We start from the raw sequence: 72,089 nt of genomic DNA on the forward strand, positions 1-72,089 counted from the left end.
GAGAGAGAGAGAGAGAGAGAGAGAGAGAGAGAGAGAGAGAGAGAAACAGAGAGACAGAGACAGACCAGACTCAGGGCCTCTGGCACCTAAGGCAAATTTTCCACCATGGAGCCACACCCTCATTCCATTCTTTCTTTGATCTCATGTTTTACTTTATGAGTCAACTTGGTTGGACCACAGTGCCCCGATATTTGGTCAAACATTTTCTGGATGTTTTGGTGAAGACATTCCCCCTCTCCCAATACGATTGCCATTTGGACTTAGAGGTGCAGCTCATTGGTAGTATACTTGCCTAGTGTGAAGGTCCTAGGTTTGCAGAACCTCCCTCCACAAGTCAGAGTCTATGAGTGTTCAGAGGACAGTTTGCAGATGTCTGATGGCTCCAGAGACCAATCTGGATCCACAGACTCGGCAGCAGACACCTTTACCTGCTGAGCCATGTCATAACCCTGACATTTAAATAATAACAAACTTTCTTTTTAAAAAATTTATTTAACTAACTTTTTTTTTTTTTTTTGGTTTTTTGAAACAGGGTTTCTCTGTGTAGCTTTGGAGCCTATCCTGGCACTCGCTCTGGAGACCAGGCTGGCCTTGAACTCACAGAGATCCGTCTGCCTCTGCCTCCCGAGTGCTGGGATTAAATGCGTGCGCCACCAACGCCTGGCCCTTATTTAATTAATTTTTTTCCATTATTTTACATACAGACCACAGTTTCCCCTCCCTCCTTCCATTTCTTCCTCCCACAAGCAGACTTGCAATAAACATATTACACTCCAAATGATGCGGCAGTTCTCGTTCGTCTCATCAGTTGAAGGTCTTAGTGGCGGAAGAAAAGACTGGAGTGGTGGGATGTGCTGTAATTCCAGCTGGCACTCAGGGAACTAAGACAGAAGAATGGATGGGAGTTTGAGGCCAGCCTGACACACACACACACACACACACACACACACACACACACACACACACACGATAGAAATTTAAAAATATTTTTCTTAATTTATTTTATAGGTATTAGTGTTTTGTCTGCTTGTATGTCTGTGCACATTTGTGATTGGTATTCACTGAGGTCAGAAGTGGGTATCCTGTCCTCTAGAACTGGACTTCGAGATTGTGAGTTAGAGATGTAGGTGCTAGGAATTGAACCCAGGTCCTCTGGGAAAGCAGCAGTGTTCCTACTCTGGAGTCATCTCTCAAGACAGGGTTAACTTTTTTGTTTTTTTGAGACAAGGTTTCTCCGTGTAGCTTTGGAGCCTGCCCTGGAACTCACTTTGTAAACCTGGCTGACCTCGAACTCACAGAGTTCCACCTGCCTTTGCCTCCTGAGTGCTGGGATTAAAGGGATGCACCACCAATACCTGGCTGGGCTAAAATATTTTAAAGAAAATAAAAAATAGCTTGTGGTCTGAAAAGCCAGACTAGCCATATACCTCCTATCTATCTATCTATCTATCTATCTATCTATCTATCTATCATCTATCTATCTCTATTGTCTATCTTCTGTCTTTATCTTTATCTCTATCATCTCTTTATCACTTCTCTATCATCTATCTTCCATCTCTATCTCTCTATGCATCCATCCATCTATATATTATCTCTACCTATCATCTATCTATATCATCTATCTATCTATCTATCTATCTATCTATCATCTATCATCTATCTATCCAATTCTCAAACCCGTGAGCCTCTCCCTGCCCATACTATCCACTCCTCTCCACTCTGGAGTTGTACACACCTTAACACCTGCTGTTCTCAGAACCTGGGACACATGAGCTTCAAATAATAATAATAATAATAATAATAATAATAATAATAATAATATCCTGGTAGGATGACTGAGGTGCCTGATGTGATACTTGAAGACCTGAACTGGATACCCGAGAAAGAGAACTGATTCCTGAATGTTGTCCTCTGCCTTCCATACATGTGCTATTGCAGCAATAAATAAACAACAAACAAATAAATGTAATTCAAACATTTTCAAGGAAGGGGTTGGAGTGGTAGAGCAGCCCCCAAAGGCTCTGGGTTTAATTCTCAGTGCTGCAATCGATTAATCAGTTAGTTAATCAAATGAGGGCAGGGAGGAGACTTTGGGGGATAAATCACTTGCCATTTGAGCCTGGAGATCAAAGTCTAGATCTTGGGGGACAAATCACTTGACATTTGAGCCTGGAGACCAAAGTCTAGATCCTCAGCACCCACACAAAAAGCTGGGTGGGCATGGAAGCCTACTCATAATCCTAGCTCTCGGGAGGCAGAGATAGCGGCTTCCCAGGACAGCTGCCTGGCCAGACTAGACAAGTCATTCAAAGCCAGGCCCAGCAAAAGACTTCGCCTTGATAAATAAAGCAGAGAGAGATCAACATAAACAGCCAGAGTCAACTTTTGACCTCCACCCACATGTCCACACATGGGTCCATACACACAGAAACACACCTACACACTTGCATGCAAAAAAAAAAAAATCACAGAAGATTCTGGAGTGTTCTGATGATATGTTGGGTGTGTGTTCACAGTACTACTGCCCCTTCCCCCGCCACACACATTCCCACACTCAGTTAGAACTTTGATCCTTTGCCCCTTGGCCTCTTGGTAAATCCACCTTCTCAGGTCTCTGTTTGTATCTGCCAGTGGTACAATGCCAGGCACACAGTAGGTGCTCATTAAATGTTTGGTAAGTGAATGGATAAAAGCTAAGTTCTTTCCTTTCAGCCTGCCTGTGGTGGTTGTGGCTGGGGTTGAGGGCCAGTAACACCGGGAATTTACACTTGTCCAGAGCTCATGGTACCAGATCCTGGACTCAATTTCTAGCTCAGCAACCCTACCAAGTGGGGGCCCATTGTCCACATATTCACACATTGCAGAAGCAAATCTATAATTTCCACCTGGTCTTGGGACCGTGTGTGGCATGCTCCCTGACCGTTAGAAGTGTAAGCCAACAGCAAGTGGCAGTGAGACCTAAGAGGAGAAGGAGCCAGGGTTGGGGTGGGACTCATTATCAGGGTGCAGAGACCATGGAGGCACACCCAGCTTTGAGGTAATGCTGCACCTAATGCAGCCTTCCCTGCTCCCACAGAGTCCCTTCCTGCATTGCCGCTCTCTGTCAGGACTTGTCTGGCCCGGGTTTCGTGGCTTCAGGCTTCTGTTCCCTGCTGCCTGTTTAGGGGGCTCTGCAGGTCTTTCGTCCTTGACCACCCAAGTCACTGCCTGAGCAATTAATTAGAGAACAGGGCGCGGCTGTGGGAAGGCTCATCTGGTGCCCTTTGGAGCTATTATTTAATTTTTGAACGTTTCTTCAAGTTTTCCCTAGTGGGTTGTTTTGAAAGCACCTGCCTCACATGGAGCTAGAAGTAATATCCCTGTCCCCAGCTCCTGACCCGGCAAGCAAGAGTCAAGAAACTCTTGTGCAGTTTGATAGTCACATTCTCTCTCCTAGCAAATCAAACCCTTTATACCTCTTAAGACAGAAGATGGGAGTTGGCCAAGGCACATGAGAGCCTGGAGCACTGAGCCAGCCACTTTGGCTGATTCCCATCTCCCAAATCTAGAAGACCCTGGAATACCAAAGAGTCAAGGTTGCTAAACCCTGATTGCTTTTAGGATGGGCATATCAGGTCCCAGTAACCTTCCAGTGTGTGTGTGTGTGTGTGTGTGTGTGTGTGTGTGTGTGTGTGTGTGTGTGTGTGTGTACATGTGTAGAGGTCAAAAGTCATTAGGTATTGTTCCTCAGGTGCTATCCACCTGTCTGTCTCCACCTCCCCATCTGGCTTTGGTTTTTTGTTTTTGTAAACATGAACTCTAAGGCTCGAACTTAGGTCCCCACAGCAAACACTTTACCAACTGAGTCATCCCCCAGCCCCAGACTTTTAGTAAGCTTCTTGAGAGCAACTGGGATGAAGCCGAGCTACCTATGACCTGGTTGACCTGCAGGGGTCTCGATTTTTCCCTCTACAAAATCGGAGTCATCTCAATGCCTACCACACAACATTGTCCTGATGACCCCATTAGCTCAGAAAAGTTATAAGATAGCTATGTGAGGTCTCTGCCTCCCTTAGGCTATCAGATGCAGACTTAGGATGAAAGCAGAAGAACTTAAAGACATTACATTTCCAAGGGACCCTGGAGCAGGCTGGCTGGTAGAAATCTGAGACATGATGAGAGGAGTGAGTTTGGGGTCTGTGGGCATGCTACATACCTCTCCTTATCACATAAGCTCAGCTACTGCAGTCAGCCCGTCATCTCCACGGGCTCTGCATCCACCAAAAACCCACACAGTGTAACTATTTGGAGAAAGATTACATATGTACTGAACATGTAGAGACTTTTTTCCTGCCAATATTCTCTGATCAATACAGTGACCATTTCTGTAGCAGTTGCATGGTGTCAGGTGTCAGGGGTCACTAGGAGATGGTTTAGGGTGGATGTGAGCATGTGTGTGCCTATGTAGTGGGTGCTGGGGTTTTCTGGAACCAGCCTCCATGAATCCTGGGAGACACCTGTCCCTATTTTCATGGCAAGCTAGTTTTGTTCCCCACGAGGCTCCCACCCAGTCAGCAGGTAAGATATAGAGTAACTAGTGATTTCTTGGGCTGAAACTAAGCTTCCCCTTCCCCCAGTGTGTCCTGGGCAGGACTACCTTCCTATGGCCCCAGGAACAAAATTTCTCCACATGATTTTAGCTCCGGGCAACTTAGCAGCCTGCACCTTGGTGATCTCTTCAGACTTGGTTTTCGTGGGATGTGTTAACTGTGTTCTAATAATTTTGCAGCTCTCCATTTGCCCTTGTGGGAGGTAAGTAGCATCATGAAGCCCATTATGCTGATGAAACTAAGGCTCTGCAATGAAAGAGAACTAGGAATGGGCATGGATAGGCTATGGGACAGGTCTGTGGGTATTGGTACTTTTGCACAAGCCACTTTGCACCAGCCATTGCCCTACACTGCCTTTGACTCCTGAGCCTCCCCTAGGATCCAGTACCCTCCCCACAGCCCAGAATCTGACCTGGGAAATAGTCTCCCTTCCCATAAGGTTTTGGCCCTCATCCCCAGCTTGGTTTTCTCCCTTTGTCTGTGGATCTCTGGGCCTCGCTCATCCATTCTGCATGTGACAGATAAGGATGGGACCCCAGGCTGCACCACACACTGCACAGGGCCCTGGAACACAAACATGGTCCCTGCCTTGAGGGCTCCATGGTGAGGGACAGAAGTTTACACAGATGATTGTCTTTGGGGTCCATCATCTGTTCCCCTGGACGATGGGACACCCAAAGACTACCAGTCTAGAGTCCCCATAGAGCTCAAAGGCTGCCAATCCATCCTCCTGTGTACTAGTCAGTACCTCATAACAATGTCCTCCATGCTTTAAGGCTGAGAACAGGGATTTAATGTGATGTGTATCAATGGTAATTACACATACGCATTATGTTGCTACGTCTGTGGAGCAGGAGTGCAGTGGTAGATTGTCTTGTCCCTCTGCTGAGGTTGCTCATGACGTCTGCTGGGGCTGTGGTCTTTCCCTAGACTCCCCCAGGATAAGATCTGTAATGATGGAGGACAAGAGCCCTCAGACAACAACTGGAATGGGTTCCCTTGGGGCCTCCCAAGTTAGAAGAACATCTGTATCCTTCTCAGCCTCAACTTGCACACAAAACAGCCTTACCCAACAACAAACAATGGACAGTGGAAAGGAAAAGGGGAATACTACATGGCCATCAACATGAACAAGCCAGGTCTACACTTACAGGGACAAGCAACTAGGAAGGAACAGAGAGAGCTGTAAGCCGGGTCACCAGACATAGACAACTGGTTTGGTTTGGTTTTTCTTCTGTGTTTTTTTTTTTTTTTGTTTGTTTGTTGTTTTTTTTTTTTAAGTCTGGTAGAATTTTTCTTTTTTCCTTTTCTTTTTTTTTTTAAGATTTATTTATTTATTTATTTATCATGTACAGAGTGTGTGCCAGAAGAGGCACCAGATCACATTACAGATGGTTGTGAGCCACCATGTGGTTGCTGGGAATTGAACTCAGAACCTCTGGAAGAGCAGCAGTCAGTGCTCTTAACCCCTGAGCCATCTCTCCAGCCCTGTGGTTTTGTTTTTAAGAGAGGGTCTCTTGTAGAGAAGTCTGATCTAGAACTTACTTTGTAGCCAGAGGAAAACTTGAAGTGATCCTCCTGCCTAAGTGCTAGGATTACAAGTATGCGCTGCCACGCCCTTATGAGGTACACACAGCTTTGTGTGTGCTAGGCAAGCACTCAACTCACTGAGCCACACCTCCAGCCCTACAAACTCATATTCCCCTTTGATGTCATCTTCTTCTGAGGCAGGGTCTTATTGTAGGACACAGGTTGGGCTTGAGCTCCCAGGCCTCCAGCCTCTGCCTCCCTAGTAGAGGGTTTTAGATGTGCATCCCCACACCCATCCAAGGATGCCACACCCTGATGCACCTCCAGATCGAGGAATAGCCCTCCAGAGTTCTGCCTCAAGAACGTATCGGAAATGACATAAATGGGAGGTGTTGAGATGGCTCAACAGGTGTAGTCGTTTGAGTGAGGATGGTCCCTAGTGGTTCAGATGTTCTGAATACTTGGTCCCCAGTTGGGGAAACTTTGGGACAGATTGGGAGGTGTGGCTTTGTTGGAGGTGTGTCGCTGGGAGTCCACCATGCCATTCCCAGGTAACTCTCTCACTGCTTTGTGCTTATGGATCAGATGTGAGCTCTCAGCTACTGCTCCAGCACCGTGCCTGCCTATTGCCACGCTCCCTACTGTGGACTCTAACCCTCTGGAACTCTGAGCCCCCAAATTAAATGCTTCCTTTATAGGTTTCCTGGATCATGGTGCTTCGTTAAGGCAATTGAAAAGTAATCAAGACAGCAGTTAAAGGTGCTTGCCATCAAGTCTGATGAGTGAGTCCCGGACTCACGCCATGGAAGCAGATAACTCAACCCCTGTAAACTGTTCTCTCACCTCACTCCTCCCACTCCCCACCTACACACTCAAAGTCACTAAATAAAATGTAATAAAAAGTTGTAATGGCCCAAATAAACTTCCTAGAACTCTGGAAATTAGCTAAAGGTTTACGATGACCCAAGGCTAACATTTTTTAGTGACTGAATCGGAATGAAAACAGTGAGCTTCATGTATGCTAACTCATTCCACTTTCATTCTCTCATTCCAGTTTTGTGGCGGCTTTGAAAACCAAGGGCCTTGTAACCACCGTAGCCATGGAAAATAGTGGGTCTGCAGCTACTGGAGGAGCAGGATGGAATTCTTTCAAGTCTATCTCCAAGGAACGTAATCGATTGTCTTCCTGGAAGCCTGGTGGGAGCTTGCTGAGAAGTGTGTCTAAGGCTTCAGAATATCTAACTCAACCCAAGCTCACCCAGTCCCATCCCTGGCTGTTGAAAACAGTCATGGGGATTCCTCAGCTTCTCAGATGACCCTGGAGGATGTAAAAGGCTGGCCTTAACAAACAACAGACAGGAGCTGCTCTGCTATAGATTGTCCACAAGGGACTTTGAAAACCTTCCCAGGAGACATTTCCTGGGAAGCTAGAAGGCCAGGCAATTCAGGATCATGTATGCACTTAAGAAATATCTAAGAAAACCCTACACTACCAACTCTGCATGTCCTTGCCCAGGACAGGGGGATGAGGAGAAAGGTGGCCCAGCTGGCCATGGAGCGACAGAGAGAAAGACAGAAATGGAGAGTCTTTTCTTCCCCCTTCCTGAGAGGATAGTGGAGTAACTGGTTCAAGGCATTTAAGAAAATCTTCATTGCATGAAGTTAATCACAGACTTGAGTGGCCAAACACAACAAAAGTACAGATTTTTGGAGAACTAGCCCAGGAAAAGCCACTCAATAAACAGCATCAACAAAACCTCTACAAAAGCAGAAGCAGAAGAAACTAAATGTCGAGATTTTCAAACTTCCAAGGCAGTTTTAATCCTGGGCATAAATGACTTCGCTGGAGAATTCTATCCTTCGCAATCCTTCATATGTTCTTGCCCAAATAAAACAAGAACACTTCCTCATCCGTGCTGTGGAGGAGGAGGGGGAATCAAGTATAATTCCAGTTATCTAAAATATTTAAAACACTTACAGACTAATCTATAAATTATTTTTAAATAGATATACACCAGTGTTGTGGAATATTTAACTAGGTAAAGATGTGTTACATTTGTTTCGGCTGTGGAATATTACTTTAACTGTGTAAAGGTGTGTTATATTTGTTTCTGTTACATTTGTTTAACCATGTAAAGGTGTGTTACATTTGTTTCACCTTGCTTGCCTAAGGCAACTGATTGGTCTAATAAAAAGCTGAATGGCCAATAGCTAGTCAAAGAGAGGGATAGGCAGGCCTGGTGGGTAGAGAGAATAAATAGGAGGAGTCTGTGAGGCTCAAAAAAGAGCAAGAGAATAGAGGAGAGAATAAGGGAGACAGCCCAGGCCAACCAAGCAGCCACCAGCCAACACAGAGTAGGACTTATACCAAGGTAAAAAGCCCCGAGGCAAAAGGTAGATAAAGAGAAACAGAATAATTTAAGTTAAATTAGTTAGCCAAAAATAAGCCTAAGCTAGACTGAGCATTCAAAACTAACAATAAGTCTCCTCATCATGATTTGGGAGCTGGTTGGTGGCCCTAAAAAAAGAGCCTGCTACACACTAGGGCAACAAGATGGTTCAGTGGGTAATGGTGCTTGTGGCTAAGCTGACGAGGCAGAATCAAACCCCTGCACATTGACAACCACAATTAACCACTTTGTATATCATTTCCCTTACTCCTCATGAAATAGGTCCCATTTGTATAATCCCTTCAGATGGGGAGGCCAATGCTCAGAGACGTTAAATAACGTGACTAGGATTATAGAGCTGGCTAGGCTGGGCTTCAGCCCGAAATCTGGTCAATCCTAGATGTGCTGTTTTTTTGTTTTTTGTTTTTTTTTAAGATTTTATTTATTTATTATGTATACAACATTCTGCTTCCATGTATATCTGCACACCAGAAGAGGGCACCAGATCTTATAACGAATGGTTGAGCCACCATGTGGTTGCTGGGAATTGAACTCAGGACCTCTGGAAGAACAGTCAGTGCTCTTAACCTCTGAGCCATTTCTCCAGCCCCTAGATGTGCTGTTTTTGCATCCTGACTCAGCTACTTACTAAGTCTGTGAAACTTGTATATTGATCTCTGTGCATCTCCAGCTTTGTCAGAGAGGAGTGGCAATAGTCTCACCTTAGCTGTTTGTAGGAGGGGTGCTTTGGGGGCCTTGTACTAAGCCCTCACTTGGCACATAGTACATGCTCAATAAATGTCAGCCAGGATTTGTAAGGCCAGTGCTAATTCCAGCAATTTAGAAAAAAAAATTGTTGTTTTTCAAAACAGGGTTTCTCTACGTAGCCCAGGCTGTCCTGGAACTCACTCACTCTATAGCCCAGGCTGACCTCAAACTCTTATTCAGTGATATCACACTTGGCTGAGCCCTCCTCTGGTTTTGTCTGGTTGGTTAATTACTATTATTTTTTAAACAATTGCTAGTTTTGTTTTATTTTGAGCCAGCAGTCACTGAGTGGACCTGGATGTGCCTTTTACTTCTGCAGCCTGAAGTTGGGCCTGGGTCTTGTGGCTGTTTTGTGGCCCAGTAAGCAGGAGGTCTCCTGAAACCTGTTGGCAGCCAGCTTGCTTCCTTGAACAGGCCAAACCCTTCAGGCTCCGAGGGCTCCTTTGTGGGGAAGATAGTGATGTCTCTCTCGATTGTTTGCTCAGGGTTTAAAAGGTATTTCTGGGCTTTGGCTAAGAGGAAATTTAGCCTGTGAGCAAATCCTTAGTCGTTGATTGTCTGTAAACATCTGGGCGGAATGCATCAGCTTCTAGTCCACTTTGCAGGGCTTCTCCTCAGTGGCACAGGGTCATGGGAGGGAACAAACTCTGATATTTGTGTAGCTATGGCTGGCTTAACAGACTCCTGGCATTGCTACCCGGGTTGTCCCCCTTGCGTTGTGCTGTGGGGTGGGGAAGGGAAAGAAGAGGAGGAAGGGGGAGGAAGAGGCAGGGAAAGAGAAAGGAAGATAAGGAAGGAGAAGATGGAGAGTTGCCTGTGATCTTAGTAAAGATAGTGCTGACTCCATGCCTGAGTCTCTCCCACCTCTCCAGGAAGCTCCCCCGTGAACCTGTGGCTGCTGGGATGAGAAATTCTCCCAGTCGGTCCCATCAATAGTCATTGAAGGTCTAGTGTGTGCCAAGCCCTGTGTCTAACATAGGGGAAGTCACCTTTAGGAAGCTTGAGTTCTCACAGGGCGAGCCCTTTTCTGAGCAACTGTAGACCACATTCTGCCACAGAACCCATCTTAAAGCAGCTGTGTTCCTGGAGGGATGCTGATGACTGTAAACATTACCCTCCCCAATGGGTTCCTGTGTTGGTCAACTTTCCATAGCCGGGGAAAAATACCGGTGGGAGATCAACTTAAATGAGAACATGGCAGATGGGCTGTTGCAGCACAGGCCTTTAATCCTAGTACTCAAGAGGCAGAGGCAGGCGGATCTCTGTGAGTTCGAGGCCAGCCTGGTCTACAGAGTCAGTTCCAGGACAGCCAGGGCTGTTACACAGAGAAACCCTGACTCTAAAAAAAAAAAAAAAATAGAGAAAAAGTGTTATGGCTTAACATTTCTGTTGCCTTTGGGTGTGGTATCTGGAAGAATGGAAAGCTGCTCATGCAGTGGAGGCTGAGAGGAAGGGGAGAAGAGGGTATGCCCTCTCTAGTGACTTGACCCCACACACACACCTCTTAAAGTTTTACCACTACCAACAGTGCCACAAAAGTCATTGTTAAGCTTCCAAATGCAGCCCTTGGGGGTATTTCAGATACAAACCACAATAAGAATATCCCAGTAAATCTGACATCCCCACCCTCAGATCCTCAGTAGCAGCAAAGGATCCTGGGAGATGTAGGGTGCATCCATTATCCCCTACACTCACATTCCATTAGTCGGAATTCAGTTACTCTGGCAGGAGTGGGGTGTCTGTATCACAGGATGAAGCCCTGGTATTTGGTGAGAACACAGCATGGTTGCAGGACCTGCTGTCTGGTACTAGGTGTGCCCAGCTAAAACACTGCCCTTCATCCTGATTGTGAGTAAGAACATAGGAGAGGAGTATCTGGGCCAGGGAGAGGGCTCAACAGGCAAAGGTGCTTGCTGTAAAGCCTGACTGGCCTGAGTTCAATTCCTTGGACTACACAGTGGCAGGAAAGAACAGACTTCCACAGGCTGTCCTCTGACCTCCACATGGGCACTGTGGTACTTGACTCCCCTCCCACCACAAACAAATAAATGTACTTAAATTAACGGAGCATCTTAAGATGGTCTTCACAGCCTGGAAACTTTCTGCAACCAATAAGCCTCTCTGCTGATGCAGCTATCCAAATCAGACTAAATCAAACCGGATTAGAAAAAAGCCTACGTTTAATGGATGTAATGCTCCCGGGTGGCCTGCTAGCCCCCCAGAGAGGAGACGGGAAAGGGAGACCAGAAAAACAGTTTAAATCCCCTGTGGGAGTGGTCTTGAGTATTTCTGGGGGGAGGGGCCATCATTCGGCCTGGCTTTCTGAGATGCAGCAGGGTTTGGAGGGAGATGGGGGAGGGGGGCTTGGGTGGAACTTCTACCATAACATTCCAGACTTTTCGGTATATGGATGCCAGGGGCTTGGGCAAAGCATTCACCATAACACCCTTGCCCAGCAAGCATAAAGCCCTGGTTTCCAGCCCTAGCATTACCAGCCCCGAGCTGGTGCTGCACACCTGTAATTTCAATGGGAGACCGAGGGAAATCAGAAGTTCAAGGTCATCGTCAGCTGTAGATGGAGAGCCTGGACTACAAACAATAGAAAGGTGCATGTGGGGGTGGGGAGATGGGGGGGTAGGTGGGTGTGTATGGTGTGTTGAGAATGGAATCCTGGGTATCACACATACTTAGCAAGCACTACCTACACCAGACCTTAAAAAACAAACAACAAACAGAACCAAAACCCCTTTTTCTTTTTGAGGCAGGATCTCACTAAATAGCCCCAACAGGCCTTGAACTTGTGACCCTCATGCTTCAGTCTCTCAAGTATCTGGGGTATTGGGATTGTTGTCCTAGCAGTGGGAAAGGTGAGGTGTGAGGATGGATGAACATAAATGGCCAGCCTGGACTACATGATGAGCTCCAGGCAAACCCAGAGCTACACAGCAACACTCCAGACAGAGATAGAAATAGATAGACAGATGGTAGATAGATGATAGACAGAGAGAGAGATGATAGATAATAGACAGTTGGATGATAGATAATAGATAAATGATAGATTAATGATAGACAGATGATAGGAGATAGATAAATAGATGGATGGATAGATAGATAGATAGATAGATAGATAGATAGATAGATAGATAGAGATGAGGCTAGCAGAGCCCCACACCTACCCAGAACCTCACTCTTGTGGGTCATGACTGCAGCAACGCAGGCTCCTGGGCTTGCTGACTGTCACTTAGTAGCAGTTGTAATGACAAGGCTGGGTCACCTCAACCTCCCCGAGCTTCAGGCTCCGACCTGGAAGGTTTGCCAGTCAGACACACACCGCTTGACTGCTCCATCAGGATTAGCTGTGTGTCATTGAGTAGGCACTTTCACAAAGTGCCTGGTTAAGCCTCGCCCCCAACACCCCCCCCCCCGAGAAAACAATAGGCGGAATTTTAATGGGGTGGGAACAATCTGGGATTCAGAGAATGAATGAAGGGAGGGGAATGAATCACCACCCTAATTTGTGTCTTCTGAGGCAATAGGTGTGCAGTCTCCATTTCTCAGAGCTAGGGGAATGTCTGCCAAAATAAATTAACTTTCCCACGTCAGTGAGTCATTTGGCAAGAGCTTCTGCCTCGGAACTGAGGGAGAACGGGAGAGACCACAGGGCAGGGAGGGATCCGAGTGACTCAAAGCAGAGGAAGCAGCTTTGCTCCCTCCCCCACCCCTCTCTGCTCTCTCTTTCACTGCCCCCCCCCAGTCTCTGTGTATATCTCCACCTCTCTGTCTCTCTCTTTGTTTCTCATTATCTCTTTCTGTATCTCTGTCTCTCTCCCTTCCCGGCTCTCCTCTCTCTCTCTCTCTCTCTCTCTCTCTCTCTCTCTCTCTCTCTCTCTCCCTCTCTCTCTCTCAATCTGTTGAAGTAAGAGGCAGAGTCCCTCCAAGAAATCCCTGAATCTGGATCTCAGTCATGCAAAGGTGGTCTGATAGACAGACAGGACACTGCCACCAGGGGACACACAACGTGTGACAGGGCCAGGCTGAGGCTCCTGTGCCCCTCTCTTCCATTCGGTGCTCTTGTCCCAAGAGTGCCAGACCTTGGCTATTCCCACACTCCAGCGACTGGGGAGCTTCGGGGCACAGCAGCAGAGATCAAAGCCAGAGCCAACAGGTCCTTAAGAAGAAAGGGCTGGGAGGAGCTGGCTGAGATGGACTTAATTACCTCCTCCTCGGGCTTGGGGGTTTTATGAGCAGGTCTGCTTGTCTCCTAGAAACCGGACCAGAGGCAGTGAACCCAGCATAAAAGAGATTGATGTGAGACAGGAAAGGCAACTTTCCGACCTCTGAAATGATGATATTCCAGCGGGCTCACTCCCGCTCAAGCATTCTCTAGCTTCCCATTGCCTGTAGGAGGCAATGCATTTTAAAAGTTGCCCTTAAGAACATGGACTTTTCCAGTGTCTCAGAGACCTGGATAGGAATGATGGTGGGACAATTTGGGAGATTATCTTCAGTGAAATTGACTCTGAAAAAAGTCAATTGTGCTTTAGTGTTTTATTTTTTTCATATTTAAATTTTTTATATATTTGAATTACAAACAAGATTGAATTACATGACGATCCCAGTTCCCTTCTCCCTCCCTTCCTCCTCTACCACCCCCCAACTAAAATCCTACCTGTCATATGTCCTTTCTTCTAATCTACATCCGACTCAACCTTTCTGCTTCTTCATGACCTCTGCATCCTTCCTTTTCTTCCCTCTCATTCTCGTAGCTTCCTCCCCCCTCTTTCCATGTTCTCAATTTGCTCAGGGGATGGTGACCCTTTCCCCTTCTCCAGGGGACAAAGTTTGTCTCTTTTAGGGTCTTCCTTGCAAGCCTTCAAATTTTAACGATTAAGTGCTTTAGTGTTTTAGGGAAGGTTGCTGGAGCCACATTCCTCCCTGTAGACCCCCCAAATCCACGAGTACCAGCATCTCATTTATAAAATGGCATAGAGGTCCTTTTGCATATTTAAGTCACCTCACGAAGCTCACCAAGTTCTCACGAGCAATGAACATCATTGTCTCCTGAAGTTGACTTGAGCGCACATTTCTTTTTCACATGGAGTGAATTTAGGGCAATGATCAATATTGTCTATTTACTTAGATGCAGTTCTCATCTTCAGCTTGTTTCTAGATTGTTTTGAGTTTTAATCGTGTGTGTGTGTGTGTGTGTGTGTGTGTGTGTGTGTGTGTGAGAGAGAGAGAGAGAGAGAGAGAGAGAGAGAGAGAGAAGTGCATAGTTAGTTGCCTCATATCTGTCACACTTTTCCACATAGAAACTGAAAGGTAAAAACTTTCCCTAAGACTTACTTCTCTTTGTTTTTAATCTGGTTTTCTCAGTTGGTGTCGTCCCTCAAGTGCTATACTGGTGAACTACACCCATCACTCCCTTCCCCTTTCAATTAAATGTTGTTCAAGATTTAAATCTTTTTAAAAGAATTTTCTGCATCTGGGTGTTTTGGCTGCCTGTGTATGGGTGCATTATTTTTGTGCCTGGTATCCATGGAGGCCAGAGGACAATGTTGGACCCCCTAGAACTGAAGTCATGAATTACCATGTGGGTGCTGAAAATCAGACTCATACTATGCCAGGTCGGCCAGTACTCTTTTTTTATGTTAATTTTTTAAAAGATTTTATTTATTTATTATGTATACAACATTCTGCTTCTATGTATATCTGCATACCAGAAGAGGTACCAGATCTCATACCGGATGGTTGTGAGCCACCATGTGGTTGCTGGGAATTGAACTCAGGACCTCTGGAAGAACAGTAGGTGCTCTTAACCACTGAGCCTTCTCTCTACCCCTTCTTAGCCTTTGAGACAATGTCTCATTCTGTTGCCCAGGCTGGTCTTGAACTCATCTGTTGCTCAGGCAGGAATTGAACTTTCTATCTTCCTGCCTCAGTTCCCCCAAATTGCAGGGACTGACAGCTGTGCACCTTGAGGTTTGGCTTATCAAAGTGGCGTCTCAGCATTGTTTTAGTTTAAGAGTCATTGAGGGACCCTCCCTCCTTTCCATTTTCATGTGAGTGCATGGTGGTGCCATTCAGAGAGAGACACAGTGTATGCTCACATGGATGTGGATACCTGAGTGGGGGCTGAAAACAAGGATCACCCTCAATTGTCCTTCCGCCTTATTAATTGAGGTAGGGTCTATCAGTCAAGCCTAGAACTGTATGGCTTGTCTCCCTAGTTGGCTTGCTTGGGGATCTCCAGTCTCAACCCCCAGAAACTGGAATTACAGGTGGATGCCATACTCACCCGGTGCCTAACTTCTGAGCCATCGTGTGTGTGTGTGTGTGTGTGTGTGTGTGTGTGTGTGTGTGTGTGTGTGTGTTTCCTCCCTAACTGTCCTCCAACCTTGGAATCCCCAACAGGATTAGAAAGTTCCTAAGCACAGGGGTCACAGGGTGCCCAGGTCATGCTTTCTACCCTCCTAAACACTAAACAACCTACAAATGATACTAACTGGTGAGTCTCTGTCTCTTCTTATATTTGATGATCTGATGCTTCCTTTCGTCACAAGAGGGACTTTGATTCTACATAAAAAAATATTTGTGTAGCAGAGAAGCAAGGGATTGTGCCAGGTCTGCACAGCCAGGGAAGAGCTGGCGCTCAGGCCTTGGATTAATAAGGTTAATTTCACAGTACATCTCATCATTTTGAATGAAGTGGCTCAGCTGAAGGGGGAGGAAGGCATGTTGTTTTATTCTGGGGATAAATGAGAGATTAATTTTTAAGTCTTATTTAAATAACTCTCCAAGAGGCGCTAGAGATGAAATTGCTTTTAATTGGCCGGCTGCTCGCCAGCTCTCAGATGCTCAAGTGTTCAGGATGAGGTCTCAGTTGGTTTTAAACTTGAACTTGTCATCTTGCTGTCTCGCTCCCCTTCCAGCAGGGTGGCCTGCCGCACATTCAGCACTCCTTGCTCTGATTCAGAGACCTTCTGCCTGGTTGGAGATCCCATCACTTCCTGCTTCTAACCACCAGACCCAGGACAGTGCTTGGGCATATACTGCCATTTATTTATTTATTTATCCTTCAACAGGCAGGAAGGTCTATTTGTGCTGTGAAAATAACATGAACTGGAATCACATTCTGCCTGTACCCCCGCCACACTCACACACACACACACACACACACACACACACACACACACACACACACACTTCCTAGTCATTGACCCCGGGCAAATCACTTAACATTCCTGAATTTCAATGGCTGAGTCTGAGAAGAGGGGACCTCTAAAAGCTGGGCTGTGTTGCTCTATGGTTAGGGTGCTTGCCTGGAGCCCATGAAGCACTAGGTTCTGCAGAATAAACAAAACAGAACAAAACAAAAGAGGCAGGCAGAGACTTACTGTCAAAATTGCATCCAACAGTGTGCTAAAATGTTTAAAGCCTGGTCCTCCAAAGGAAACTTGATGAGTACCCCGTGTGAATTTCCACAGTGTAACTACTTCTCTCCTCACCATCTCCAGCTACTGGTGCAGTCACCAGACAGACTTGGGAAGAACTACACAGCACTGGACTGGGATTTCTCCTCACAAGTCCACCACCACAAATGATCTCAGGAATATGAAAATGGAGCCAATTACAGCAAGGGAGGCATTTGAAGTATTGCTACCGCGTGTGTGTGTGTGTGTGTGTGTGTGTGTGTGTGTGTGTAGCCTGGCTGTGTTGCAAATTGCTCTGTAGACCAGGCTGGCCTCAAACTCACCAAGATCCATATGCCTCTGCCTCCCAGGTGCTGGCTTCCATCAGGCATCTGCATTTTTTGCTAGGGCTGAATGAAGGATGTGGTTGCCTGAGACACAGTAGGGCATCAACTCAATAAACAGTGGTGAGCTCAAGAGTGCAGGCTGATTGCAGTCACAGAGGAGTGAGAATCAACTGAGGTGGCAGATCAGGTGCTGAGTTCAAGCCACATACAAGGAAGCCAGGTGGGCTGTAGAGGGAGCGGCAAAACTGGGGAGGAGAGATTACCAGAAAGCCCAGTCCTCCAAAGAGAAAAGCAAGAAGGGGAAAGAGAAGGAAAGGACGGAGGAAAAGAGGGGAGGGGAGGGGAGGGAAGAATCAGGTAGAGCCATTGGAGGCCAATGTTCCTCTGTCTGGAATCAAGAGTTAGAAGATCTGGCTAGGCTAAGTGGGGTGGTAGTGGTACACACCTTTAATCTTAGCATTCAAGAGGCAGAGGAAGGAGGATTTCTGTGAGTTGGAGGCCAGTCTGTCTAGTGAATTCTAGGACAGCCAGAGCTATATAGAGAATCCCTGTCTCAGAAAGGAGGATGGAAGGAAGGAGGTGTAGATGGAAGGAGGGGGGAAGGATGGATGGAAGGAAGGAAGGGAAATATTAAGAGCTAGGTTATGAGTGCCAGGCACTTGCTGAGCAGACTCACCTAGGAGGCAACTTTCTTCCCATTTTAAAGATGAGAAAACTGATCTCAGTAATGTTACTCAGCTACAAAATGGCTAAACCCAGTATTTGAACCCAGTCTGGTCGACTCTGAAATGCATTTGCTGTCAATAGGCCCCTAAAATATCCTTTGTTGCTCTGATCAGTTTCAGCAATGGGGTGGTGGTGGTGGTGGTGTCAGGAACAGAGAAAGGTAAACCAGGTGTGATTTTGTCTGTGTGTGCAGGTGTGCACATGTGTGTTTGTATATGCGCAGGTGTGCCCATAGAGGCCAGAGGTAAACGTCTAGTATCCTCCTCAATCAACTATTATTTTTTAGGCAGGGTCTCCCACTGAGTCCGGAGTTCACTGATTCAGTTAAGACACACAGAAAGCCCAAGGGTTCTCTTCTCTCTGCCTCCATAATGCTGGGATCATGGGTAAGTGCCCATGGCTGGTTTTTCTGTGAGTGGTAAGAATTTGAACTTTGGTCCTATGCTTGCTGAACTCTATCAGGTGTAAATTTTTTTTTGTTGTTGTTTTGTTTTTCGAGACAGGGTTTCTCTGTGTAGCTTTGGAGTCTATCCTGGCACTTGCTCTGGAGACCAGGCTGGCCTCGAATTCACAGAGATCTGCCTGCCTCTGCCTCCCGGAGTGCTGGGATTAAAGGCGTGTGCCACCAACGCCTGGCAGGTGTAAATTTTTTAAAAAAGATTTATTTAGCTTTGTTTTATGTGAATGAATGTCGTTTTGCCTGAATAGATGTATGTGTACTCCATGTGAGTCTGGTGCCTGAGGAGGTCTGAGACTGGAGGAGTTACAGATGGTTATGACCCACTATCTGCTGTTGGGAACCAAACCTGGGTCCTCTGCAAGAACAGCCACTGCTCTAACCACTGAGTACTCTTCCCAGCCCTATGATGTATGAAGCACTCTCTTGTTCCAATAAGCCCAGGGTTGGTGCTTGCAGGAGCTTAAGAATCAGCACCTGACTAGAATGGAGCTGGTGCTGACTAGGATGGAGCTGGTGCAGGCTCAGCTCACCTGGGTAGCAGCATGCACTGGCCCCCAGCTGGTCTAAAAGTGCCAGGGTTGAGGACCAGAAAGTCCTGGGCACACAGCTTCACACTGGAAGATGATTCTGGGGTTGTACGAATCTCATCCTTCACCAAGTCTTTTGGATATGCATTAATGTATACCTTGAGTCAGGCTGGTCAGAGTGGTGTGTGCCTGAGGGTGGTTTGTGCCTAGCTCATCTCATCCCCACTGTCACCTTGCAAGGCCATTGTCCCTATCTGCGAATGAGGTTCAGAGAGGCTCCAAGCCTTAGTTGGGCATGGTGGTTTTATACTTATAATCCCAGCACCCAGGAGGCTGAGCTAGGAGAGTTGGTGAGTTCAAGACCAGCCTGGGCTGCACAGCAAGACCCTGCCTCAAATCCTACCACCCCTACCCCATCCTCCCTACCCCCCACATCCCCTCTCAAGCTTGAAGAAAAAAAAAAAAAAAAGAGGCAGCCCTGATGTTCTTTACACTGAATGTGGCGGAGTGGAGTGGCTCTTCAATCCCTCCCTGCTCTGGTGGGGAGGATTAGAAATGGGAAGGGGTCCCTAAGAGGAAGGGTGGGGGGCTCCTTCTTTCTTCTGGTCCTCACTCGGCAGAGTAGAAAGGGGTTTTAGGGTGTGAACGAACGTGCCAGATGTCTGTGTGCATAAGAATGAGCTAGGGTGCAGGGTGTGCCTCAGCATGAGAGACTGCTTGTGTGGCTGTGTACGGTTCGGGGGAGGGATGGCTGCGTGTGCTTGAGTGTGAGCAAAGGTGTGTGTGTGTGTGTGTGTGTGTGTGTGTGTGTGTGTGTGTGTGTGTGTGGTTTCTGGAGGGGCAGGACTGGGGGCCAGCACTCCTGGAGCTGAGCCTGGATGGCTGAGAACAAGCATCCTTGTCTCTTCCTCCCTCCTCCCCTGGAGCCTCCCCTCTTCCCTTGGCCCCTGGCTTCCCAGAGGATTCCGTTAACAGCTGGAACAAATGAAAGGAGGGAAGCTGGGCGGTGCCAGGAGGGGTCAGAGGGGCTAAGCAGGACGCTGGGCCGGGCCTTCCAAGGTTCCTGGATGCTAAGGATTACAGCCTGGGCTGCTGCTATGCTATTTAATCAGCTGGTAGCAATTTAACCATTACACCCCAGCGAGAGAATCTAAGACATTTCCTACATCTCAGAAGGAGAGGACTCAGAAGGGAGGAATGTGTGGGGAGGGGTGGGGGATGAGGGTGTAGGGGGTGTGTGTGGGTGTACGACAGGACATAGTACAGCTTTATTAAAAAAGAGGAAACGAAACGAGAAAGGAACTCATTCTGTTGTCTTCAGTAAAGATGGGGCAGGGGAAAAAAAAAAAAAAGATGGGGCAGGGTGAGAGACCCAACCTGGGGTGCCAGGGAGGGAGTCAGCAGAGATGTCTAGATGTGGGAATGTGTGTGTGTGTGTGGGGGGGGGGGAGTTGTCTCCTTCATCAAGGGGTAGTCCCGAGGCCCTGAGAGAGAAGCTTGTTTTGTACAAGCCCTGACTGAGACAGCCTCCAAACTGAAACAGGACCCAGTTGACCTGTTAACTAAGGGACCCCTCATCTTGGGCTACTGGCTTAATGTGTGTTTGGAAAATGAGCCTGAAGCTGCATTCTTTAAGAAGTGGCTTCTCCAGCCATTGCCTCTTTTGTGCTTCAGGTGCTCCTAAGAGCCACCACTCTGGAGTCCAGGGTAATCAGCAACATGGGGCGGGAGGGGGGGGTCCTGTGGAAGGAGAGTTCAGAAGAAAGCAAGGGAGGCATTAGGTATTTAGGGCACTGACAAAGCACTTCCCTTAAGGCCAGGCTTGCAGCCCAGGCTCTTGGAGACATACTGATGTCCCTTGAGCAAGTTGCTAAGTGTCTCTGAACTTAAGACTCTTCGTCCTGACTTACTGGGTGGTTGGAGCACTTTTTTCTGTTTAGGACCAAATGGTAAATATGTTTGTGAGTCACACAGTCTCCACAGCAACCATTCAACTTTGTCCCAGAAACACAAACTATGGATAAATGAATGGGCATTGCTCTGTCTAATAAAACTTTATTTACAAAAATGATTAGCTGGCTCCTGGGTGGTAGCCTACTTCCTTCTGATCTAGGAAACAAAAAATGACATCACCTATCTCCTGTTGTCCCCTTAAGAGTGAAACCCAGGGTCTTGTGACACCACGTCTCCAGGGTTTGAAACACATCTTCGGGTGACTGTCAGCCAGGTGGCAGGAACAGGAAGTAAAGATTTTTCTGCCCAATAAACTTACCATTCGTTGCCCATCATTCAGTCATATATGCTGGGAGATGCAATGATCAAGTCAGTGTCTGCATCGGTTTCCTATGGTTGCAGGAACAAACGCCCTCTCTTGTGAAAGGCATTAATCGCTCTAAACAATGTAGTTACCCCTTTTTAATGTTGTTTCTTTTTTGAGGAGAGTGGTGTGTGTGTGTGTGTGTGTGTGTGTGTGTGTGTGTGTGTGTATGAGAGAGAGAGAGAGAGAGAGAGAGAGAGAGAGAGAGAGAGAGAGAGTTTACACATGGAGCACAGAGGTCAGCCTTGGATGTCATTCTTTGGGAGCCATCTCCACCTTGGATTTTGAGACAGAGTCTCTCTTTAACCTGGAGCTCACCAATAAGGCTAGGTTAGCAGATCATCATGCCCCAAAGATCCACCTGCATCTGCCTCTTAGCACTGGAATTGCACACCCACACCCCCCACACACAATACACCTATACACCACACACACAAACACACACACCACACATAATATCACACATACACACACCACATACACCACAAACCACATAACTCCCCCTCTCAAACACACACTGCTTTCTTATGTGGATTCTGAGATTGAACTCGGATTCTGATGCTGTGATGGCAAGCACTTTGCTTGCTAAGCCATTTCCACAGCTCCCTAGTCACTTCTTGAAGTCTACATCTACCAATATTGTTACACTGGGATTTCAATTTTCACAAGGGGGAGGGATAGCATCCCAGCCAAAATACGAAATAAACAGCTTACTAGGGGGCATCTGGGGAACTGGGCTTGGCAGGATGAACAGGAGGATGTGCGGAGGAGAGGATAAAGTTATGAAGCATGGAAGTTTCTTGACTTGGGTCTGGAGGCTGGAAAGTCCAAGAGAGTGGTGCCAACATATGGTGTGGGCCTTAGGCTATATCCTAACCCTGAATTAGACCTCCTCCTCCTCCTCCTCCTCCTCCTCCTCCTCCTCCTCTCCTCCTCCTCCTCCTCCTTTCTTCCTTCTCACCCCTCCTCTCCTTCCCAGTCTTCTTCCTCCCTCCTCCCCCCTTTTCTCCCTCCTCCATTTTCTCTCCATCTTCTGCTGATTTTCTTTCTTTCTTTCTCCCCTCCCCCCCCTCGTCAGGGTTTTTCTGTGTAACCCTGGCTGGCCTAGATCTAGCTCTGTAGACCAGGCTGACCTCAAACTCACAGAGATCTGCTTGCCTCTGCCTCTCAGATGCTGTCATTAAAGGCGGGAGCCACCAATGCCCAGCCCTCTGTTGATTTTCTAATTAAGCTTGGTCAAGTCACTGCCTCTACTCCTCCCCACCCTCCCCATCCTCCCCACCCTCCCTCTCTTCTCCCGCCCACTCCTAGAGACAAGCTTTCACCATGTAGCCCAGGCTAGCCTCAAACTCACAACCCTCCCTCTCCAGCCTCTGGAGTGCAGAGATTACAGGTGTGTGCCACCACATCAGTTTCTCTTCTTCATATAAAGCCACTCATGCCATCATAAGACTCACCCTTGTTGCCTCCTTTAATCCTAGGGACACTGCCAAGGCCCTACCCCAGATACCATCATTTTATCTCTGTGGGGATGTCTCTCCAACAGTAAATTAAGGGCTCATCCGAACAACAGTGCAGGCACATCCTGTCAGGGTGTCCAACCTTTTGACATTGGGACACAATCTACAGATGAATAGCACCACAGTCACAGCTATCCCAGGACACATACTGCCTGAAGGTCACAGGTTGGACACACCTATGTTGTGAAGAGAACACTCAAAACCCTCTGGCCTGCCCTCTCTGATACTGCCCTTTCTCTACACAGCGCCATATATGGATAGAGTCGTCCCCTGCCATCTCCAAGAGTCCCCCTCGATTTTCCAAAGTGAGCTTTGTGAAGTCCCCTTAGGGCACAGTGTACTGAAATTAAAGCATTAGTTAAAATACATAAAACATGAAACAGCAAAAGCCCTGGAAATGCCTGAAATAGCATAATAAAACATGTCATTACGGCAGATTAGGGGGAAAATAGTTCCTGCATTATGCCCTGAAGGTTGGCAAACTGAGGCTTCGCCAATATGTCAAGAAATGTACACACACGCACACACTCGGGTATTTATACATCAGCTCTGGGAAGGGAGGGAAATGGCTGGGCTTTGAATTCTGCACAGGGCTCCCCCACTTACACAGCTCCATTCACCTGGAGGAGGGGCAGAGATCCCAGAATCCCCAAAGCTTCCCCATCCCCAAAGCCGTCTGACCACACAGTAGTCTATCAGGGAACCCTCTAGACATCTCCCTGCCTTGTGTGGCTCCCTCTGGCCCCTCACCATGCCCTTCCCTGCTGTTGATAGCTTCACAGTCTTTTTTGCCAAGCAGGGGCAGTTTGGGAGATCTTTGGGGTGAGACACAGACTAATTTTGACCCCTGTCACTCTTGGGATTGGCTGACACACTTATTGGAGGGGGTGGGCATAAGTAGGGTGACTGGCGGCTATCTCTGATTGCTCAGTGGTTCTACATTCCAGAAGAATCCCTCAGTCCTGGACAAACCGGGTGGTCACTATGGTGGTTGTTATCGATGTCAACTTGACAGGATGGAGAAATGCCTGGGGAACAGACCTCCTAGCAGGCCTTTGACAGAGTATCTACACTGTGTCAGTCGAGATAGGAAGACCTACTCTCAACATGGGTGGCATCATCCCAGGGCTGGGTCCTGGACAGACCAGCATTTCTCCCACTCTGCTTCCTGACTGTGGATACAATGTAGACACCTGCTTCAGGTTGCCATGCCCCTCATCCCCTACCACGATGGACCATGTACTCCAACTGTAAGCCCCTGTTGCCTCTTCTTTCAGTTCAGTATTTTGTCAAAATAAGGAGAAAAGAAACACAGCCCAATCATAAAATCCTTATCTTTGTGGCTTTTGATAGTTTGTATCCAGATGCCTTGTAGGATTAGTTTGAAGTAAAAACTGGAGAAAGTTAACCAAATAAATGCCAGCCTAGCTGCTACTGAGCCATGTTTTACCTACAAGAGGCAAAAAAAGAGACGTGTGTGACTTGGGTTATGAACATCAGCTGAAAGGCAGGATCCCTGTGTCACTGAAGCCATGAATAATGAGGGCATGCCAATCATGAACAAATAGGCAAGTTGCTCCAGGTTGATCTTTCTGGCAGGTCTTAGCAACCACTTTTCAAGTGTGCATATGTGTGTATGTGTTCCCAGAGCACGTGTGTGTGTGTGTGTGTGTGTGTGTGTGCGTGTGTGTGTGTGTAGGTCAGAAGTCAATGTCACGCATGTGCCTCAATTGTTCTGCACCCTGTTTCTAAGACAAAGTCTCTTACTGAACTTAAGTTGGCTAGCCAGCTCCAAAACCCTTCCTATCTCCACCTCCCAGTGACCCTGTGTAAATGAAACATGGGTTCCTTTTACATGGGTGCTGGGTAAACTCAGCTCTTTCACATTTGTGTGTAGCAGGTACTTTATCTACTGAGCCATAACCCCAGGTCCTTGCATCTGTTTTATTTAACTGACAGACATCGGCCTGTGATAGCAGGGCTGAGGTAATTCGATGCATCCAGTTTTTCTCTTCCAATTGTTGGGGTGAGGGTTAAATACCTTTCTGATGTGTTAAGAGCTCTCTGTGAGATAAATAAACAGGGCTGAGCAGTGACCACCTGATTCCCCGAGGTTCACAGCCACTGGCCTCTCCAGCCTCACACACTACTTGCTCTCTCCTAATCATCATCATTACTTATGAAAACATTTTACGTTCGAAGGTCAGCTTTTCTTCCCCAGTGCTCTAGTCTTGCTTAATGAGTAGTTTTTGAATCTAAATAATGAAGTATTTGCCCTTTTTGGTTTTCTTACATCTAGACTCTGCTGCTGATGCATGCATTTTCACACACACATTCTAATGGTACACACACACACACACACACACACACACACACACACACAGGCTTAAATACAAATAATATCACTTATTTTCTTTCTCAGCCCACTCCCTTTTAGAGGATAACTTTTGAATCAAACTCTCCCCTTGTTACCCAAGCTAGTCTTTTTGTTTGGTTGGGTTTTTTGTTGTTGTTGTTGTTATTTGTTTTGTTTATTTGGTTTTTCAAAACAGGGTCTCTCTATATAGCCCTGGCTATCCTGAAACTCACTATGTAGACCAGGCTGACCTTGAACTCATAGAGATCTGCCTGCCTCTGCTTCCTGAGTGCTGGGACTAAAGACATGCAACGCCACGGCTAGCATCCAAGCTGATCTTAAATTTGATGTTTTTCTTGCTTCAGCCAACTAAATGCTAGGATTACAGGCCCTCCTTATGAACTGCCCTCATTTTGCGCACTTAAAATCCTCCTCCCTCCGAGTGCCACTCGTTGAGTACTTAAAACCCATTTCAGACCAGCATGGCAGCTTATACCTGTAATTCCAGCACTTGAGAGCTGGAAGCAAGGGGATCAAGGAAGTCAGGGCTAGCCTCAGCTACACAGGAAGTTCCAGGCCAGCTTGAACTCTATGAGAGCTTGTCCCAAAACAAAACAAAAACAACTCAATTTGTCTTCACACACACATACACACACACACACACACACACACACACACACACACACACACACAACCCTCTGGGATTCTTTTTTCAATGAGGCTCCCAACCCAGTCTACAGATGGGGGACTTGAGACTCTGAGAGTCACAGTAACTTTCTCAGTGCCACACAGTGCTATTCTGCCTGATGACTGTCACAAGTGGCCCACACTATTAATTACCTCTGACATAGTGGCCACAGCCAGCTCACATCTTTCAGATGTCCTTACCCACCATTCTTGGACAGACTCCAGGGAAAGAAGAGAGCAGCAGGGAATCCCTGTGGGTGGGTACATTCCATGGTTAGAGGCCCTGGTTCTCCGTGATACAAACCAGGACTGGCATTCTCCCTACTGAGTACTATAAAGTGTCAAGGCCATCTTGACCTGGAACTCTAGTCCCAGAAAGAAATCTTGGAATGCACCCTGGATGTGCCCTCTGGGCTTTGAGAGCCAAGGCCAACTCTGAGTATTTCAACCCTTTCCCTGTTCCCAGCCTGGAAGGGGAACAATGTCACCCTGGTCTCTGATGCAGCTGCTGATAAAGAGACCTCCCCCCCTCCAAGAGACAGAGGACCACCTTCTAGATCTTTTTAGCTATAGAGGGGAGAAGAGCATTCCTCCTGCTGGCAGCTGGAAACTATTTGAGGCATCGGACACCCAGCATCCCCCCAGTGGATTTGGAGGCAACCGCCACTCTGCTGGGGAGGGGGCCCTGTCTCCAGCAAGTGTCTTCGAAGAATGCCAGGACCAAAATTATACGTCTTCTCCTTGAGGCTCCAACAGCCGCCTTCGGGTGGAGGTGGGGGGTTGCCCATGTATAATTCAAGAAGCTCCAGGCTGCAAACTGCTAACTCAGTTGGATTTTCCTTCCCCGTTGGAAGCTTTGTCTTAGGTCACAACTGTTTGAGATTTCAGTGTAGCTTATGTGGACTTCTATGGCTTTGACGCCTTGTTTGGACCACACTTGTCAGGCCTGAGGAAGCTGCAAGGGGATGGGGAACCATCTGACAGTTTGAGTGGCTCTGGTGAATATACAGAATTCTCTGTCTGTCTGTCTGTCTGTCTGCCTGCCTGTCTCTGTCTCTGTTTGTCTCCCCGTCTCTTTCCTTTTCAACAATAGGGAAGTAGGGAGCCTGGAGCACCTGCTTTGTGGAAGGGAGTTGGAGATTTGGAAGAAGGTGCCTGGTGTCTCAAGAGGCTTTGAGGACATCTCACCACCAGAGAGGTGGGACTGACCACTGACACTTTTAACCCCATGCATCCTGAAGATGACCACAAGGACCAGCACACCAGGTCTTCCTCCCAACGGTGCTCACTGACTGTGTGAGGTTGAACACGTTGCTGTACCTCTCCAGGCCTTGTTTGTAAGCAAGGACTAAGAGCATCTGTCTTATAGCTTATGAGCATTAAATTGAATTGTACAGGAATCCTGGTCTGGGATGCTCAGGCCTGCTCACCATTCAACACAGTTAACCCATCCTGAAGCCTGCCTCTCATCAGAAACTGCAGAAATGGTGGCTGTTGATTCTGGGGAGATGGCTCAGTGGGTAACAGGGCTTGTTCTGCAATCATGAAGACCTGAGTTCAACCCCCCCCCCAAACCAGTATAAAACTGCATGGCTGCACATGCCTGTGCCCCCAGTATGCAGCAGGGCCCAGAGAGAGGCAGACTCCAAGAATGGAAGTGAGTCAGCCTTGCTGAAACAGTTAGCAGCACCTACATCACTGGGAGATTTTATCTCAGGGTAATAAGGTAGCCAGTGATGGAGGAAAATACCCAGTGTCCCACATGGGTAATGGGTACACATACCTGCACATTCATGTGCAAGCACAAACACACACCCACACACCCACATATATATATATACACACACACACAGTCTTGGAATAAATTTGTGTTGTCAATGTATAAGTGAGCTAAATTGAGAATGGATTAAGATTCAACTTTATGTCCACTAAGTTGTTGTTGTTATTTGTTTGTTTGTTTGTTTTGTTTTATTTTATTTTATTATTTTTTTTTTTTATTGGGGGCAGGTTTGAGACAGGGTTTCTCTGTGGCTTTGGAGGCTGTCCTGGAACTCGCTCTTGTAGACCAGGCTGGTCTCAAACTCACAGAGATCTGCCTGCCTTTGCCTCCTGAGTGCTGGGATTAAAGGCGTGTGCCACCACTGCCCGGCTTGACCACTGAGTTGTAAAAATGCAGTTTTCAGTGTCTTTATATGGAAAGCCAGCCTACTGAAGCAAAAGTAACTTGGGACCTTGGAAGTGGTTCCCTTCAGCTGGCTTCTTGGAGCCTCCAGTGCTCAGCTGTATGCAGCTGGTGACATGAGCCTGGCATGAACATGGAAAGATGTTTCAGGGTGATCAAGGTCATATTTCTGAGAAGCCAAGGGTATTTTCAGAAATAGGGTGAGCTTCGGGTTGAGAACAACATTTGTCTAGTGAAGAGAAGCGGGGATGCCTCTGCCTAGGTTGGGGACAAAGGCACAGGCAGATCTCCTGTCTAAGTATTTCTTTTACAGTCTATCACCTCTGCAGACCACATCTGCTGCAGCCTCCTGTGAAACTCTTCTTCCCATTCTTTCCTTCCTCTCTCTCGCCCCTTTTCCCTCTTCCTCCTCTTCCGCTGGAGCCCAGAGGTTGAGCATATTGGGCAGGCGCTCTGCCACAGACCAACACCCTGGTTTTTAGTGTTGGTGTTCCAAGACAGGCTGACCTCAAACTAGAAATCCACCTGCTTCAGCCTCTCCCAGTGCAGGTGTGTACCACCATGCCTGGCCATATTCTTCTTTAACTTAGTCCAAAAGTATTTGAAGTGACAAATGTGATATTCCCATCACAAATGTAAAGCAGGAGGTCATATGTAATAATAATACCAAATGATACTAAAATGGAATGCATTCACACATGCCCCCCCCACCCCCAAATCATCCAGAATTCTCCTAATATGGTAGCCCCAACTATACTTCCTGCCTGGCTACTGTCCAGTCAGCATTTATTCATCAACTAATAAAGAAACATATTCACAGCATACAGAAAGACATGCCCTATCACACATGTGCTCACCCTCACCCTACATGAACATGTAACACACACACAAACAAACAACAATTACTCTCCTGCTCATCACAGATCTTCCCATTGATCTCATTAGTTTGCACATCCTGTTTAGGCTGTGGGTGGCTCCCATGCAGAGCTCCTGCCTACCACACAGAAGGCCCTGCCAAATCAACACAGTATATTATGATGCAGAGCTTTGGGGGCTCTATAAACAGTTTCTCTCACACGGATGGCCCTGGAGGAATGCATCCCCACATTCAGAATGCCATCAGTGGCTAGAGAGTTCTTGGGCAAGCACTGGTGAAAGACCCAGGGAGTGGCCAGACAAAAGGTGGGGGGGGGGGCACAGGGCTGTGGAAGATGCTGGGACAAAGGGGTCAGCCAGTGGATTTATTCCATGACTAAGTTAAATTGCAGGCCTGGAGGGACAATTACCTTCTGGTCTCCAAGTCTTCTTAGTGCCCTCCCATTCCCCACCCCCACCCCCCCCACACACTCCCTCCCCACCGAGGTAAACTGTTTACTGTCTGTCTGCCACCCTAGGCCTGGGATTTATAAAGCTGTTTGTACTCCCTGGAGAAGAGAGATGGGCAGCTAATTACTTCATCATTAAGTTAACTCTGCAGCTACTCTGAGGCAGCTGGGACATTCCCTTCCTGTACCACCACTGAGCCACTGTGTCCCTTGAAATGCATGGGATGAGCCAGAGTGCAGAGCTGAGGGCTCGATTCCAGGTCCTCAACTGAGTTAATTGACTTCTTTCTTGACTTCTGTGCTCCTTCAGCCTCTGTGCTCCCTCAGCCTCTATGCTCCCTCAGCCTCTGTAGTCCTTCAGCCTTTTGTTTAAAAGGAAGCAAACAAGGTGTTGCCTGCTATAAGTTGGGGGAGAGCCTCCTGAAGGGTGAGGCTGACCCCAGGCTTGCAGGAGAGGAAGAAACTAGCCTGGAAAGCTGCCAGGTCAGCAAAAACATGCAAAGGCAAAGTTTAGACCTAGGCAGCTGTGATGCCTGTTAATGCATTTTGAGATATTAACCCCTGGTGTGGCAGACAGTCTGCTTTGAAGGGCATATCAAGATTTAGGTTTTGATCTCTTACCTCACTGAGTTTTGTCCTTTGTAAAATGGGCAGATTCAGCCCTGTCCTCGGGTCGTGAGTGGGTGGGGGTGACATTAGCTTGTGCTATGTCACACTAGCTTGTGCTATGTCACACATACCCTTGAGTGATGGAAGGTGACCCCACAAATACAGGCTTCCTCCTCCACACTCCCATGGCTCTAGTGCAGCACCTAGGACAACCAGGTCAGATCTACAGTTGCTTCAGGAAGGAAGTTGGGGGCGGGTGGGGGGTGGTCTGGCAGGGCCTGGAGCTCAGCTGGGGTTGCAGAGCAGGTTGACAGCTCTCCACACTCCAAGCAGCCAGAATCTGGCCTAGAATAGAAGCCGCCTTCCAGTGCTGGCTGGGAGCCCTTTCCTGGAGTGATGGGTGGCAGGTGTGCACTGCTGGCTGGGCAGGTGTTTGTGGCCTGTAGTGAAGAGGGGACAGAGCTGCTCATTGTGACCAGCCCCAATCCCCTAGTGCCAACCTTCCTCTCCACTGTCCCTCCATTGCCCAGGGAACCTACAAAAGATCGTTTCTCTTCTACAGTGGGCTGTCAGGAAAAGGTTGACAGCCACTGTTTCTTGAACATGTATTAGACACCAGGCATTGCATAAAACCTCCATCAGGTTCCAAGACAGAGGGACTGCCATTCTCCCATCTTACAGATAGGGCAACTGAGGCTTAGACAGGGGGCATGAATTATGTTCATCTAACCCCACTCTCTTTTATTTGGTTCCATGCTATAATTACTTCCAGGGTGACCCATTTGCTCTACTAGTCAACCACAACCATAGGTCAAACAGCAGAAACTAGTGACCTGTCATACATGGTGGGGGCAGGGACTGGATGGTGGAAGTTGGGACTGTTGGACCCTGGAATCCATGCCTGAGGCTAAAGTCTGATCAGAGGCTGGATTCAGAAGTGAAAACCAATTTATGGACTTGACAGAAACGCAATAAGTTGACTCCTATCAAAATGGAGATGCATTTAATCTGGTAACTAAAATGTTCAGGGTTTTGGATTTCAGATCCAGGTGGATCCAGGGGCACAAATGTCTCCAGCCCCCTCCTTTGGCTGCTTTTTCTTGGTGTTGACTTCATTATTGATCATCATCTTGATGTGGACAAAGACAGTCACCATTAGATCCATAGTTGTTTCTCCCATCAGATCCTCGAACTGTCATCACTGGACCGTTGTATGTGGCTGTGCGGTCCTGACCTGGCCATTGGGTAGCCAGAACATAACACACAGATCAGCCGGGTCTCAGTGTCCTCTCTAGCAACTGAAAATGAGAGTGAGATGACTTCCTTATGATGAGTGAGTGAAATCCTGACATAGTATTTGTTGATGACAAGGGAATTTCCCATGGAGAGAGCTGTTGGGGAGAGTCCCCATGGTTTTAAAAAGCAAGGAAGTTTTTGGGTTTTTTTTGTTTGTTTGTTTGTTTTTTGTAAATCACATGATGGCAGGGAGTGTTGAGGCACACCTTTAATCCCAGTAACCAGTAGTCAAAGGCAGCTGGCTCTCTGTGAATTCCAGGCCAGCCAGGGCTCCACAGTGAGACCCTGTCTCAAAAAAAAAAAAAAAAAAAAAAAAAATTAAATCACCCGGTTTGAATCATAGATGTTTGAGTCTGCCTGGGCTTCCGAAGAAGCTGCAAAGTCCCCATAGGTCATGTGGAATTCACAGCTTCCCCTGCGGTCGGTTCTGTTTCCAACCTTGGTTAACTGTCAGGGGCAGCAGAGCCACCAAACAAACCCCTCCCACGCCTGTCGGCCCTCTGTACACGTGAACACTTTTCCCCTTCCGAAGGCAGGAAACGCAGGAAACCCAAAGCTTTTCAAATAACTTGCGGGCAGCGCTTCAAGCTGGGCCATTGTGACGTCAGACAACAATCAGCCAATGCATGGGTAGCCCAGACGCCCTAATCTGCATACTGTGTTCTCTTTGGCTCACGTTGCCCAATCTCTCTATTGAGGTGGGTTTTGTTTTTAATTATTTGGTTGTTTTATGTTTGTTTGTTTTGTTTTTCCCATTCAAGGGCTAGCTCCATCCCAGACCTTTTGGCCAGCTAGGTTTAAGGATGACTATCGTGGTGTGAGTTCCCTGTGGGTCCTCAGTGTGGCCCAGCACAGAAAAGGCCAGAGCTGGGGCTCGATAGCCTGAGGTTAGACCTAGAGTCTCACTACCTCTGAAAGCCATCATTTGACCTCATGGTATGCACATGTGCCTGTCCTAGTGTGTGTCTGTACACGCACTAAAACTTTTTGTTTGTTTTTAATGTTTAAAAAGAATACTTGAATAGTCCCTCAAGTTTTAATAGGGTCTGGGCCAAGATAAATAAGTTACAATGAGTGTTCCAAAACTTTCTGCCAAGAGGGGACTGCAAAATCCCAGCACTCTGTAGACAGAGGTTACACATCTTTGTAAGTTTTGAGTTCAAGGCCACTCTGGTCTACATAGTGAGCTCCAGTCTAACCAGAGGTATACAGTGAGAGCAAAATTCTACCTTTGTTTTCCGTTTTGTCTTGTTTGCCTTTGTTTTGAGGATGGCAATAAGAGTGGGAGGTGGGGCAGAGTTTCACTGTAGCCCAGGCTAGCCTGAAATTCACAATCCCCTCACCTCAGCCTTTTGAATTCTGGGAACACAGGCAAGTCCCATCATGCCTGGTTTTCCAGGTCATTTTTAACATTAAATGCCTATCCTTCAGTTCTTCACCAGGGAGAAAGCCCCAATGCAAATATGTACAGATTTGAAGAGAGCTGGAAGCCAGCGTCACTTCCTAGAAAGCCAGGGAACCAGCTGATTCTGGCCTCCATCCACCAGATGTGTAAGGTCTTTAATCTCTCTTCCCTGGGCTAGGCTCATGTCCAGACAGATGGACAGTCTTGATAGCTGGGTATGGGTGAGGACATCATCTGACTCATCTATGAAAGTGTGAAGAAGAGCAGGGGAGGGCAAACTGATTCTGGGCTTGAGGGACACAGTTATCTTCTGTACTCCAAGGTACCTTCTGTATCCCATTGTGGGTGCTTTCTGCTCTTAGGTTCAGGCTCCAATCAAGATGGACACTTCTCCCTCCATGCCTTCCTCCCTCAGGCCTTGACATTTGGACTTGAACTAGGACTCATAGGCAATTCCCAGACCTGGCCCTGCCTCTTGTCTGCAATGAGGGGATAATGGGACTTCCATGTGATCCTAATTATGTGAGGCAATCACTTGCATTAATCTCTTTCAGGCTGGAGAGACAGCGGTTAAGAGCACTGGCAGTCCTTCCAGAGGACCAAGTTCAATTCCCAGCACCCACAGGACAGCTCAGAACTATCTGTAAGTCTAGCTCCAGGGGCTTTGACACACTCACACAGACATACAAGCAGGTAAAACACCAATGCACAAAAAAGTAAAAATAAGTAAATCATTAAAAAAAAACAACCCTCTCAAAAAAAAAAAACAAAAAAAAAACAAAACAAAAAGACTAGCAGCGTGTGGTGGCACATCCTATAATCCCAGCACTCAAGAGGCAGAGGCAGGCAGGTCTATGAGTTCCAGGCCAGCTTGATCTACAGAATGAGTTCCAGGACAGCCAAAGCTACACAGAGAAACCCTGTCTTGGGAAAAAAAAACAAAAAAAGAGTTATTTTACGTGTAACTGTGAATGCCTGCATGTATGTATGTGCACTGTGCCTGCTGCACTCAGAGGTCAGAAGAGGGTGTTGGATCCCCTGGAACTGGAGGAGTTACAAGCCATTGTGTGGATGCAGACAACTGAACCAAAGTCTTCTGGAAGAGCAGTAAGAGCTCCCAGCCACTGGGCCATCTCACCAGCATTCTCCAGTTGACCCCTTACTGTTGCTATGTGGACATAAGTTGTGCTTCTTCTCCATCTACTTCCAGTCTCTGTAAAATTATGGAAATTATTTTAAAAAATCCACAATCAAGTGTGTCGATACACACCGGTCATCCCAGTACTTGGCAGGTAGAGGCAGGAGGACTTTGAGTTCTGAGATGCCTGGGCTACCTAGAGAGACCTTGTTTCAAAATTATGTCATTAGGCTGGGCGGTGGTAGCACACGCCTTTAATCCCAGCACCTCAGGAGGCAGAGGCAGGAGGATCTCTGTAAGTTCGAGACCAGCCTGGTCTACAAGAGCTAGTTCCAGGACAGCCTCCAAAGCCACAGAGAAACCCTGCCTCGAAAAACAAAAAACAGACAAACAAAAATTATGTCATTAATTTAAATATGTATGTATTTAGATTTAAATATAACCTTTTATGGGATTTTATCATTGGTCCACTCCCTTTTAACCTTCTTAAAATTACCTTTTGTTTATTTATCTTGTGTGCATCTGTGTGTATCTAGGCATGTATGTGCCATGATGTATGTGTGGATGTCAGAGACAATCTATAGGAATTAGGTCTCTCCTAACATCGTGTGGATTCCAGGGATTGAACTCAGGTCCTTGGGCTTGTGGCAAGCACCCTCACCTGCTGAGCCACCTTCCTGACCCTAATTGTTTTCATTCATTACTAGTTATTGTTGGCCTCTTGCTGTGCCTGACTTATAAATCAGACTTTCTCACAGGTCTGTAAAAGTAACAAAACATAGGTCTATGGGGCTCAGTACCATGTGTGTGGCTTCAGTCATCCACTGGGAGTCTTGAGATGTGTCCCTTGCAGACAAAGGGTATGTGCAAGGGGAATTTATTGTATCTATCGGTTCCTTCTTAGGACACTCTAAATCAGCCTGTAACTGGGCTCTTAGATGCTACATTCAACACACCAGGTCAACTTTTCCTCTTGGGACAGAGCTCTGCAGAGGAACCAAAGTGATGGTGTTAGACCATGACAGTTATGGGGGTTCCTGTGGAGCTTGAGGAGTTTCCCAGGGTCACACTTGTTTCTTTAGAGCACATAGTGTCCCATATCCCCCCACCACCTTTCTTCCCCTGCATTTGGGTGTCTGGTGGCCTTCCCATTCTCCCCACACCTCAACATCTGCTTCTCACATAGACCTTCCTGGCCACTTCAAATCCCAGCCTAAAAAGGATTTTTACGGAGAAATAAGTTTGTACCTAGGACACTAGATTAATTTGGGACCTTCTTGTTGCCAGGGTCTCCCCTGACACCTTGTGCACTAGTGGCTGAGAGGGAAAAGAGAGTAAACACCCCCACCCCCACCCCAACATGGATGGATGGTGGAGCAGGGTCCCCACAGGAAGTGGGAAAGCATTTTCCTGGGGACCTTAAGCCTCATTTGCATAAAGAAATTATGTCCCATTACCAAATGTGCCTCCCCTGCTTCCTGACAGGACTTCCGTTGCTGTCGCACCTTTTCCTGAGTAATCAAGTAATTTGTTTCCAAATAAATTCCATCCTTGGGAGCATTCACACTGCTGGGTTTCTCATGACACTCAAATGAGCAACTTGTCTCTCTGGGAACACATTGAGTGGGCATTGGTTAAGAACTAGCATGGGGGAGAAAAAGGAACGAATCCAGTTTTAAAATAAAATTTTCTATTACTCTTAATAAAAATAAGTATTTACTATTTTTGAGACAGGGTCTCACTATATAGCTCTTAATTCTCAAGCCTCTCCATTGGGATTACAGGCTTGTGTCACCAGGTGGGCAGAACCTAATTTTTTTAAAGTTCATGTTTGCCTTGGGCTCTTTGCTCAGACCCCACCTTCTCCAGAACTTCTTGGCCCTCATGGTCTCAGTGTCTCTGGTCTCACCTAATCTCCTAGGGACAACAGTTTCCTTCTGTGGTTTTCTTAGAATCGGAGAGGCCTTGCCAAGACCCTCGCTGTGTTATCTGGGGCCAGAATGTGCAGTCCCAGAGGTTTGGACCATTTCTCCGCCCTCCCTTTCAGGCAGGAACATACATACATTCTCTTTGGAGAGATTATGCTCTTGTCACACAGTGGGGCTTGACAAAGCTACCATCTGGGGTGCCTGCTGAGGCTGCTATGGGGGTACTGGATGCTCCCCCAGAGATGAGTTATCAGCATGGCTGCTGGGGGCTTGTGGCTGGCAAAGTCACTGGGATCCTCTTGGCTAGCAAGGCGTCTGTCTTCCTTTCCTGAAGGAGAAGAGAACTGGTTTCAAGGGAGGGATTTTGGGGGGCAGTGTCAGGCCCCTCAGGTGCCCATTTGGCATGTGGCATCGTGTCTGACTTTTCCATTCTGTCTGGCCTTTCCTTTTTATAAGGTGTCAGAGAGTCTGGGGATACAGGTAGCTCACATGCATAGGACCCTGGCTTTCATCTTCAACACAGCATAAACTGGGAGTATGTCAGACCTATGAGCTCAGGATTCTGGGAGTGGAGACAGAAGAATCAAACTCAAGGTTATTCCCAGATACATAGTAAGTTTGAAGCCAGCCTTGGCAAAAAAAAAAAAAAAAAAAAAGTGCCCTGGGAATTCATGGAGCTCTTGATCTTCAGTTCTGGCTTTACACATCACTCATAAGTTACAGTTCCATGTCTGTCTCTCCCATGGGTTCCTGGGTAATGACTACATCTGTGAAGCCCCTAGTAGTTGGCACAGGTTGGACCCATGGTTGATGGGTATCTGATGAATGACAGCTGTCTGGAAAGACCAGTGACACCTGATAGGGCCTGTGCCTGTGAAGATCCACAAAGAACGGCCTCTAGTTCTGGAAGGCAGGCAGCACAGGGCAAAGCCAGCTATAGGGTGCTGTGAACCTGCAGACCTGGATTGGGTCAAGGCCCAAAGTAGCTGACGTTAGGAAGCCTAGCTCAGTGATAGGACTGTGAGGCACTCACAGGCACTCTAACAGGCATTCTGAGCTCACAGCCAGCATGTACAGCCCCTCCTCCAGCTGCAGGTCAACACAAGGGGCACAGACAAGACATCTGGCTGCTCTTATGGACAGGAGCTGAATATGTTGGGCCAAGGTGAATGGTGGGGATGAAGGCTCTGGGGGAAGCAATGATGTCTGTCATTTACTTTAAATACTGGCCTTGAGGCCACAGTGGAATGAGCTAAAAGACTCATGCCAGGCCAGATTCCATCAGGGTCTAAATCTTGAATCCCTGTCCCCCATCATGTTATTCATTCAAAGATTCTTGTTCCATTTGTGCAGGGATGAGTGTATCTCATAGCTGAGTCTTGGAATGCACTGTGTTTAATTACTCTGTAGGTGACAGGGGCCTGCATAAAGCCTGAGGTGAGAGGTAGGGTTTCATCTGACCTATTTGCATGTGTCAGCTAATGAAGAAGCAGGATTCCAGGTATCCCTCACCCCTACCCCCCCCCCCACACATGCTTCAAATATTGATAACTTGCCTTCTTTCTGAGCAGCTATAGACTGGCAATGTAGGGATCATATACCTGGCGATAGTAACCCCCCATCCTCACCCCACCCCATCTCCCTCCCTCAACCTGTGCAAAGCAATTTCTGTGTTAGTCAAAGAACAGAATTAGGAAGGTAAATTTGCAGAATTCAAATTACAGGGTGCCTTCCCAAGTCAAACAGAAAAATTATGGATTAGCCCGGAGCTCAGGCTGGCATTGGTAGGACAGGCTCATTGGTGCGTTGATTTGCTCACTCAGCAAATGTTCTGCGATACAGCAGGTGGGCAGTGAGCAGTTTCCCACCTTCCCCTGAGCAGCAAGGAGAACAGGGGAGAGAGGTGGGAACATAAAATCATCAGGGAAGCAAGATGTCACCACCTGCTGAGGAAACAGGAGGCTAGCAGCAGGGAGTTAACCCTGGGTCTGAGCCAGAATTCTGAGTCTGGGACCTTCTCATCTCTATCAGGCTGCATGGAGACACTTTTTACCTCTTTCAAACTCATCCATCACTGTGTTGGTTAGGTTTGTGTCAACTTGACACAAGATAGAGTCATCTGAGACGAGAGGACCTCAACTGAGAAAATGCCCTCCTAAGAATGGCCTATAGGCAAGCCTGTGGGGGCATTTTCTTGATTAATGATGAATGGGGGGTGGGGGATGGAAAAGGGAGGAGGTGGGGTGGGAGAAGGGGAGTGAGGGGAAAGTGGGGTTAGTATATAAAATGAAAAAAAAATTAAATAAAAAAGATTGATGTCAGAGGACCCAGCTGATTGTGGGTGATGCCAACCCTGGGTTGCATAGTCTTAGGCTATATAGGAAAGTAGACTAAACAAAGCAGTAAGCAGCACTCCTCCATGGCCTCTGAATCAATTCCTACTGCCAGGTCCCTGTCTTGACTTCCCCCAGTGACAGAGTGTGACCTGAGATTTGTAAGCGAAAATAAACCTTTTCTTCCCCAAGTTGCTTTGGTTACAATGTCAATCACAGCAATTGAACCTACCCAGGACAGTCACCTGTCAGGGGACCAGTTCTCCCATACCCCAGTCCTGTTGAGCATTGAGGTGCCATAGTTGCCTGGTAAACACAGCCAAGCCTCCAGACATCCCGTTGATGCTATTATTGGCTCTAAGCTAACACCCAGGTGTGATCTGCTTGTGTTCAACCAGCCAGGAGTATATTTGATCTCTGTAACCAAAATCATTACAGTGGCTAAACAAATAAGGTTCTATCTTTTGCCCAAACAGAATTTTAGTATTGGCTTGACTCTCCTGTTATGTCAATTATACCCAGGTACATCAGGATCATTGTCTCAGAGACCCTCCTCCAAACGCTCGTTCACGATCACAGAGTAGCAACCATAGTGCTAGCCAGATGATGACAACTGTGGTTTCATTCCTCAAGAAATCATGAGCCTCTCCTGCTTAGGTCTTATTGGCTAAAACTGGATCACATGACCAGGATACTTATGATAGATCTATTCAGATCCAACACTCCTCACCCTCCAGGCTGACACATTGCATGACAAGCCCTTCCAAGGAAGAATAAAAGAATGGAAACCAGGTAATCCAGCGATGAGGTCTACTAGATGGTCAAAGGAGCTCAGAGGCAGTTATCCCCGTCTACTGAAGACAGTCACTAATATGTTACAGGCGGGCAGGGAGAGTGGCATCCACTCCATCTTCTTTTGCCTATGGATGGGGAAGAGGCAAGAGGGAATAAGTTGGCAAGCTTGGGGATCAAGGTTATGTCTAGCTTGGGCTGGGCTCTAGAAGCACAGAGAATGTCATCCTGGAGTTCTCATCCCATATCCACTCCTCTGATGTAGTTGATGCTAGATGGCACTCTGAGGCCAGATAGCATCCTGAGCCCATCTTCTCCAACAGCTAAGGCACAAGGCTTCCCTGCATTGCTACCACTGTGGGTTCAGGAGAAGGGCTGGGAGCAGGCCATCCTTTCACATTGCGTTGGAATGAAATGCTGATGTAGAGTGTTGAGGGGCCATGTGTATTCTTCCCTGTGATGGGGAGGTGGGTGCTGACTTCCCTACTTAGACTCCAGAGTTCTTTGGGGAAATCCAAGCTGCTCTCCTGGAAGCCACCTGAACTTTGCCTTTGATGTTGACTGACACACACACACACACACACACACACACACACACACACACACACACACACACACACAGCACCCTGTGTGGTCAGCCAGGCTCCTCCACTAACTGTGTGGAAGTTGTGTAAAAGTGATACCCCAGTGCTCCCATCCCATTTTAATCCCTTTGCCTACAACATTGATGCAACTTATGTTTGCATACAACATCTATGCAGTAGATGTTGAGGGGCATTGTGTGTGTGTGTGTGTAGTGTCACTAGGGATTGAACCTAGGTCCTCAAATATTCTAGGCAGGTATTCATCACTGAGCTAAATCCCCAGTCTGTTTTTTCCACTTCATTTTGAAACAGGATCTCCTTAAGTTGCCCAGTCTGGCCGTAAACTTTCTGTGTAGCCCAAGTTGGTCTTGAGCTTGTAATCTTACTGTCTCAGTCTCCTGGGTAGCTGGATGATAGGCCTTCCTTACCAAGCCCAGCTCCATGATATAGCTTTATAAGTTTGTTTTAATTGTTTAAAATACTCAAGTGTTCCCACAGCCTACCCAACAGTCCCACTTATTTAACAGGGTTTAGAAGTCATTGCTGTTGGCTGAATGTATGAATGCACTTATTGTGTGCTATTTGGTATGGCAAGATGCCTGTTGCATTTGTGTAATAGATATATAATCTGAACTGGGAACACCAGGCAATAAAAGGCAGATAATAGTCATTGCTTCATTGAGCCAGTATGGTGGCTCACACCTGTAATCCCCAGCAGTCCTGAGGCTGAGGCAGGAGGATTGTTTGAACTCAAGGCCAGCCTGAGCTGCACAGTGAGTAGCTATGTAAACATGAGTAAACAGAGATACTTGTTTTCAAAAAATAAAACACCAAAGCCAAAGATGGTGGTGCTGGCAGGCCTGTAATCCCAGCACTTGGGAGGTCTGGACATAAGGATAAGGAGTTCAAGATCATCTTCGGCTATAAATCAAGTCCAGGGCCAATCTGGATTACCTGAGCTCTTGCCTGAAAACGCCAAAATCACTCCTTCCCACCCTCCCAACCTCCAAACAACTAGATCCCAACTACTAGGGTGATGGAACACAAAGCATCCTTGTAGGGCAGGCCCACCATGGCCCATATCTTGGTTTATCCTCTAGCTAGCCTCTGGTGAGAACATCTCACTTGCTAGTGATCTGATGTGACAGATGCTGTATGGGAACTGCGGGGGGGGGGGGGGATGCCAGTTGACAGTAGGTAAGGACAGGGTCTCCAGGTCTCTGGGTCTCAGGGTGAAGGAACAATAGCTAAGCAGGATTCAGCACAGCTGCTGTGGAACTCACTGAGCTCACAAGCTGAGGTACAAGTAGGCATGTGCTGGTCATCATTTGTTTTCATTTCCCCTCTTGGTTAATTATTGCAGTAGGTGTGTGATAAGGCAGGGCTCTCCCCGCTCCCCAGGGGAGTTTATCTGCAGTTTTACAGCCACCATGCGTGGTCATAGAGCTGATAAGAAGCTAGGTGCCGGCCGCTCTGACTGTACTTAAAAACTCTACTGAGAGCTATGAGCGAGAAGTGGGTAAATATTGATATCAGAGTGTCACCAAAGAGGGATGGGGACCGGAGTATGCTGGAGCTGGTCCAGCAGGCTCAAGCTGCCCATGTGGCTGAACAACTCATTCCCAAAATGGACAGCCCAAAGGCTGCCTTCCAAGCTGGAAGCTTACTGACCTTTATCTGCCTCAGATCAGCCACAGTTTATCAGTACTAGTCACCTTCCATCTAGGAACCAGCTTCAAAGATCCTAAAGATCACCTTTTGGAAACAGCCTGCCGCCAACTTTTGTATAGCTGGGATCTAAAGATGGGTTTTATTCTTACAAATAACATGGGGGAAAATCTCAATGGCTGGATGTGGTGACACACACCATTAATCCCAGCACTGGAGAGGCAGAGGCAGGTGGGTCTCTGTGAGTTTGAGGCCAGACTGGTCTATATAGTGAATTCCAGGATATCCAGGGCTACACAGTAAGATCCTGTTTGGTTTTTTTTTTGGGGGGGGGCTCAAAATTTATAACACATAAAAATTATAAATTTCAAATTTCAGTCTTAAACAGCCATGAAAAATATTGTATAGGCAGTAAAGTTCTGTTGCCAAGTATTTGATTCAAGCCAGGCATGTTAAGACCACTTCCAATCCCTGCCCTCGGGAGGCTGAGGCAGGAAGATTGTGAGTTCAAGGCTTGCTTTGGCTATATAGTGACACCTTGTCTCAAAACAAAATGAGAGTTGAGAGGATGGCTCAGTGGCAGCACTTGCCTCGTATAGTTCAATAGCCAGCACTGCAATGGAATGAATAAATGTTAACTGAGTATACATGACAGGCATCTTTGCAACTCAAACAAAACACATTTGCACCATCACTTTTACCAGTTGCATAGTATTGCATCATAAGGATACATCCATATAATTAATTCCCTACCCATGACCATCTGGGTTGTTTCAGGTAAGAAGTGTGTGTGTGTGTGTGTGTGTGTGTGTGTGTGTGTGTGTGTGTTGTGTGTGTGTGTGTGTGTGTATGTACAATCAAGAAAAAGAACATTCCAAAGACTGATCTCAGGACCTCACATAAGCTAGGCAAGAACTCTCCCTAATCTAGAAAGAATTCATTTAAGAAAAACAAACCATTTTAAACAACTCCCAAACAAATGGTTTCATTTTCCTTGGAGTCCTGTGGGCACAAGACATAGCTTCCCATAGTTGACATCATGTCAAATATAATTTTTTTAGACGAACATTCAAAATTATATTCTGTAAGACTGGACACACTGTACACATTCCCCACGAGTTGCCTCAGAAACTTCGCTCTGTTTTCTCTCACTCTGAGGGTCAACACAGTACACATGTTCCTTTTGGTTTATTTATTTTAACAATCTTTTAAGAATGCTTAAAAGAAAAACATTCTTAACTCTCTGGCTATACCAAAACAAAACAGCAAAATTCAAACTGGCTTCTGGTTGAACTTGGCCCAGGGACTTGCCAGGTTCCGCATCTTTTTTTTAATTTGTATTTTTAAATTGTGAGTGGTGTGTGTGTGTGTGTGTGTGTGTGTGTGTGTACACTCTCGAATACACAAGTAAATGCCTGTGCATGTGCACCGACACTCTTGGAGTCTAGAAGATGGTGTCAACCCAGGTATAGGTGGTTGTAAGCTGCCTAATGTGGGTACTGGGAACCAAACTTGAGTTCGTCTGTGACAGCAGTACACACACTGTCTTAGTTAGGGTTTCTATTGCTGTGAAGAGTCACCATGACCACTGCAACTCTTATAAAAAAGAAAACCAGGCATGGTGACCTCACACATATGCTGAGGCACAGGTACACACATAAACAAACGCATAAATAAAGTTGGATTTTATACATTCTGTGCATGAGACATTAAAGAGACTCTGCTCACCCTATCTTCCTAGGTTCCCTGGTTCCCATCCACCTGTCCTTGTCCGAGTTTCCTACTACTGTGAGTCGCCTTTCTGTTTTCTGCTGCTTAAACCTCTGAATCTTGGCTGACGCTGCTTCCCCGACAGTGTGTTAGAGCAAGGCATCCTTTGTCATCTTTAAACTCAGCACCTTGTTCATTTTAGTAATTTATTTACTTTTCAGAGACAGGTCTCCGATGGTCCCAGGCTGTCCTTGAACTCACAACCTCCTTGCATACACTACCACCACCCTGGCTCCTATTTTTTTTGGGGGGGAGGGTTTGAGGCAGGGTTTCTCTGTGGCTTTGGAGGCTGTCCTGGAATTAGCTCTTGTAGACCAGGCTGGTCTCAAACTCAAAGATCTGCCTGCCTCACGAGTGCTGGGATCAAAGGCATGTGCCACCACCGTCTGTGGCTCCTATTTTTTTTTAACAAGCACCTCAAATTCTTGTCTTTGTGTGTGTGCACATGTGTATGGCTGTGTGTGTGAGTGTGTGTGTATATGGCTCTGTGTGTGTGTGTGAGAGTGAGTGAGTGTGTGTGTGTATGTGTGTGTGTGAGAGAGAGAGAGAAAGAGCAAGAGAGAGAGAGGGAGAGAGAGAGGGAGAGAGAGAGAGGGAGAGAGAGAGAGAGAGAGAGAGAGAGAGAGAGAGAGAGAGAGAGAGAGAGAGAATGTGGGTGGTTGTGTGGAGATCAAAGAACAACCTTGGGTGTCAGTTTTTGCCTCCCTCCCACCTTACTTAAGACAAGGCATTTTTTATTGTTTTTCCACTTCATACTCCAGGCTAGATGGCCCCCAAGCTTCTGGGAATTCCCCTGTCTCTGCCTTTGTCTTCCGTAGGTGCTCTGGAATTATAGATATTGGTGCCATGGATCCAGCTTTTATATGGGTTCTGGGAATTTGAACTCAGGCTCTTGTGCAAGCATTTTCCTCACTGAACCATCTCTGCAGCTCTGGTGTCTTTTTTTGATGGACTGTAAGCTCCATGCAGCTAGGATGATAGATAGTTAACTGCATGCAGCTAGGATGATGGACAGTTAGCTCCATCCAACTATCTGCATCTATGACAATGGACAGTAAGTTTCATGAAGCTAGGATGCTGGGCAGTAGGTTCCATGCTGCTAGGGTTGCTGTGGTACATCCTGGACTAAAACACGCCTGATATATTTGAGCCTTAGTGGATGTTTGCTAAAATGAAAGAAAGGAGATCTAGGCATCTGGAGGTCAGAACAGCAATTCAAATGTTTATACATGCTAGTTCTCCAAAATGCATTGTGGGTAACTTATGGTGGTCTGAAGGTGCAGAGTCAGGATGAACACTAACAGCAGCTGACTCTATTGGGGATATTGAAATACAAAAGTGCCCCAGAGTGGAGCATTTTGAATTCCCAGATCCCGGAATAGTGGCTCTCAAATATTTTTGTTTTAAATCACATTTATTTGTTTGTTTGTTTCGTATGTGCATGTGCCTTTTTTATGTGTGGGCCCATGCATACTAAGGTGCCCATTTGGAAGTCTCAGAACAACTTAAAGAAATTGGTTCTCTTTTTCCACCATGTAGGTCCTGAGAATTGAACTCCGGTCCTTGGGCTTGGCTTCAAACACCTTTACCACTTCAGCCATCTTGTTGGCCCCATCAGCTTCTTCTAGGCTTTAGCTTACATAGGCTAGGCCAAAGAACCTCCATCTCATTTACAAGCCCCAATTGCTGCCTCCTGACTGGCATGGGGGCATTCTACCATGTTGGTGGATTGCACACAGGAGCCGGTTACTGAGAACACTGCAGCTGAGTTCTTAGTAAACCCTGGTAACAGTTCTGATTAATGAACTGTAGTCATTCACTCAGTAGGTTCTTAGAAAGTGGAACTTAGTCACAGAAAGGTTTGAAATCCTCAGAGATTTGTGTAACTGGTCAAAAGGAGCAAAGAAAGATCTGTGACCTTTGGAGACCTGGTATTCAGAAAAGAGGCTGCAGGAAAACTACTAGTAACTGCTCTGTGGGGGCCCACAGACTGTAGAGGAAACATGGAGGAAGCTGTGTCCAGGTTTGGGCTCCCATAGATATGCAGCTGGGGTGTGCATTCCAAAAATGGGGCTGGAATTTCCCACAGGGTGAATAAACAATGCACTGGTAGACATGATTATGTTCAGCAATAGTGCAATTGAAAAGATTGGGGAAAAAAACACATTCCTTTAAAAGCGCAAAGTATTCAAGGTGGCTTTTTGTTAATAGGTGCCTCTCTCAAACAAGAATTCACTCACCCATCGGGGTAGAGGTGAGGAAAGAGCGTCCAGATGAAGGAATGAGGATGGGAAGCCTCCCTGAAAAGAAAGGAGGCCCTATGGTAAGAGCCTGTCACAGCTACAGAGGCCCCCGAGGGACAAGCCTAGCACTCAGCATTAGGAGAGGCCATCAAGGGTTTTCCACAGTTCTTGACTCCCCGAGGATGTTATGCCCTCATTGTTACAGCACACGCAGAGAATTGGATCTACACGTGCTAACCATGTTCCTGGTAGAACTCATGGTAACAAATTTGTAATAGATTGTATTTGGGTCTTTCAAGGCAGGGTCCTGCTACGTTGCCCAAGTGAGCTTTAAACTCTGCTCTCCTGCCTCTACTCCCCAATTTCTAAGATTATAAACGTATCTCCCTTTGCAAGGCCTGTAGCATTTTTTTTCTTTTTTGTAGTTGCGTTACAAAACAAAACACACACACACACACACACACACACACACACACACACACACACACACACACTGCTTTTCCTGATGTGTTTTTTCTGAGGTAGCCCCTTCCTGAGCCCCCTCCTGAGCTTCCTAGCCCTGTCCTGACCCACCCCCCCAACCCTCGCCAGCAGGTCCCAGTCACCCTGTCCCAGCCTTACTATATACCACTGCACTTTAAAGGTGACACTGAGGTTACATAAACTTACCCAGGGTCATTAGGCTACCAAGTGGCAGAGCTGGAGCTTTGTTTTTCCAGGCTCATCAACGTTTCCCTCTGCCACCCACCGTCACTCTGTACTTGCCCGAATATACCTCCCACATCTCTGTGTGTGTGTGTGTGTGTGTGTGTGTGTGTGTGTGTTCGTGCATATGTGTGTTCAGGTGTGCAAGCCCATGTGCATGTGTACAAAGGGCCAGAAGTAGACTTTGTATTGCTCTCCATCTTTTTATTTGTTTATTTATTATTTTATTATTATTAGTTTATTTGTTTTGTTTTTTCTAGACAGGGTTTCTCTTTGTAGCCCTGGCTGTCCTGGAACTCACTTTGTAGACCAGGCTGGCCTCAAACTCACAGAGATCTGCCTACATCTGCCTCTTGAGTGCTGGGATTAAAGGAGTGTGCCACCACTGCCCAGCATTCTCTTGCTGAACCTGGAGCCAGAGGGTTCAGCTAGACTGTCTAGCCAGCAAGCCCTGGGGCTTCCTTTTACAAATGAGTGTCTGTTATGAAGATCAGTAAGTAGTGGAGTTGGGGGTTTTACAACCAATGACAAGTGACCAAACAGCCACTGAGACAGAGGAAGTGTCCCTGGGAGCTGGTGGGATTGTTCTTGGGTTAAAGAAAAGAGGGGGCAGTAGACAGAGGAAGTGTATAACCAGGCCAACCTCAGCTGCAGGGACTCAGGACATGAACAGGGGCTGACTCCACAGGTGCCTGCCACCAGGCCCATGTCCCCACTTTAGGGTCAAACTCCATGGTGTGATGCCTGACCCGGTAAGAGAAACCCATGGAGGAAGGGGTCAAAGAAGGGTAGCAGAGGATCTGGTTAGGGCTTCAAAGAAAACAAAATAAGAGGCAGGGAGCATAGTTCAATTTGTAGGGTGCCTGCCATTGGTGAGGTGTTCACACTCCAGTGGATAATAACCCCACCAACCTATGTTCATGCAAATTAATTAATTAATTAAATCCAGTGGGTCACACACACAACAAATATATAAGGGGGGGGCTAGCCAGGAGGCATCGGTTCAGTAGGAATGGAGGGGACAAGGGAGGCTTGTAACATATCACCTGCTTGTCACAGACAGGAAGTGATCAAGATACAGTGTATCCACGTATGAAGCTGTCAAAGAATAAATGATGTTCTAAATTGTTCTAACAAGAACCAGAATGCTAAGGAAAAAATTAATTTGTTTAGTTGGAATTCCATTCTAAATGAGTGCAGGAAGGAATGGGGGTCCTGTCCCCAGAAAGAGGAGTAAGCTGGAGAAATCAGGAAGGAAGAGGCCCCTGTCGTTCCATATAGTCTTTCGCCCAATAGCAAATGTTCACTGAGCAACTATTACAGGCCAGGACTGTTTCTGACACAGGGCCACCACATCTTGGCCTACCCTGTCAGGTGTGCCCTCCCCCAACGCTGCATGTAGCCAAGCATAGCTATGAAACATTATGAGGGTTTTGTTGCTTTTTGTTAATCACTTGTTTCTGTGAATGCTGTAGATAGCAAGGTCACGCCCCAATTTCAAAAGGCAGGACATACTCTTTACTGAGTCCTCCCAGGGTGGTTCACCCTGAACATGTCCAGTTACAGGGTCTTACCTGGTGGTTCCCCTCCCAGGACTGGGCTCAGGTCCTTTCTGCTTGCTTCCCACTATTTTGAATTTCTAGATCTAGTCTGATTCTCTTGTTTGGACTCTGACTGATGGTATAAGCCATTGGCCTTGTCTGGTTAGGTCCCAGCCTGGCCCACAAAGCAACTGACCTAGCTCCCCCAAAGCAGGGCCTTCAGCAGGGGGTTTCCACACAAAGGGAAGTTGGATTTCATGTTGACAGAGCCACTTATAGTCATGGTTGCAGGTCTGTGGGTCACAGTCTCTGGGAAATCAATGCATTACTCCCACCATGACAGACTTCCCTGTCCCCAGACAATGAAGACAGTTCTTCCATAGTGCTGTACCCTGTACCACAGAGACTGGTCCCTGGCCAGTCTCACATGTAGGGCAAAACAAATTCAGGACTCTCCGAATGCAGGTTAATGACAATGGTGAAAATACAAATTATTGCTGAGAAATTTTGGTGGTGGTGCTTTTGGCTTTTTGAGTCTAGGTCTCTTGATGTAACCCAGGCTGACTTTGAACTCATAACCCTCCCTACTCTGCATCTGAATTCTGGGATTACAGGTGTATGTTTCCACATCTGGATTGAAGAATGTTGTTGTTGGTTTTTTTAACCACTGCATTTGCATGAAGCCAACTGAATACTCAGTGATTTACGGTTTGAAAAAGTCCCCAGCTCCAGGGAAAGGAGACACATCTAAATCATGACTAGTCATCTCAAAGGAGTGGCATGGTACAGCCGGGTGAGGAATTCACCCACTGAGCCCACCTTTTGAAACTATTTGACAATAGGCATTGAACGATAAAAACTCACACTCCACGGCTGGTGAGAAGGCTCACTGGGCAATGGCACCTGAAGCCAAGCATTAAGACCCAAGTTTGATCCCCAGGACCCACGTGTTGAAAGGAGAGCACCGTCTACCAAAAGTTGTCCTCTGACCTCCACGTGCACCGTGACATGCTCAGTGCACATGAGTGTGTGCACATACACATAATCACAAAATTAATTAATTAAAAAATCCAGCAATTCCATTGAACCAGGGTTTCCAAGAATTCATCCTAAAGCCATAACCAGAGATATGTGGGGAAAATGACCCTGCATTCCGAATGAAAAGTCAGAAGCAACCTAAGTGTCCAACAACTGGGGATCAGCTAATTACACAATGGCATAACTGAATGATTCACAGCTGCCCGCCCCCTCCAATAAAAACACAAATGTATATTTTATTTTTATCTATGTGTGTGTATGTGTCTGCACATGTGACACGGGTCTTGGATTGAGTCGCCCATGCTCTGATCTAGAGAGGCTCTGGGGGGTCCTGAGTCAGGCAGGTATTGCTTTCGTTACTAGCAACAAACTCGTTATCATAAAAAGTCCTGAGAATGTTACTCAACCTGAGAAGTGTAACAGGGACAGAAAGACTGTCACCAGACTGCTAATTTGCTCTCTGTCTGTTTTGAATCATCCTGTGGCACTTTTGGTTCCTCTTTTTCTTAAGCACTAGTTCCAAGAAGTTAAAAAAAATTAATAGAAAAAAGAAAGAAAGAAAACATAAAACTCCAAGCTACATGGGTGAGTACCACTTGCAGAAAATGATTACCAAACTGCCGCAGCTGACATCAGGTCACATCCGAAACCTCAGCTAGCTAAGCAAATAACATGCTTGTTAACCACCACCCCAACCCCTGTTAGCAGCACTTTTGCAGAATCAGGGCTACTCATCTGGTGACCCTGCCCTGCCTTTATCTACATTGCTTCAGAAAACTCTGTCCCCTGCTTCTTAGAACCAAGTGAGTCTGTCCATGTCTAAGGAGACAGATGTGACCCAGCACAAACTAATAAGAGGACTGCATTCTTTTGGTCACCAGAATTGGCTCAGGGGTGGACATGTGACCACCCTAAGTTAATCAGAGCCCACAAAACTTTACCTGAGACCTGTTTTAGAATTATTGAGAAGTAGATAGCCCACACAGATGGACTGAAAAACAAAATGGCTGGAAACACCTCCGTGTTGTGGAATATTCTTTTGGGGGAGGGGTGGTTTCGAGACAGGGTTTCTCTGTGGCTTTGGAGGCTGTCCTGGAACTAGCTCTTGTAGACCAGGCTGGTCTCAAACTCACAGAGATCTGCCTGCCTCTGCCTCCTAGGAGCTGGGATTAAAGGCGTACGCCACCACTGCCCAGCTGTGGGATATTATTTTAAGATGTGTTACACTTGTTTATGCTATGGAGCATTTGTTTAATGATGCAAAGATGTGTTGCATTCTTTTATGTTGCATTTGTTTAACTCTGTGAAGCTGTGTTACTTTGCCTGTCTAAAACACCTGATTGGTTTAATAAAGAGCTGAACAGCCAATAGTGAGGCAGGAGAAAGGACAGGCAGGGCCAGCAGGCAGAGAGAATAAATAGGAGGGGAAATCTGGGAAGAGGAAGTCAGGGATTGAAAGGAGAAGGAGAGGAGGACTCCAGGGGCCAGTCACCCAGCTACACAACAAGCCACAGAGTAAGAAGTAAAGAAAGAAATACAGAAGTAGATAAAGGTAAAAACCCACAGGCAAAAAAAAAAAAAGAAAAGAAAAGAAAAGAAAAATAGATGGGATAATTTAAGTTAAAAAAAAAAAAGTTGGCAAGAAACTAGCTAGAAAGCTGGGCGGTGGTGGCGCACGCCTTTAATCCCAGCACTCCGGAGGCTGAGGCAGGTGGATCTCTGTGAGTTGGAGACCATCCTGGTCTACGGAGCTAGTTCCAGGACAGCCTCCAAAGCCACAGGGAAACCCTGTCTTGAAAAAACCAAAAAAAGAAAAAAAAAGAAAAAAAACTATCTAGAAAGAATAAGCTTCCATGTATGTATTTATTTGGGAGCTGGGTGTTGCCCCCCCAAAAAAATCAAAGAGTGAAATATAAATAAATGAAATAACAACAAAACCCAACAACACCATGACACCACTTCGACTGCTTGAGAAGGGGTCAAATACAAAGAAAAGCTAAACAAGACAAATTCCTGTGAACAACCTTTTAAAGTAGTTTTTAAGATTTTTGTTTTTATTTTTTTTTACATTTTTTATGTGTGTGTATGTATGCTTTGTGAAGCCTGATGCACCATTTGCTCATCCCAGGTTACAGACAGTTTGAGCTGCCACATGAGCTTTTCTACTTAGGAAGAGCTAAAGTGGTTTTCTGTAACTTACAAAGGAGATGGGCCAGAAACAGCAGAGCTATTCATCAGGATACATGTTGGAACATCAGTGTGTGTTTAGAATTTAGATGCTAAGAGTTTACTCAGCTAGCTGGGGGGGTGGTGGCACACACCTTTAATCCTACCACTTGGGAGGTGGATCTGTGAGTTCCAGGACAGCCAGACCTTCATGGAAAAACCGTATCTCAAAAAACCCCAAAATAAACAGAGAGAGAGAGAGAGAGAGAGAGAGAGAGAGAGAGAGAGAGAGAGAGAGAGAGAGAGAGAGAGAGAGAATTCATTCAGTTAGTGTTTCTTCAGCAGAGTCTATTCAAGAGGGGCTCCAGGGACCTCCTAAGAGCCCTCTTGTAATTAACTCATTAAAGGAACCCAGGCAGAGTGGTCAGCAGCATGCTTAAATGGTTTGCCAGTCTCTGCTAGTGAGTGGGCACACCCACCCCCCAGCTGTGCTTCTCAGGGCACTTTTCAGTTAGGACAAATAAACGCATCGTTCAGCCAGTAGGTAGCCTGGTTCATAGAATTTTCATTAAGATGTTTCATTCTATATCTGTAAGCTTTTCATGCCAACAGACACAATAGCAAAAACAAAATTTTGCCAAAAAGGTGTGATTTTAGAGACAGAGGGGGGAATCAAGCATTGTTATAGTTCATATCTAATATCTGATGCAGATCAGGGAGGCTATTTATAGTTTGAGTCATCAGCCTGTTACATTTCCTCTGGCACCTGGTTAGTTTGTTTATTCCCCCTCCCCTTTGTCAAAATGTTAGGAAAGACTGTCAATAATCTAAGAGTATGGCTGGGGGTGTGGCTCACTTGGTGTCTCACTGGTCTAGCATGTGTGAAGCCCTTCATTGGATCTCTGATACCATAAGCCAGGCATGGTGAGACACAATTGTAGTCTCAGCACTTGGAGAGTGAAGGCTGAAGGATCAGAAGCTTAAGGTCATCTTCTACTACAAGACAAGTACCAGACCAGCCTGGACCACAAGAGACCCTGGCTCAAAACTACACCACCAAAGCAATATCCCATTCACCCGAGAGGCTTATCCAACTTGAGTTGGGTCTTTACTGGGTTCTAAGGCTCTACAGGCTATAGCAAGGTCTAAGAACGTTGGGAGGGTGGGAGACCTTGACCCAAGTCTCTGGGTCACTATCTAGTTGTGGGGATAGAAGTGTTGCTGAGTATAGTGGCTCACACTACCTTTATTTAAATCTAGACTGTCTGGTTCTGTCCCTGTATAGCCAACTCTTAGATCTCTCTGTGCTTCAGTTTCTTTATCTATGAAAAGAAACAATCAGGGTAGCACCTGCCTGATAGGCACACCTCAAGGCTTAAAGAGATCAGTGGACACACATCACAGAACAATGCCACCATTTTGTTTTTATTTTTAAAATTGTATTATCTTACGTATACAGGTATTGTTCCTGAATATATATCTGTGTACCATGTGTGTGCCTGGTACCCTCAGAGGCCAGAAGAAGGTGTCAGATCTCCTGTGATTGGATTACCAGACAGTTGTGAGCAGCCATGCGGGTGCTGGGAATCAAAACTGGGTCTTCTGGAAGAGCAGCCAGTGCTCTTAACCACTGAGCCGTCTCTATAGCCCCCCAATAATCTGTTTTGACAGTTCATTAATGTGCATTTTGGCAGCTTCTGTTTTGTAGTTTGGAAAAGAAATACAATTTAGAATGTGTATATACACCCTATAGTTCCATATCCTAGCTAGATGTGATGGATTAGCCAGCACATTTGGTCTCTTTTGGTCCCGGGAAAATAGTTTAGAATAAAGGCTTATTATTAAATTACACTTGTTTCTCACTAGTAAATAATAGCTACTAGTTACTGTGAGCGGGTTGTTCATATTTTCTATTGAGAAGCAATTCAGCTTGGCAGCCATGGGCACATTTCCTAGCTGTGTAAGGCGGGCAAGTGACTTCATCTCTCTGAGGCTCCTAGTCTCGTTTGGGAAACGATACAGTCATAGCTACTAGGTCACAGTCACTGGGAGGCTCCCATGGGTGTCTTGATGCCAGGATAAATGTTCAGTACTGCTGGCCATCACCAATGGCTTCATGGAAGAGCCTGGGCAGGGTGCCAGCTATGACTGTTGTGACCAGCGGAGCTCCGAGGGGCAGCCAGTGCTGTTAAACGGAAAGGAAAATGCAGACAGTCAAATCTGCAGGTGAAGCAAAAATGACTGGGGCTAAATCATGCTGGAGAGTCACCAGCCCATCAAGTATATAGGATATATACTTGGAGAGGTCTAAGAACCAAGGAGTCAGACACTGGAGAGAATCAGAAGGGCTTGTCTGTCTGCAGCTGCCTGGGCATTCTAATATTCTGCCTCTAAATAAGCTACTTTCCAGGAGGGAGAATTTTGCCCTACAGAGGGCATCTGGCAATACTAGACATATTTGTAGCTCTGATAACTAGGGTTAGGTTTGCTATTGGTACCCAGTGAACAGAAGTCAAATTATTATTGGCTGTTGATTTGATGTGAGGCTCCTGGCTCAAAGGCTTTGCCCCACCCGATGGATCCACTCCTCCCTAAGAGGTAACTGGATCACAAGAGCTCTGGCTTAATCAATGGCTTTATCCACAGACAGGTTCACAACTAAATGGGCTAATGGGGGAGGGGGCCGTGGAAACTATGGCAGGCAGGATCTGTTGGGAGAAGTAGTCTACTGGGGATGGGCCTTACAAGGGTCTTGTCCGCCTATCATGTTCCCAACTCTTTCCTGTTAGTCTCCCAGCCTCTAGTCACCATGATGTGGGCAGCCTCTGCCATCCCATGATCCTGCAGCCATCATTCTCTGTTTTTTATTTTCCCAAGGCAGGGTTTCTCTGTGTAACAGTCCTGGCTATTGTCCTGGAACTCACTGTGTGGACCAGGCTGACCTCCAACTCACAGAGATCCGCCTGCCTCTGCCTCCCAAGTGCTGGGATTAAAGGTGTGTGCCACCACCACTGCTGCTGCCACCACCGCCACCTGCCTGACTATGCTCTGTCTTACCTCTCCCCTCCGGCCATGGAGTCTCCATGAATGTCTGTGATTCAGGGTTAGCTGTTGCCGCTTTATTTCTCTTGGGAATTTTGTCACAGTAACAAACAGCTGACTAATACACCACTGAGTACCATACTCATACAATGCACATTGCAGGACCCATGGACAAAGCATCACCCAGCCCGAAGAGCCAGTCCTGTTGAGTTGAGAAGTCACTGTGAAATCCACAGGATCAAATGATGCTGTCAGATTGCATCCTGTCATCACCAGGTTTCGGGAGATCTCATGGGAGAGAGCCCCAGCATGAGGTTGCTCATAAATGTCTGTATGTCTAGCGTCCAGTCTTTCAGGATAAAGCCCACTGTATCTGCTTTGATTTTGATCAAATCAGATAAAATCAGTAGCAGAGGAGAGCCACCTGCTTCTGTCTTCCTAGGTTGCCACCTCCTGTTTCACACTTTTCATCAACAATGGATCTTCCAGGAGAGAGGAAGGGGGTGATGTTCTAAAGTCAGCTCCAAATTCTGGTATGATTCTGTCATTCATTAGCAGCCAAACCTACTAACCTGGTTTTTTAAAATGAATGACTTTATGGGCTGGCCATGTAGCTCAGTTGGAAGAGTCCCTACCTAGCATGCACAAAGCCCTTGTCTCGTTCACAACCAGGCATACAGGTGATCCTGGCATCTGGGAGTTGCAAACAGGAAGATCAGATCAAGTAATCTTGTATCTCAAAATTGGGGCCAGTTGTTGGGGGTGGGGATGGAGGGGTGTTGCACACACTTTAATCCCTACATTGGTAGGCAGATCTATGAGTTCGAGGCCAGCCTGATCTACAGAGTGAGTTCCAGGACAGCCAGGGCTACACAGAGAAACCCTGCCTCAATAAATAAATAAATAAAGTAACTAAATAAATAAATAGTAAATAAAAACAAAGTCAGGGCCAGTGACATGGTTCAGTGGGTAAAGGTGTTTTTCCTAAAAGCCTGATGACCTGCATCCAATCTCTGGAATTCACAAAGATGGGAGGGGAGGTTCATGTGTGTATACACATGATAAACATACATAATAATAATAATGAATTAAATTAATTATTTTAAAGATGGGCTGTTGAGATGGCGCAAAGCCTGACAAGTGAGTTCAAACCCCACAGCCCACATAGAAGAAGGAAAGAATGGACTTCCCAAGCTGCCTCCAACCTCCACACGTGTGGCATGAGTGCGTATACACACGTGTCCAAAACACAAAGAAATAATTTTATCAGAAAAAAAGGAGAAACTCAACATCATTGTCAGCTACATAATTAAGTTCAAGGCCTGCCTGGGACATGAGACCCTGTCAATGAATGAATGAATAATAAAAGCAGTGAGTTTACAACTATATGCAAAAACCTTTCATTGTGGCCACATAAAATTCTTGTTATTTTATTGTATGTGTATGGGTGTTTTGCCTGCATGTATATTTGTGTATCACATGTGTGCCTGGTACCCTTGGAGGCCAGAGAGGGCCTAGGATCCCCTGGAACTAGTATTATAGAGGGTTGTGAGCTGCCCTGTGGGTGTGAGGAATTGAACACAGGCCCTCTGGAAAAGCACCCCATGCTCTTAACTGCTGAACCATCTCTCTAGCCCCAGACACATGATTTTAAGTAAAGGAGCTCTCATGCACACAAACTCCATTGTCCTGTAATGAGTTGGCTCTGCAGTCTGGGTTCAAGGCTGCTGGTGCTTACAGCCTAGGAAATGCTCAAGGACCACAAAGGCCAGGAAATCACTTCTCAAAGAGGCATTTCTGTCTCATTCCAGGCCCCAATGTATCACATTGCTTTCCCATCATTCCTGTTCCAACTGAAAAAGATTTGAATTCAAATAACTCGGAAGTTATTTGGATTCCATTCAAATGTAAGCCGTCTCATCTCTTTAGTCATTATGCCCATTATTTCTGACGTAAAGACTAATACGGGATGGTAAAAGATTTTGTGGAATGTTTTCATTGAAGATGTTTCTTCTGTGTATGGCTAGACACTGACACTTCCTGTCCATGAGACAGAGAGGCTCATCCAGTGACAACCAAACCACTTCCAAAAGGAAGGTTATAGATCCCATAATACAGGTGGAGGCCTTTGGTCTGAACATTTGTTAAGGTCCCACCTTGGGCTGGGGAAGTTGTGCATGCTAGGCCAGTGCTCTGCCTACTCCATGAGTGCCATCCCCAGCCCTGACTATATGTGCTCATGGCCTCCTAAATCCTTCTCAACCCTGTACCGGTGGAGAAGAAGATACTCTAATGCTCTAGGGTAGGAAATCTCAAAGTGCAGGAGGTCTCACTTGCAGGAGATTTGGACAAGGCCTGGAGGCTTTTTGTGGATGTTGCAACTGAGGGACAAGGCGACTCTAATCACAGAGATACTGATCATATCACCTTCACAGAGTAGCCTGCCACCAGGTGAACTGGCTACTAGCCCTAAGGTCAGCAGCTCAGGGCTGAACAGCCTTGCCCTAAGATGTCTAGAGCATACAAAGAACTTCCCAGTGAAGCTTCTTTGGAGGAAGCATTGTCCCCAGAAAAGCTGAGAAAATAGTGGCTCAACCACTACCCCCTGATTGCCAGGCTTTCTCCTTCTGTGCAGCTGATTGAGAGGTGGCAGCCATTGCTCCCCTGAGTATGTGGGACTCACTATTGACATCTCCAGTACCTGGGAGTTGGTTCGAAATAGAGTCCCAGGCTCCACCCAAGACCTGCTAAATCCGAAACTGAATTTGAACATGAGCCCTACAGGATCCATGCACACATTCCACACACGTGTGAGAAAGTGCTGGTCTCATCTGACAGGAAACAGAAGTTTTAAATGACAATTTTGATAAATGCTAACATGGCATCCAGTCCCATGGGTCAGGGAAGGCTTTCATGAAAAATCAGCCTGAAAAACTGAGTTCTTGGTGAATCACAGAAAGTAGCCAGAAAATTCCTCCAGAGGGAACAGAATAAACAAAGGCTCAGAGGCAGGCTGGGGTGGGGGTGGAGGGTGATAGCCCAATTGGGAAACTGCTTGCTGGGCAAGTATAAGGACCAGAGTTCAATACCCAGGACCCATGTAAGAAGTCAAGAATGGTGGGCACCTTTGTAATCACAGTGCTCAGGAGGTGAAGTCAAGCAGATTCCTGAGACTTGCTGGCTGGACAGTCTGGCCTTCTAGGTGAGTTCAAGGCCAGTGAGAGGCCTGGTCTCAAAAATCAAGCTAGATGACACCTGAGGAATGACAGGCGAAGTGTACACAAAGAGAGACAGAGAGACAGAGACACACAGAGGCACATACATAGAGACACACAAAGATACACCCACACACAGACACACACAGAGATACACATACATAGTACAGAGAGACATAGATAGACACAAACACATAGAGATACATACACAGATACACACAGAACACACACATGCACATACGGAGAGGAACATATACAGCTGCATAGAGAGACACATATACAGATACACACATAAATACACACACAGATATCCCCTCGTTCTCTGTCTCTGTCTCTATATCTCTATCTCTCTGTCTCTCTCTGTGTCTCTGTCTCTCTCTGTCTCTCTGTCTCTGTCTCTGTCTCTCTCTCTCAGTCTCTCTCTCTCTCTCTCTCTCTCTCTCTCTCTCTCACACACACACACACACACACACACACACACACACACAAAACCAAACCAAACCAAACCAAACAAAAAAATACAGACCCAGGCTCAAGTTTGGGGCAGGAGAAAACTTGCCCAATTGGAGAAGTTTTGCGCTTAGAGTAAGAAATAGCTGGAGGTGAGAATGACCAGAAGGTCCCTTTGGGACAGCACTCTGGTGCCAGCTGGAATGTTACAGTTGGAGTTGAGCCTTATGCCCCCATCTGAGGTAAGCAGGTAGGGAGGCCACCAGACAAGGCAAGGTGGCATCCCTTAGCAATTTAAAGCCATGATCCAAACAGGTCAGGAGCTGGTCCGATGGGATCACACTCCCAGGAATGATAATTGTTCCAGGTGGCCCTAGGAGCCATGCCACAAGGGACAGTCCGTAACTCCACCGCACCCCTTTAACTTCCGGGACACAGAGTCATTTATGTCAATATATTTTTGTAAAAATTTTGTAGTTTGTGGCACGTCCTGGCAACGTTAAGACTCAATTACAAAGAGCCAGAGTGGAACTGTAAACCTAAAGTTGGAAAAGCTGTTAGATTCTGGCAACAGATCCGCTCCAACTTCACTGTTCCTGGCCTCAAAACACTGACAACAAAAATCCATTTTTAATGAGTTTTTTTTTTTTTTAAACCAGAGACTTCACACCCTGTTTTTGGTCCCCTTTGGGCTAGCAGACTCCAGTCTTCCTTACAAGCAAGAACTGACCCTAAACTGATTACCAGGGCACAGAGGCTCCTGCCGGCTGCCTGGTCAGAGCAGCTCAAACAGCTGGTGACTGGGCATTGAGTCACTTTGTTCTCGTTCTCCTTCAGCACGTGGCTGGCCTGCAGAGCCAAGCAGGGATGCAGGAGAAGTCATTTTTATCATACAGGCAGTGACTGCCTGGCTGTCTGTGTCTCTGTCTCCCGAACAGATTACTAATCTCACAGACCGTCTATTATCCACTCGGCAACTGGCAAACATGAACTTGGCCCTCATCGAGGCAGAATGCTGAGATCCAAGTTAGAAGAAGTGGGAGAAAGAGAGAAAATGCAGAGACGAGCCAGACAATTTCCCAACCTGTAAAAACATGTTGTATTTACCAGGTCTGGTACAGAAGCCAAACTTGGGGCTCGGTGTTTGTCTTGAGCCCCGGGCCTGGGTTATGTCTGATGCTCCCAGAACACTGCCCCCCACCTCCCACCCCTCACTCACATCTGATGATTGGCGTATTGTTTAGAGACGAAGAGGGACGATCTTGCGCTCCAGAGGAAGCTGGCAAGAAAGTTCAATTCTATAAAAAGAAACGCGCGGTCAGGGTTCGGTTTCCTATTCTGACTCAAGGCAAAGAAGAGATTCAGAAATTCCAACCCAGAGGGTGAGGATGGGCTGCAGGGCCTGTTCCCTCAGCTCCTGCCACCTCCCTGTTCCTGCAACTGGCCAGCTGGGATTACACAACTCACACTAATTTTATTCCACAGGCAGCTGTTTCTCATTAGGAGCCAGGATCTTATGTTTTCCCTCCTGGTGCCATGTCACCCCTATGGACCCAGGTGAGTAATTCTACTTCAGAACAGGAAGATTCTGTTCACACTCCTGGCTGCATTCACATGTGTTTGACTCTTTGTCCAGGCATAGACCTCCACATTTGGTTCCTGGTGCCAATGTCCAACTTTCTTTATTGAATTCCTAACATCACCAGGCTCATGGGTTCTATTCCACCAGGGAGGAGAGAAAAGAGTCAACCGTACAATGTTTTTGGCTACCCAGTACCTGACAACTGCTTCAGGAGGGTTCTGTCAACCCCCCCCCCTTTAAAATTATTTATTTTTTTATTTTTAAAGCCGAATTCACCAGATGTTCTGAGAGAGTTTAAAGCCTGGCTTTCCTGTCTTCCACATGCGTTAAGTTGGATCCAAATCACAGCACGTCCTCCTCAGTGGTTCTGGAGAAGGACATGAAGGCGGAGTCAGGGTTTCCTCTAGGCATCAGAAACCATCAGTCCCAGGCGTTGGCATTCAGGGCCTTGGGATGTTTCTGGACCAAACTCACATTCATAAGCGGTAATGTGTCTTCCTAATGTTACCCTTGCTCATTTCCTTGTAGTTTCCTGGCTGTGGACCAGAATCGACAGAGCTATAAACCCCCCAAAGTCTCTGGGTAGAAGGAAATAAATACAAGAATGGCTCACGAGCAATTTTGCTGAAGCTACAGGGCTGGGGGCAGGGGGTTCAGTGCCGAGGGCTTCCTTGGTTATGTGCAAAGCCCGCCCCACCCCCGACTTTGACCCCCAACACCACCAAACCCAACAAACAAAGAAAACACCTCAGCCACATCTGGAGAGATCTGGGTAAGCAATCGCTCTCCTGTATGGGGGACTCGAAGCACCCCTGTGCCTAAGGAAGGTGGAACTCCCCCATCCCTCCACAGTTCCCTCAGCCTGGTGCCCTGCATTGTATAGAACAAGCCTGAGCACACCATGCCACCTTGCTGGGCCTCGCCAAAATCCAAGAATGGCGCAGAGTGCACATTAACCAGATGGAATGCAACATGCATGTAAAGAAATAAGAGCCGTGCCAGGAAAGTTGGCAGAGTCTCTGGAATGCTTTAAACAGTGTGTGTGTGGGTAGAAAGAGTGAGCCCCGAGTCGGCCAGGCGGCCTCCTTCCTAAGAGCTGTTTCCTTTACAGCCATAGCCTGTTTTACCAGTCAAAATAAATACGGTGTTAAATGCCCCCCTTTTACAGGCTCCTGGTACAGAACAGTTTGGCCAGGCAGTTTGAAATATGACCTGGGCTCATTGGGGGAAAAAAAAGTCCTTTTAACTGAGTGGAAGGGATGTGCCCCTTCTCTGGGGGGTTGAGGGGAGAGGAGGGAAGGTCATGGAGTCAATGTTCTGAGTGAAGACACACAGGAAGGAGAAAGAACAGCCATCAAGTCCTTACTGCTAGTTTGAAAGTCAGTGTTTCTAGCTGGTTTCATACAGGCCCAGTGCAATGCTTTCAAACCTGGCTGGGCTGACTTTGAAGCTTTCCTGTCCCCCATGGCTTCTTGAGGAACAACGCAACAGGTTCTCAGAGGAGCTGGTTGTTTCTGAAGGCACCTAAGGAGAAGCCAGGCTTTTTCTTTATCTGTTATTATTTGTGTGCAGTGTAAATGTGTGTACATGTTTTTTTGTGTGTGTGTGTGTGTGCATATGTGTTTTGTATTTATGTGTTTGTGTGTGTGTGTGTAGGCTATGGGATAACACAGGATTTCACTATATAGACCAGGGTGGCTTTAATCCACCTGCCTGTCTCTGGCTCCTGAGTGCCCAGATCAAAGGCATATGCTACGACACTCAGCTCCGCCTTAGTTTTTGAGGCAGCCTCTCTCGCTGAGCCTGGAGCTCACTGATCACACTAGACTTGGATGACCACAAAGCCCCAGGGGTCATTCTGTCTCTGCCTTCTCAGTGCTGGGATTACAGCATGCATTGCCATGCCCAGCTTTATTTCATGGGAGCTGGGGATCGAACTCTGGTCCTCTTGCTTGTGTGGCAAGAACTCTATCCACTGAGCCACCTAACCACCCTCTGGGTCTTTATTGAGAAAAGCTCAGAGCTAAAGACACAGCCAAGTTCAACCCACTCAGGCCATTTAGCTTTTCAGATTCCCATAAACACCCCTAACCACAGCAGTAGCTTGCCACCGGCAGGCAGAAGGGACTGGACAGAATCTTGAGCAATTCTGCATTCCAGGGATGGCAGATGGTCTCTGAAGCATCTCAAGATCTCCCTGGGGAGGTCTGGGAGGTCTGGAGGTCCTGGGCTGTCTCTGTTCTTACACATGAAGAAACAGAGGCTCTGAGAGGTTGAGTCATTTACCCAGGTTCTCCCAGCTTTGGGAATGGAAGGCCTTGGTTGTCTAACCCAAACAGCAAATGTTGAAGAAGCACCTCCAACCTCAGAACTCCCCTGGCTCAGCAGCAGGTTGTTACATTCCCCATAGGGTAGGTCATGGGGTGAATTATCTTTCTGGGTGGCAGTAAACAAACCATCACTGGCAGGGCACCTTATAACAACAGAAGGTACCCCCCACTCCACTACCATTATGGAGGAGAAGGCTGAAATCAAGATGTCAGCAGGCACATACTCTCTAGTACCTGCAAGGAAATAGAGATAAGGCAAGGAAGAACATCACTGGTTCATTCACTGATTCATTCATCTCCCCAGGGCTCCAGGGACGCTTCTGTCTGACACCAATGACTTCTGTCCTCCTTGACTGTGGCTGCAGGCTTCCAACCTTCACCTCTGTCTTCATGTCTCTTCCTCTAGTGTGCCTTTCGTCCTTCTGGTCTCTGACAAGGACACGTGTCATTGGATTAAGAAGCCGCACTAATCAATGATCTCATTCCAAGATCTTTAACTTAATTATACCTGCAAAAAAAAAAAAAAAAAAAAACCTTTCCCCAATTAGGCTCTAATGTTTCAGGGCCGGGTGTAGCTCAGCGTGTGCCAGGCCAGGTGATCTGAGTTTGATACCTATAGCCCATGTGGTGGAGGGAAAGAAGTGATTGACCCCCTCCCCCAAACACACACACACACACACACACACACACACACACACACACACACACTCAGCTTAACCTCTGACCTCCACATGTGCAACATGGCGTGCACACGCCCACTCACATACACACATGCACACCAAATAAATAAAAATGTAAAGATTGCATGCCCAGATTTGAGGGGGTTTGACCTTGTAAGACAGGGTTTCTCTGTGGCTTTTGGAGGCTGTCCTGGAACTAGCTCTTGTAGACCAGGCTGGTCTCGAACTCACAGAGATCTGCCTGCCTCTGCCTCCCGAGTGCTGGGATTAAAGGCGTGTGCCAACAACACCCAGCTCGACCTTGTATTTTTTTGATAGTTGTTTTTCAGCCTGTGACACCAGATGTCAATGACAGAAGGATTTGTCCAATTGAGGGTCTTTCTGTTCTACAACAATAACTTCCCTCCCTTGACTTGTTTTGTTGTTGCTGCTGTTAGTTATGGGGGAGGGGCAACTGGGAAGCTTCTTTGTCCTTCAAAAACACAGAGAGCAATGCTTGGGTGTGGTGCTGCACACCTGGACTCTAAGCACTTGAGGGGTGGAGGCTGCAGAATCAGAAGTTTGATGGGGAGGAAAGGGTATATCTCTAACTCTCATCCCTATTCCCATCCCTACCCCTGGGGCAGCATTCTACTTCTGGAATGGGTCTCAAAGACAGCAGGTAAATTCGAAGGACGTGAAATTATCTCTGGCCATTGACTCTGAAGTTTGAAGACCTGTCCTGCAATGATACTGTTGATAATTATTGCCCAAATCCATGGAATTTAGAAAAAAAAAAAAACTATCCTAATGGATTTTGCTTTCTAGACGTATAAGAAAGCAGCCTTTATAGGGACCTGGAGGCTGGACCTTGTCATCTGTATCCGGGGCTAAGTGTGGTGATTTTCATGTTGCAGATTCCGAGGGCTCTGGCTGGGGTAGAAGAGCTCATCTTCATTCCCTTCGGTGACCCTTTTCCAACTCTGCAAACCCCATGGGAACCTTCATAGCTTTGCCTTGTTCTTTTCCTTTTTTGTTCCTGATCAGCCCCTGCAGGGGAACTGGTTCTAGCCGGCTTGATGATGATAGTAACCACAGCTGCTATTATTTCATGCCGTCCAGATTCAGGCTCCATGCTGGCAATGTCACCTGAGGTATCTCACTGAACTTTCCCAAGAGGCACCCATGTGGGCTCTACCTGCAGAATGAGCTCAGAATGGGGTCCCCGCCCATCACCTCTATGCTACCTCCCTGGGCCAGGTTCCCATTACCCCCCCCACCCCCCACCCCATTACTGTGGTCCCTCCCTACTGAATAGCACACGCTTTCCCTGTCTTGGTCTATTTTCAACTCAGCAGTCTGAGTGGTGCCTTAGATGTGAAAGTCAGAAGAGGACACAAACCTCCATGGGTTCCCCATATTGCGGAAAGTCAAATCCAAATCCCATTCTTCTTTTCCCACTCACATTGTGGTCCAGGCCCTTCAAGCTCCTTGGTTTCTGAACAAGCAGCATTCCTGCCTCTGGGCCTTTACATACACTTCCTGTTCCTCCTCTCCCTGGATGTACATGTGATTTATGCCTCTCTTCAAGACTATTCAAATTCAGTTCCTGGGTCTGAGCTGACACACTTTAAAATGCAAGCTTTCCTTTGCATCTCTGTTATATCTTTTTTTTTTTTTTGTGGTTTTTCGAGACAGGGTTTCTCTGTGGCTTTGGAGGCTGTCCTGGAACTAACTCTTGTAGACCAGGCTGGTCTCCAACTCACAGAGATCTGCCTGCCTCTGCCTCCCGAGTGCTGGGATTAAAGGCATGCACCACCAACGCAAGGCTCTTAAAGACCTGTGTCATCTAGGAGTGGAGGCTCAAGCCTGTAATGCCAACACTGGGGAGTCTCAGGCCAGTTGTACAGTCTCAAAACAATTAAGTTCCAGATCATCCAAAGCTGCAAATTGAGACCCTGTTCAAACAAAACAAAACAGAACAGACAAGAACAAATCAGCATTGAACTATTCCTTTAGTTATTTGTTAGGTTTATTCTTCATCTCACCTCAAAAAAAATAGGGAGTTCAGACTGAAAGCAATGTAGCATGACACACTTGAATAGTGTTTATTGGATGGATGGATGGATGGATGGATGGATGGATGGATGGATGGATGGATGGGATGTGTAATAAGAGATCCAGCCAGTCACACCTGTGGCACTGACCATGCCTGTTTGGGCATGGTCACAGGTACTTAGGTGAGCGTGTGGTATTTGGTCTGGGGTCCGGGACAGGTTTGCTCTCTTTTGGTTCTAGACGGGTCACGGAGAGCAGCCTGGGTGTGGATCCTTGGAGCTGGAACTTTTGGGTCATTGGTTTCTTACATAAGTCACTTCTCCCCTAATAAAATTAACCTATATTTAACCTAGTCCCATGTATCTTAATCTGTGCCGCTACACATATGAATAGATGGACAGACGGATGGATGGATGGATGGATGGATGGATGGATGGATGGAAAGATAGATGAATGGACTGACTGACAGATGCATGCGTGTCCTATGAAATATATCCTATAATCAGTCCTATATAATACAGGAGGAAACTCAGAAGGGCTGGATAGATTTTTCAAGGTAAGTTAGTTTCAGTTAGTAGCAAAGTTGAAACTTCAACTCAGGTTTCCCAGACCCCAAACAATTTAACTACTAAATTTATTGATAATGAGTTAAGCCCACTATAAAATACAAGGGCCCTCACAATCTATGTCTCAGCCAAATCCCATTGCAGGATGAAGCACCTGGTCTGCACTTGGCCCTTCAGGATTAGTGCCTATTGTGCCAGGATTAGTCAGAATGGGAAGCTCCCGTGAGTGCTGAGACTGGGAGAACTATATGAGAAGTCCGGCATTAATCACTTAATTAATATGTTTTGAATACAGTTTCCCAAGTGTTCATGTCTTAGAAATATTTGAAATGTTCTAAAAGAGTGACTCTCAGCTGGGCGGTGGTGGCTCACGCCTTTCATCCCAGCACTTGGGAGGCAGAGGCAGGCGGATCTCTGTGAGTTAGAGGCCAGCCCAGTCTACAAAGTGAGTTCCAGGACGGGTTCCAAAGCTACACAGAAAAACCCTGTCTCAAAAAACAAAACAAACAAACAAACACAAAAAAGATAAGACTGGAGAATCTAAGTCCCTTCCTATTCCTTCCTGTGACTATTGTATCCCGGGTCCTCCAAAACTTCTATGGCTAATTCTCTGTCAGCTGGTCACTGGCTCTACCCTGAGATTCAAGGTTAACTTAATATATTAACAATCTCAGAGTGCCACGGTTCCATCAAATATATCACAATATCCATGGAAACAGAAAGCAGATGCATAATTTCCAGATGATAGGAGAGGAGGGATTAGGGAGTGACTATGTAATAGATATGAGCTTTCCATCTTAGGTAAGGATAATGTTCGGGAACTAGACACTGCCTATGAATACTTGACCTTGTCGTTAGCATTCAACACCGCCGGGTTGCATACACCTTAAAAGGGTGCATTGTATGTTTCGTGGATTTATTAGTGTGTGTGTGTGTGTGTGTGTGTGTGTGTGTGTGTGTGTGTGTTTGCCACAACAAGTGTGTGGGGGTCAGAAGAGAGCTTTTTTGGAAGCTTCTTCTCTCCTTCCATCTGGGTTCCAGGGATTGCACTCATATTGTGAGGTTTGTATGGCCAATACCTTTCCCTGCTGAGTTACTTTGTTGATCCTGTTTTGTAGGCTTTATTTTAAAATTCGTTTAAGGTGAATATTTAAAGCCAGCTGTGGTGGTACACACCTTTAGTTTCAGTACTTGGGAGGCAGAGGTGGGCAGATCTCTATAAGTTTGAGGCCAGCCTGTTTTACACAGCGAGTTCCAGACCAGCCAGGGCTACATTATGAGATCCTATCTCAAAAACAAAACAAAAAAAGTGAGCATTTAAAATCGGGCCTCAGCATCAAGATGGTTTAGTTTGCCTCTGATTTGATGGACCCCTTAGCAGAGGGTTATGTACCCTGCAGGAGTAGGGAGGTGGACACTGCCTAAGAAGAGATGCCTGACTGTGTAGCCTTGCCTACTCCCATCTGGGCCTTTTTGGCCTCTATGGAATTGAGGCTCATCCTTGATAGCCTCAAAAATGACCCCATGGGGCCTGTTGAGGTGGATCAGTGGATAAAAACACTAGCCTCACTCCTGGCGGTGGTGCACAGGCCTTTAATCCCAGCATTCACGAGGCAGAGACAAGTAGGAGGACCTCTGAGTGCCAGCCTAGTCTACAGAGCAAGTTCTGGGAGAGCCAGGACTACACAGAGAAACCCTGTCTCGAAAAACCAAGAAAACAAAACAAAATAACAAAAACCCAACAACCAAAGTTCAATTCCTGGAACTCATAGTGGAAGGAGACAATCAACCCCTGAAAAAAAAAAAAAAATGTCCTCGGACCTCTACATATTGGCAGTGGCACACAAGCACGCACACGTGTGCACACACACACACACACACACACACACACACACACACACAAAATTTAAAAAGATCTGAGGGGTTGGCTCAGTTGGTACAGTGCTGGTTATGTACACACGAAGTCCAGAGTTCATGCCCATAAAAAGCCATCTGTGACCCTAGCTCCTGGAAGGCAGAGACCATAGATTTCCCAGCTCTCCGGCCAACCCGCCTGGCCTATTGCTGTCTCAGGGCGAGTTTTCCAGTCCAACGGTGCTCACAACGGAGTGTCCTTTTAAATGGGTAGATTACCACCTGCTCACACAGCCCCTTCAGGTCAGATCCCCATCGGTCTCCAACTTCTCAACTTTGCAAACCAGGTTTCAGGGAAAGAAACACTGTTCACACAGTCTCCCGTCCTCATGGGAGTTTCTCTGTGGGATGTTCCAAGTGAAATTGCTGAGTTCAAATCAAATGCTTTCTGTTCTGGGACATTTTCATAGCACATCACCATGGGACACAAATGTATATTATCTCTGGCCTTAGGACAAAAAAAAAAAAAAAAAAAGCCAGAACTGAGATCTTTCCATGGGGTCTTTGATTAGCTCTGCCCCCATCCTACCCAACCCCGAGCTCATCATGACTTCGACTGTTTTCATTTGTTTTATAGGTTTCCAGATTGACTCCACCAGAGGGAAAAGACATCAGCCCCTCCTGTGTCATTCTTCAAACATTTAGGGGAAATTGATTTTCCACATGGGCTATGGCCAAATGAGGGATGTGCCGGCCCAGAGTTCCCAAGAAGGGCTGTTACCACAAGCACTTGCTGCAACCAAGACTGAGCCCAACTCGAGGTATGTCATTAGTGGGTCTAATTCCTTGTCTGGCCAAAATTGCTGATGGCCAGAAGTAGTAGTAACTCTAAAATAGGATTTCCTTCCTAATCATTTTTTTTTTAAGACAGGGTTTCTCTCTGTAGCCCTGGCTGTCATGGAACTCACTCTGTAGACCAGGCTGGCCTTGAACTCACAGAGATCTATCTGCCTCTGCCTCCCAAGTACTAGGATTAAAGAGGTGCACCACTGCTGCCTAGCTTCCTTCTTAATCTTTTAAAAAGCAAAGACCTGCTGGAGCATTGAAGTGCCTAGAGAGGGAAAGATGCTATTTTCTAAGGAAAAGGAGCCAGACAGGGTCTGCCTAACCTCACTGCTCACACTGTTCTCTTTTGCCTATAGTGCTGGCGATTGAACCCAGGCCTCCCATACACTGCAAAGCTACGTCTGCCACCCTCTGCTCTAACCTTGTTATACATGCTTTCTCCTAGCATCCACTGGAACATCGATGAGGACAGACAGAAATGCCAAATGAGTCTCGAGTTTGCATGGCTGAGGTGAGGCAAGTGTAGCGCTGGGTGGTTCAGGACTCAGAGATGGCACTGAGATCCAAGGGTCTGTCCCAAGGAGGCTTCGTTAGTTCTAGAGCCAAATAAATAATTTAAAGTCAGAACAGTTAATCTATGGGTAGTTTAATGGCATTGCATGTGCTTACCACTCACAGATTTCCCATGAGTTTATCTGGATATGACCCTTGCCTATGTTGAGAAACATCTGGAACCCATTAAAAACAAAACCTGATGAGTTCTTTCATTTGTTTGTGAAAAGCTCTGATGTAGCCCAGGCTGGCTCCAGTGCTGATTCATGGGATTACAGAGCTGTCCCACTACACCTGGTTTTTACGCAGTGCTGAAAAATGGAACTCAAAGTTTTGCATGTGCTTATCAAGGACTTTACCAACAGAGCTTGCATTCCCAGCCATGCCTGGTGAGTTCTAAGATAGAGTTTAGCTGCTGTCGATGCTATTGGCTACACTCATGCCTCTCTGAACTTGGCTGCCCACCTTGGCTTCACCTCTGTCACAGCAGCAAGATGGAAGTAGCACCTGGTGATGCTTTGTGGCATGCCACAGGTCTTTCCTGGGCTCAATAGATTCCACCTGTGTCATTGGTCAAACTGGGTCACATGCCCTCTGAATCAACTGCTGGTGAGGAGCCAGGGTTGACTAATAAGAAACATTTCTAGAGATGAGTGGGTACCAGGTGTCTTGAGTCACCATTCAGAGAGGGTGGAGGAGGCCAGGTAGAGATGCTGGGTAGGCCATCATCTCAACCCTCTGGATCTTTTCCTGAACAGAGGGCCCTCTGATCCAGTTTGTGTGTGTCACCTTGTATGAAGAGCCCGCCTTGTGAAGGTAGGGGCTCCACTGACCTTCGCTGTGAACACACAGATGGTAAGAATCCAGCACAGGGGGCTGGAGAGATGGCTCAGAGCTTAAGAGCACTGACTGCTCTTCCAGAGGTCCTGAGTTCAATTCCCAGCAACCACATGGTGGCTCACAACCATCTAAAATGAGATCTGGTGGCTTCTTCTGGCCTGCAAGCATACATGCAAGCAGAACATTGTATACATAATAAATAAAATCTTAAAAAAAAAAGAATCCAGCACAAAGCAACTTTATATGACCTGAGTCCACTTCACACCCTCATGTCCCATCTTACCAGCATTCCCAGGTCCTGGAAACAGCAGGTGAGAAGTAGCTGATGCACGGGCAGTTGTTAAGCCCCAGATTTTGTCACCTTCCTTTCCATTCCCTCCGCCAAAGGATCCCACATATCCCAAGTTGTCCTTGAATTTGTTATATAGCCCAGGATGTCCTTGAACTTCTGATCTTGCTGCCTCCACCTCCCAGGCATGTAACACTGTGCCTGTTTTATGCCATGCTCGGGCTGGGACCCAGGGCATCATGAATGCTAGGCAAGCACTCGAACAACTGTGCTACATCCTTCAGCCCAAAGCCCTGGATTTCTGGTCTCTACTCTGGAGTCTCTTTCCCCAGGCCTCCTGGCTTTATGATGAAGTAACAAGGTCAGCATTTGTCATAGGAATCTCAGTGGCTGAGAAGGCACAAGTGACAAGGAAACCAAAGAGATTTTGCTGAGAGCAAACATAGCCTTAAAACTGTGCTTATGGTGGCTACTTCTACGCACAGTTTCTGGTTTTCATTGGGGTATCACAATTTCCACTTTCAGTCATATGCTGCAGACGATCCAAGAGGGATAGATGGTGTTAGACCCCCGAAAACTCAAGTATCCGGGGTCTCAGGCCAGGTTCGCGGTCACCCCAATCACCAGGCGGATTCGAGAGCTTGCTGCAAACTGCACGAGGCTTTATTGTAATTTAACGAACTAACCCCATGTTAGCTCGGGTCTTTCACCCACCCGCCATGGCAGACGGCTAGAAAAAGACGGCTCCTAAGGTCTCCCCAAAGATCTTATAGGGCAGCGTAAGGGGAGTGTCTAGGGGTACGCACAGGCTTACGCACAGGCTCATGATTGGTGTGCCTCCAGGCTTGGAGGGCTTGCCCTGTGTTGATTGGTCAACTGGTTGTTATGGCTCATAGGCCCTCCCAGGGTGGTTGCTATGCTCTCTACGTCATTGCTGTGCGCTTGTCCGTAAAGCACACCCAGGGTCGTAAAGCATAGCGCCACCAGCTAACTTCCGATTGGCTCCTTGTCATGAGACAGGCATCTGACTTTCTAGTGACTAACTTCTGATGGGTTCCTTGTCACGAGACAGGCATCTGACCTCTACGTGACCAAGGCAGGTTTATGGCAAGCATGTGTTCGGCTGTAATGGCTGCCAAAAGGGAGCTGGTTCCTTCAGATGGCAGGCGGCGCATCCTGTCTTGTCTGTCTGTGTTGCAGGTTTGTGGAAGTGGTTCTGTGCCATTCACTCCGTGACAGCATCAGACAGCGATACATTTCCCAGAGAGTGTCCCGTCATCAGTGATGTATGACTCTACTGTGAACTCTCCGGAAATGATGGAATAATAGCAATAATTACTGTGATGAAGCACAGGTGTGCCCTTTTGAGTTTATGAGGAGAACAGTTTCCCAGAACATCTTTCTGTTGAAGCTGTTGGAGGGTACCTCCTTGCATTTCACCCTGGCTTCTGCCTTACTGATTTCCAAAAGGAGAAAATTCTCAGCATGAGAAAGCTGGATTGAAGGGACTGCGAAGGGACTGCTTTTCTCATTGCAATGACCTGACAAAAGCAACCTAAGGAAGGGAGAATCTATTTTGGCTCACAGTTTGAGGGCACAGTCCTTCATGGTGGGGAAGGCATGGCAGCAGCGGGAGTGCGAGGCAGCTGGGTCACATGACATCTACCCTCAGGAAGCAGAGAAACTAGGGGGCGGGGGACCACTGGAGCTCAGCTCACTTTCTCCTTTTTGTTCAGTCCAGGATCCCAGCCCATGGGTGTTGTCCACAATCAGGGTAGGTCTTCCCTAGTCTGATAAACCTTTCTGGAAACATCCATGTGGACATACCCAGTGTTTCCATAGTGATACTAAATCCAGTAAAGCTGACGATGAAGACGACCCTCCACGGTGCACAAGTTAAGGATCAACAACACTAGCTTCTATGCCTATGGACAGTGCTTGATGCTTGCATATGAGAACACATTGGTACAATGTTGGGGGAATTCAAGAAAGATTATTACACCTGAAAGCCACTCCAAAATTGTTTCAAGGGCCACAGCAAAACAGATTAGCAGTAAAGAAGCCACAATGTAGCCTTTAATCCCAACACAGAAGCAGGTGGATCTTTCTGGGTTTGAGTCCAGCCTGGTCTACAGAGCTAGTTCCAGGAAATCCAGGGCTACATGACAAGTCTCCATCTCAGCAAAGCAAAACTGCTGTGAGATGAGGGTCAGGCCCCCTGATTTTAGACAGTCTAGTTAAAGGGGTCAGGAAGGTAAAGCAAGAGGTTTGCAAGGTGAAAGGATAGAAACCACATTAGAAGTTTTACTATTTATTTATCCGTGTGTGTGTGTGTGTGTGTGTGTGTGTGTGTGTGTGTACCTCAAAACGTCTGTAGAAGTTTATACAGTCAGTTCCCTCTTTGCACTATGTGGACCATAGGGACTGAAGTCATCTTAAGAGGCCTGCCAGCAGGCACCCTCACCCACAGAGCCATCTTGTAAGGCCCTGAAACCCCTGTGCTCCAGGGTACATCTACAGGTGGTGGCACAGCATTCACAGAGCCGCCTAAAAAGGAGCAAATACACAGAATCCTTCTGCTGTGTCTGGGAAACTGAAATTCTTCCAATTAGGCAATCTTTGTAGAGACTATTGCGGGTGGGAGGGGTGTAGCCCAGCTGGTAGGATGCTCACCCAGCATGCGTTGGCCTGGGCTTGATCTTAGCACCACATAGACCCAATGTGGTGATTTGCACCTGGAATCCTTGCATTCAGGAGCTGGAGGCAAGAGGATTGGGAGTTTAAAGCTAGCCTGGGCTTCATGAGACTCTGTTGCAACCCTACCCTACAACGACCAAAAGAAGAAAAAAAGCACAAGAACCACATTCACTCAGGGTTTTTGCTTAGTAGAGGATTCATATGGGAAGTGGAATTACTTAATAGAAGAGTAGAAAGTGCAAAGGCCCTGGGGCAGATAAAGGAACAATGAGGTGGGGGCTTCAGTGCCTGGAACTCAGTCCATAGGGAGAGATTACAGAAGAGTGGGAACAGGAAGAGGAGGGGTCAGGCCTTGCAAGCCAGGGCCAGGAACTCTGATTTCAAGCTAAATTCAGTGTGAAGCCACTTGCAGGGGTGGGGGTGGGGAGGTGGGGGTCAGCTGTGAGACAGCAAGATCCCAATTTTGAGTTTATGTCTTAAAAAGGCCACTCAGGCCGCTGGGCAGAGAATGGATGGTAGGGCTGTGGGAGCCGATCAATACACAAAAGCACTTAACACCAGGGCTGGCGTGAAGCAAGTGTCTTAATAAGTAGTAACTGTTTCTCATTACGACCCTGTCATCCTTATTATCATCCGTCTGCCTTTGTCTGCCGAGAGCCAGTTTGGGATCCTTGGACATTGGCTCCACGTGGGTCTGACTGAGCATTACGACTGGCCAGGGAGTCTTTCACATTTGTTTCCCATCTATTTTCACTTG

The 72,089-nt window shown here is 46.8% G+C and overlaps 1 long non-coding RNA gene across 1 annotated transcript; it reads right to left on the reverse strand.

The window, feature by feature from the left end:
* Window positions 1-35,045: 35,045 nt before the first annotated feature.
* On the reverse strand, window positions 35,046-58,678 carry LOC107979327. Its single transcript, XR_003485078.2, has 3 exons — window positions 58,279-58,678; window positions 38,576-38,765; window positions 35,046-35,840 (listed from the first exon to the last, which is right to left on the reverse strand). It is a non-coding gene; the product is annotated as an uncharacterized LOC107979327 (long non-coding RNA).
* Between the last annotated feature and the right edge of the window lie 13,411 nt (window positions 58,679-72,089).

Source organism: Cricetulus griseus, chromosome 4, assembly GCF_003668045.3.
Source record: "Cricetulus griseus strain 17A/GY chromosome 4, alternate assembly CriGri-PICRH-1.0, whole genome shotgun sequence".
Taxonomy (NCBI): domain Eukaryota; kingdom Metazoa; phylum Chordata; class Mammalia; order Rodentia; family Cricetidae; genus Cricetulus; species Cricetulus griseus.